This window comes from Akebia trifoliata, chromosome 2 (assembly GCF_017979445.1).
Source record: "Akebia trifoliata isolate Shusen 1 chromosome 2, ASM1797944v1, whole genome shotgun sequence".
In the NCBI taxonomy this organism is placed as follows: domain Eukaryota; kingdom Viridiplantae; phylum Streptophyta; class Magnoliopsida; order Ranunculales; family Lardizabalaceae; genus Akebia; species Akebia trifoliata.
The window spans coordinates 7,754,723-7,826,811 of NC_141376.1; the positions used below are offsets into that span (position 1 = coordinate 7,754,723).

Genomic DNA, 72,089 nt, shown 5'->3' on the forward strand with positions numbered 1-72,089 from the left:
AATACAAAATTATACCTTTTTATGAAAAATCATAATTTTGTATCTCAAGGAGAGCGGATTTATTATTGAGTATGCCATGTGGGTAATTCAGATTATAATGATTTATGAAAATATCATTCTCTCAATTTAGGAAAGTATAATAAGTATAAATATTTTTTTCTTGAGTTATGCTAGGATGACATTGGATTTATTGTGATTTTTACATTTCTGATGGGGAGGTGCTTACATTTTTGACGTGGAGGTGCACACATAACCTTAGATGTGTAGCATTAGTGTTAATGTTACTCCAACATTAGTGTTTCTCCAAGAGAGAGATCAAAGAACCATAGTACGAAATCAACATAGTGGTTTATGAAAAAAAATTAAACAAAATTAATGTGAAAATCTTAATTCCTATTTGAAAGGGTGTTTGTTAATTTGGATTGCCAATATGTGATAAATAATTTAAGGGTGAGTTTGATTGTATGGAAAATTATTTTCTATGAAATTTGAAATCCATGCAAATATTAAAGTGAAAAATGGGTAGGGTGGAAATATAAAATTCCATTATTTAACTATATTTAAAAAATATCAAGAAAAAAAAAATTTAGAGGAGAGAGAGAGAGAAGAAAAATGAGAAGGAAAAAGAAGAATAAGGAGGATGAGGGTGACTCTACATGACATTGATGATGTGATGATGGTGGAAAAGAAGATGGGAGAACATGGTGATGGTGGCGACGACGAAGGTGAGAGAAGAAGAGAGAGAGAGAGGGTGACCGACAATAGTAACGACAATGACGATGGTGGTGATGGTGACGACGAGAACGATGAGATTGAATGTGTGAAAAAGTGAAATTCATGATTTTGTGAATTTCTTAATTAGAATGAAAAATGAATTTTCATAGACATGTGCAATCAAACACATAAAAAATGTTATTTTTTATAAAAATTAATTTTTCACCCTATTTTTTATGTGCAATCAAACATATCCTAAGAGTCATGCTCTGCTAACCTAAATTTTGGACCCACATCCCCAGAAAGTGAATAGGAACCAAAATTGCATTTTGACTCGTATCTGTTATTCATAATTTAAAGAAATTCGGGTGTAATAAGTAATAGTTGGGACGCCAAAAGATTTTCTCTATCTTTAATTTTTTGTGTGGTCGCTTTAGGCTCAAGAAAAAATATACCTCATTTTCTTAGTAACTTCGACTCAAATGTTAATAAATATACATACGTAGCTACTTATTTCTTGGATCGATAAACCACACAACAAGGTCAAATTCTAAGTTATAACCATGGAGATCTTACTAGTCTACTTCCTTCTCTTCTTCTTCTCCGTCTTTCTCCTTTCCAAATTTCTCTTTCAAAAGAATCGAAATCTCCCACCAAGTCCTCTGTCTCTCCCCATAATCGGTCATCTTCATCTCTTCAAGAAACCACTCCACAGAACCTTAGCCAAAATTTCAAACCGGTTTGGACCGGTGGTATTACTTCGGTTCGGTTCAAGACCGGTTCTCATCGTCTCCTCTCCATCCGCCGCAGAGGAATGTTTCACCAAGAACGACGTCATCTTCGCGAACCGCCCTCATCTCTTAGTAGGGAAACATATGGGGTACAACTACACCACACTCATATGGGCCTCGTACGGACACAACTGGAGAACTCTCAGACGCATTGCAGCCGTTGAAATCTTATCTTCTCATCGTCTCCAGATGTTTAATGGCATCCGTAACGATGAGATCCGATTTATGATCCAACGGCTCACTGGCAATGATGGAGGAAAGGGAGATCATCATCAAAATTATCGAACGGTGGAGATGAGGTCAACGTTTTCTGATTTGACTTTAAACATCATGATGATGATGATTGCTGGGAAGAGATATTATGGTGAAAACGTGGAAGATTTGGAGGAAGGGCATCGATTTAGAGAGATTGTGAAGGAAACGCTTTTGTTGAGTGGCGCTTCGAATCCTGCCGAATTCTTGCCCTTTTTAAAGTGGGTTGGGTTTAATGGGATTGAGAAGCGATTCTTGAGATTGAGAGAAAATAGAGATGAGTTCTTGCAAGGATTGATCGAAGAGCGAAGGAGAAAGAGAAGCGATTCTGTAGATTCTGAAGAGAGGAAGAAGCAGGGGACGTTGATCGATGTTCTGTTGTCGCTCCAAGAGACTGAACCAGAATACTATACTGATCAAATGATCCGCGGCACTATCGGGGTAAGATCCAAGACCCATTAATCTGATCCGTTTTAATTTTATCTAATATTCATTGACTTAGATGATTAAAAGTCTATTTGCGACATTTTAATCTGATCCGTTAATCGATTTATTGACTCGTTAATTTGACGCCATCGACTTATGTGTTTGAGCTTTTATGGTTTTAGGGTAAATTCTCAAATAATTACAACAAAAAAATTGATATTTTTTGAAATGTCGCTATTGTTGGCAAAGTAATTATATAATATTGACGATTGCTAGTTGTGTCAACGTCAACAATATTTTAGAAATATTGATAACTTCGATAATTATTTGGGAATTTACCTTTTTTTTCTAAATAAAGAACTGTGGTCTTAATGAGGTGAAGGACTGAAGGTACAAAACTTGGATTGGTTAACTCGATCCTTGTACTTTCTGAATCAACTCGCTTAACAAATTGGAAACTAAACCGAGTCAAAATTACAAGACACCTCGTTGGATTAAACTCTAAAGAGTAGTATTTCTTAAATATTTTTAATTGTAAAAGTATCAAGTATAATTTTAAATATTCACTGTGTTATTTGATGATTCTGAGTCAACTCATGACTTGTTGATTTGATTTGACTCTGTGGACTTTGAGTTTGAGCTTATGTGTGGCATAATCTCTTGGAGATTGGAGATTTCTTACGATTTTTTTTTTTTTTTTAATGAAAGTATTATTGTTTCGATTATTGAATTATTCTAAATAATTCAAGTATTTTAAGTTTAAAAATAATTTTTTTACAAATTTTTATAAAACTCGATCGAAAAAAAAATGCTTGTCTAACTTGTTATATGTTGTAAAGAGTAAACTTGTAGGTTGTAAAATGTAACACAAGTTTGACTTTGAATTGGTCATATTTGAAATTTTGGAGGAATCCACTTTTTTAAGTGACAAATGTCCTTTTCATCTTTTAAAAAATAATGATATATTATTTACATTTATTTGAGATATTAACTTAATTTTTTAAATTGATAATTTATTCTTGACTTTTATCTTCTATTATAAATCAATAGAGCAATAACCTCAATGTCCTCAATATCACCACCACCATTATTAACATCACCACTATATTATCACCGTTCACCATCATCATCAGCTTCGTTATTAATATCACTATCATATTATCGAATTTTTTGTTTCTGAATTTTTGAAATGAGACGGATAATACACATATAAAACGTATGCTATGTATCTTCTGTTTATCAAATTTCAGAATGGATTTTTGCAATCCACAATCGAATAAAACTCGAATTCTTCACGTATTGAATTTTTTTTCCCTTATTGTGACCTAAAGATTGACCTCATTTCACACTTTGCTGATGTGAACGTGCGCACATAACTATAGATGGTTTTCTCGTATCTAGATGAAAAGCATCTATGTTCCACACACCTGCACGTCAGAAAATTGTGAATTGAGGTCAATCTTTATGTCACTCCAGTATTATTCAAAAAATTTACCCATCGACTTTTTCCTCGTAGATCTCATGGGATATGGGATCTTAGGTTGACCAATCACATTAGCCCACATATTGACGCATCTCTATATTTACAAAATTACCTGTCACGCAGTGGAACTTGAGTTACCCTGTGAGATTTGTAGATTTGTGAGTAAAATATTTCTCAATTGACCTTTAGAAACGGTTTGAAATGTTTCCACAGTGACATGTAACAGAAATTAGGTTTGAAATGCTCTACACTGATATGTAGCAAAAATTAAATTGACAATTACTTAATGCACACTGTACAAGAGACTTCTTTTTAAATCTCCTTTTTTTTGTTTGGCATTATCTTGATAGTCCAATCCAATTATGTTTCTTTCTTAATGCAGGTCACTCTCATCTCTCTTATGATATTTTTGAAAATACTTATAATGCCCTTTTCACGTCTCTTTAATATACTTTAATTTTCCAATGAAGATTGCCATCCATTCTGACTGGGAGCCAAGAACGGAAATTTATATATACACATAATTTTAAACATTCAAATGTAATTTTTGAATTTTGATGCATTTTGACCATTTCTGGCAAATTCTCAAAATTGTAAGGATTTGATTGTTACATTTGATCCGAGTATCCATTTCATAATCATAATATATGCATTTTGGATATTTCAAGGAGGTACATCCAATGACAAGCTAGAAATAAATAAATAAAGTGGCGAAGGGATGCCACATGAAATCTTTTGAATAGCTGAGATATAAATTTACTCCTCCAATGATGGAGCAAACACTTTCCTCCTATTCTAAATTCTATCATATTGGGGTCTCTTTTTTAATTTTGTTATTGTGTGTAGGTGTTGTTAGCAGCGGGTACAGACACTTCAGCAGGGACCATGGAATGGGTAATGTCGGTTTTACTTAATCATCCAGAAATCATCAAGAAGGCCCAAGCCGAGATCGACGCTCATGTGGAACAAGGACGATTAGTCAATGAATCTGATCTTCCTAAGCTTCCATACCTCCATAACATCATTATTGAGACACTTCGGATGTATCCAATTGGCCCATTACTAGTACCACATGAGTCATCAGAAGAGTGCATTGTAGGAGGTTACAAAATCCCACGTGGCACAATGCTATTGGTTAACGCGTGGGCCATACACAATGACCCTAGCATATGGGTTGAGCCCACTAAATTCAAACCAGAGAGGTTTAAAGGCATGGAAGGTGGTGTAAGAGATGGGTACAAGTTGATGCCGTTTGGGTCAGGAAGGAGGGCGTGTCCTGGTGAAGGATTGGCGATGCGTGTTGTCGGATTGACTTTAGCAACCTTGATCCAGTGTCTCGAGTGGGAAAGGATCGGAGAAGAAATGGTGGATATGACCGAAGGGGCTGGACTCACCATGCCCAAGGCTCGACCCTTGGAGGCTAAGTGTAAGCCACGATCAACCATGCTGAACCTACTTTCTCAACTTTGATACATTCTTAATAAGTTTTTCTCAACTTTTATACATTATTAATAAGTTTGTCCTACGAACTATATGGTTATAGGTTCTTCATGTACTTATTATTTTGTTGTCTTGAGGCTTTTTCCATTCGCCAAACACTCTGAGATTTTTAGTTATGTTCATCTTCCCATACAATTTTTCAATTTAGACACTAGTATGGTACTTACCAAAGAGATTTCCATACTGAGGTCATTGTACATTTAGATTTTAGAAAATACTGACAAATTTCATATTAAATAGAGAATGTGGATTCTGGTGGTTACATAACTACCTTAACTATATCAACATGATCCAAGGTATCTCAATAAACTTTAATAAGATACAACCTAACTACATGATTCTATGCATCTCAATACATATTAATAAAGTATAACATAATTAATAGTCAAATACTCTCCCGCAATCATATGCTCATGTTCCTTTGAAGAATGAGCATACAATTAATTACATAATTACAATTCCTTTCATGAATTCATAACTCGATTGTTGTTGGGTAGTCGAAACATCAATCTTGGTCATTGAAGATTTCACCACTTATTTGTTGATGTATATGATTGCCAATTGCATGTCGTTGGTGGAGATGAAGAAGACTCTTAATTGTTGACAGGAAGATGATAGATGATATGCCCACTAATTTAGAAGACAAGGAGTGCTTGCTCCAGTCAAATGGGCCCCCAGGGTCATGATCAGTTTTGGCAAGACTAAAATCCGAGGGATGTTAGTCCCAAAGTGTTTTAATGATCAATGCACCATTAATGGGCTCAATGTCGACTCTTTCATGGGCTTGATCATTGACAATAGCCTCCATGGACCTTAAAAATATAATGAGCCAAATTGGGCATTGGACCCATCAAGTAAGAGACTACATACTTAACAATCATAACTCAAATTTGGTGAAATGAAAGTGTTTGTATAACTAATAACTAATAGATCAGACATGACAATCACACAAACTCGTACATTAATTGTTGGTCCTTAAGTGGACTTGTATGGGCTTTAGTTGTATGTGGAAGGAGCTGGACCAAAAGACAACCGCATGAAACTATTAAGAGAATGAGGCTTGGCTGGGTTAAGGCTAATATCATAATTGGATTTTGGAAAGAAAGTGAGGATTATATGTATGCGGGCCCAAGACACCAGTTGTAGTGCTTCATAAAGTAAGTCCAGGAGGTGGAAACGTGATGCTCAAATTTTACAAAACCCAAAACTTCGGCCTTAGTGTAGCATGCGGCGATGAACATCAAGGTGTTGACTGGTGACAATCTAGCAAACATCAATTGATTGCACTCAAGAGGAAGAAATTGTTGAAGAAAAATCTTTAATATGTTAGGCTCTTCCCCAATGCTAAGAAATATGTCTTTCTTCATTGGAGGAGGTTGGTGTCTTCTCTTTTTATTTTCTTCTAAATTAGTAGAATCAAGTAGTATAGAGACTGCACTATGTGAAAACTGAAAATTTTGACAGGAAAATTCGATGGGCCAAAGCTCATAAATTTTAAAAACCGAATTTTGACGACTTATGGCTGTTGAAAATTTTGATGATCCCCAATTCGATGGTTTAAAGCCATTAAATTTCTCGCATCCTCTATTAATTTAACAGTTTTGGTCTGTCGAGAAAGAAAATTTGACAATGAAAAATTGACATCTTGATCCATCAAATTTTATGAAATTCAATGACCTTAGGCCGTCAAATACAAGGGTGTGCACATGAATTGTATGATGTGATGGTGACTCTTGTGAGGATTGTAAGGAATGTATGATAAGAAGATGGTGAGTGGATGGTTTCACGAGAGTTGCATTAGACATGAGTTAGAAACAAGGAGCATGGTCGGCCTGATCGCAAGATCGAAATCGGCCATGGATCTGATACCATGACAAATTTCAGATTAACTGAAAACCCATATTAATTGATTCTGGTTTTAATGTCATATTAAATAAAGAGTGTGGACACAATTGATTACATAACGCTACTATATCACAAGATCTAATGCATCTCAATACACTTTAATAAAGTGTTTGAAAGGCAAGTGGAACACTCTAGGGTTCCATTATGCTTCTGAATGATTGGTCCACCTCTTTCAGACTTCAACCGTAAAAAATGCTATCCATGACAATATCATAATATTAAATTCAAATATTTTTAATTAAAAATTTTAACTGTTAATCGGATTTGTGCGTCATGGCTTGTTTGCTATCGTTCCAATTATAAAAAAAAAGTTGAAAGAAAGAAGTAATATATCAATTTTTAGGTGAGCATTTTTTTTTTTTTTTTTTTTTGTATGGCAAAAAATCAATATTAGTTTTCTTAAATTAGGAAAGTGAACTTGCATCGACTAACATATACCTATTTTATTAAAATATAACAAAAACAAATACCTTTACATGTTGTTTTTCCCCAAAACAAGACAGAGAGAAAAATCCTCAGAATAGGCATGAACCGTTATATCCAAAGGAGATAATTATCAGGGTGGAGCTATTAAGGAACTGGTGAGGGCAATTGCCTCCACAGAACTTTGAGATACCCCTATATTTTCAACTAATTACATACCCCATTTGTCCCCACTCCCTCACCTCTCTCCTCATTTGCCCCCACACCTTCCCTCTCCCCTTCCCTTCTCAATTTTTGACATTGCCTCTTGACCAGACCTTCTCATATACTAATTGGAAATAACCTAAATATCATTTTCTTCAACTTTTATCCAAAAACCTCTGAATTTCTCTCTAAAATCATTCATCTTCAAGTTCTTCAACTATACAACTAACTATAGTTTGCCCCCACTACAAGAAAATCCTAACTCCACCCCTAATAATTATTGGAATTGAGTTTGAGAGGCAAACAATGTCGAATTTGTTGATTGAAAGAGTTTGAGCATTGGTTGAATGAGTTTTCAGTAGGAGAAGCCATTGAAGATTTGGAAAAAAAACCTCTAAATTTTTCTGCTCTAATACCAAGATAAAACCAAAAGATAAGGAAATCTCTCTATCCCACGCATCTTAATCCACCGTGTGAGTAGAGTTCATATCATATATATATATATTGACCTCAAGCTAGAACCTTATATCGCACTTCTTGACATGAAAGTGTATAAGAACCATAAATGCTTTCACTGAGATACGAGTAAAAAAAACATCAATGGTTCCTATCTACTTTCACGTCAAGAAGATGAGGTTCCAACTTGAGATCACTTCAGCATGACTCATTTGAGTTTGTATAGTGTTTGAGTTCCTTATTGGAAACCAAAGGGATATATTGGATACGATTTTGATACAGTATAACTCATTCTCTTATTGACATGACTCATGCTTATCTCTTTGCACGTCCCTTCAAACTCATCATATCATCGACTTTGAGCTTGAACCGCATATCTTGAAATTGATTATGAGACAGTCCTTTAGTAAAGAGATCAAATAATTGATCTTTGGTGGAGATGAATCGAACATCGAGATCTCCTTTAGATACCTTGTACTCCACATGTTTCGTCCGTGCATGAAAGATTGGGTTGGGCATAAGATAAGTGACTCCCACGTTGTCACACCATTAAATAGGATAGTATGATAAGAAAAGGCCTAGTTCACCAAGGAGCGATTGCAACCAAGTTATTTTTATGATTGAGTTGGCAAGTGCACGATATTCTGCTTCAATACTAGAATGAGCTATTGTTTGTTGTTTACAGGAATTCCATGGTGTTAGATTCGACCCCATGAAAATTGCATATCCGCCGCCGGTTGATTTGCGATCATCTAGCATTTGAAAATGTATTGCTTACTATGTGAAAGATAGAAAATGAGACCATAGGAAATGATTACTTTAAGATACAATAACTCATGCTTGTCTCTTTACAAATTTGATTAGGCATGACTCATGCTTATCTCAAACTCTATTTTCTTCCATTCTTTGTCTCCCTCCTTTGTTTAATTTTAAATACATATTCTCTATGATTTTTTCTCATTTGATTTAAAGATTAAATATATTTAACTTTCTTCTTTCTCATTATTGACAATGAGAATTATTCTAATTTCATCATATAAGATTGTTTGTTTCATTGATTAATGGTATTGGATCGACAACAAACAAAAACTTATGCGATTTATCAAAACTTCTATTTTGTATTACATTCTTATTTACATTTGGGTGGTTTAGACATACCCTCCACATTTTAATGAATATTTTAGATAAACTCTATGTTTTCAAATTCATGATATGCCCTTTTTACCTTAGTCTTCTCTTATAAATTGTTGAAAAGTGATCTAAACTCCCTCATGTTCAACCATTCGCGACAAATCATTGAGTTTTCTTCTCAAAACTAGTCATCTTCAAATTCTATGGTAATTTATTTTTAATATGCTCAAACTTCATCATCAATCAATCATTTTCAATCTCAACTTAATCTCTAATATAAGACCTCTCTTGATTTTTCTATCTAACCTTTCATCATCATCCACATCTCCGAAAATGTAGTATTGTTCTTGAGACTTGACGGTTTAAGTATAAATAAAATCCTAATGTTGAAGATGAGAATTAAATTTTTTTTGAGAGATAGGAGATGTCTAATTTTTTAGATAAGTGCATTTAATCAATTACACATTAGTTTAAGAATAATGATCTCTAACCTACACCCCCATCATAAAATCATAGATCATTTGTATCAGGATACATAGAATCAAAAATCTTTTCTTGTGTATCACAAGGTAAAGGATCTACGGTTCTGTAATCGGGCGTAAGGGGCGACGGTTAGCCTAATATAGAAGACCACATTAATGGAAAGCATGATAATATAGGGGTATCACAAATATTCACTAAAACATGGAGGGGTATCTAAAAAATTACTGGACAAAAACTCATAAGACTACAGGCCGTCTACGTCGTCTATTTGTCCTCATTTAGAATTTTGAGAATTCTCTCTTTATTCTTCGCGCAATAAGGACGGATGGGAGTGGGGGAGAGGTTTTTCCAAGGGTGGGATCCACTTAAATTTACCTTTAAAGAAAGAGATGTTATCGTAGACATAGGGTCTACGGTGGACCTAATGTAACCACCGTAGATACTGTAGTTTCATCATTAATAGCTCTAATCGTTGCAGAAGTATTGGACAGTAGTCGTATTTGTTTGACATCGGATGCACTGGATCGAAAACTCTTAATAAAGTAGATACCATGCCGTGTACTTCGGAATGAAATTTTTTGAAGTACAGAACAGCGTAAAGGATCAATAAATATCAAAGGTCTAGAATACTGCATGGTAAGATCTCATTTTGCTATGTTAGAGAGGTGCGAATTTGCTGTTTTCATGTAAAGCCTTTGACGTTTTTCAAACCATTCTTTTGTTTGATCTACAAATATATAGACCTTACATTTGAGTTACAAAAATTATCAAATTTAAATGCTTATAAATCATCAATCAAGCTAAATATTTGTGTTTAAGGTTTTAAAAAAGATAGTCAAGTTCCGTCTTTACTATATCAATGGGAGAGATGCTGACATGTGTCTGCGCAAAAGTTTCGCTTACCAATCGTTCCTTTTATTTACCACATGTTAAGACAATGTCAGACCTCGTCCTTTCATTTAAGCACACCCAAATTGAGACCTGACCAAGTCTAATTTTAGCTCAAGACCTTGAACATTGCATGCTTCAAAGGAATTGATATGTATCATGTCTAGTTGAGAGAGGTTTCATGATAATTTGTATCTTCTTGAGTTGTTATATTCGAAAATACATCTTGATCGAGAGTGGATCCTCTATAGTGCTTTTTTTCCTGTATTTTAGTTAGACAGTTGAAAGACTGCCGATGTGATATAAAATAAAGAATAATTTATCAAAACGGTAGAGTTTTCGAAATTAATTCCGAAAACGGTACACTGTAGCAATTAATTCCGAAAACGGTAAATTTACCGTTTTCGGAATTAATATTTTTTACCAAAACGGTAAAAATAGTAAAATATTTTTTTTTATATCGAAAAATACCCTTTTTTTGTTTTACATATATATTTACAATTTTAACCTTAAAAAAATGAAAATCCAACTAAAAAGATTCACTCTCTTTCAGTAATCCATCAATCATATATATTTATAATTTTTTTTTACCGAAATCAATTTTATTTTTGTAATTTCAGTCAAAAAATAAAAAAGGGTATTTTTGGTATAAAAAAAATACATTTTACTGTTTTTACCGTTTTGGTAAAAAAAATTAATTCCGAAAACGGTAAATTTACCGTTTTCGAAATTAATTGCTACAGTGTACTGTTTTGGGAAATAAATGAAAAGTTGTGCATGTTTTGGTAAATCTGCCTAAAATAAAATCCCTTTTGTTGAAATGTTGGTGTTCATTAATCGCTCATTTTCAATCCATCCAATTAAATTTAAAAAGAATCTTTTCTTGTGATTATTTTTCAAATCTGATCCAAATCATGATCATAATATAGTTGATGTGTTGGATTTTACTTTTAAGCATGGGCTCCCCACTGTTCAATGAGTACTACAGAGAATAATAGGAAAACGCCATTACTATTAAGTTGCTTAAAGTTAATGAGTGTTGATAACATACCTTGGATTCAAAGCCGGTCTTTACCTCCTAGTTACTTATTTATTAAAAAAGAGAATAAAAGAAAAAAGTTTGGCAAAGCAAAATGATATAGTAATTAAGAAAAAAATTTCTTTTCAAACTTTTGAAAGATATTTATAAATTTATGCGGACCCTCAATCTAAAATTCTTAAATTGTTAGGCCTCTTTGATTTTGATGAGACAATTAGCATCGGCCATCAAGAGATTTAAATTTGTGAAATCCCTTGGTTTAAAAATCTAAAATTGCTAGACCATTTTGATTTTGATCTAATTATAAGATTTAAATTGGTATAAACCCTTGGTTTAAAAATCTTAAATATTGTTCGGCCTCTTTAATTTTGATAAGATAATTAGCATCAAAAGAACACCATTCACTTTTTAACTACAATTCTTATTGTTTGAACATGATGTCATATATTGGGATTGAATTCTTAGCATGTTTTGATACATGTCAAATGATATTTATTTGGCAGTTATGATGGCTAGTTTTTTTTATTGCTCGCATTAAATTTATTCCTTTATCAATTTTTTGTCAGTCCTTACTTTGGTTTTATATTATGAGATTTTGATTCTAAGATCGAGCATGTCCTAATTTGTGAAAGTTTTATCATATATAATTGTAGAATTTCCTCTTCTTTACATACAAGTCTTTTCCGTATCATGAAATATGATAATATGAAAAATTGCATCTACAAAATCATTGCAGAACTTTTCCCTTCCAAGAATACCACATTATTTATCAGCATCTATGGCATAATCATAGATTATTCTAATAAAAATATGAGTTAATGTTTATTTTTACAATAAAAACTTATATCTTTGCAAATAATAAATATTCACAAGCAATAACCTATTTTAAGTTTGAATATGATTATATGAAAATTAAAAGTCAAAAACCTTCAATCATTTATATTATAGAAGTAAATGAACAAGTCGATTTCGTATATGTGGGTATTTAGTAGGTAGAATTAAATTGTTTAGGGATGGCAATATTGAACACAACTCATTTAATAATTATGTCAAAACCTTAGACTCGAAGATGACATATTTATTAAAAAGGTAAAGCGACACAAATTGTGTAACCTGTCTTACAAGCAGGTTGGGTTGAGTAATATTCTCATTAAAACAAATCGTGAACACGACACGATTATGACTCGAACACAAACACAATTATGACTCTAACACAATTATAATCAATGTCCACCAACCTAGAACCAAAATAAAATCACATAATCAAGTTTCACCACCCGAAAAAACCCATCACAACCATTTAATGGATTCTAAACGAGTGTGGGCGTAATCGTAAATGGATCAACATGACTTGTTAGTGACACAATAATTAAATGGGTCAAAACATGGTAAACGGGTTGATCACCCTGATCCAAAACACAACCAGCTTAATAAACGTATTTGACATGTCGACATGATTACTCTATAAAGGCTCAATTTAAACGCACTTACTTAGAATCATTTGGATTCCTAACGGGCTTGGTTCCTTTAAGACTCGACCCCCAAAAGTTCATCTCGAGATATCTGTAGTATTGTAATTGTAATGCTACAGGAACCATCCCATATTCTCCCGCTTTCTGTTACACGGTCGCACATACCTGTAGTTCTCTATCCGTAAAGAACCAAATCAATAGTGGGAGTGGGAGGAGTTCTAGTCTTTTTGGGGAGTCGACGAAGAAGAATTGATTCAGTACTTCGACCATGTCTTCTAAACAACAGCACGAACAGAAACAAAAAGAAAAAGATCAAGAAGAAAAAGAAGAAAAAGAAGAAGAAGAAGAAGAAGACAGGTTATTGGTGACTCGATCTCTCGAATCCGAAGAAGACGAAGAAACTGCTTTCCAGTCGAGCGAGAAGATCTTGGTTGTTGGAATCGACGAGAGCGAGAGCCTTGTTTCTGAAGATATCTCTGCAACCCCACCATTCTCATGGAAGAAACTTTGGTTGTTTACGGGACCTGGGTTTTTGATGAGTATTGCGTTTCTCGATCCGGGGAATCTCGAGGGAGATCTACAGTCGGGAGCGATTGCTGGGTACTCGCTATTGTGGTTGTTGATGTGGGCGACGATTATGGGGCTTTTAATTCAATTGTTGTCTGCGAGACTTGGGGTTGCGACAGGTAGGCATTTGGCGGAGCTTTGTAGGGATGAGTATTCGAATTGGGCAAGGTTTTTGTTGTGGGTTATGGCGGAATTTGCTTTGATTGGAGCTGATATTCAGGAGGTGATTGGTAGTGCGATTGCGATCCAGATTTTGAGTAATGGGTTTTTGCCCCTTTGGGTTGGTGTTCTTATAACTGCCATTGATTGGTAAGAAAAGAAGAAGAAAATTTACTTTTTTTTGTGTGGAGGTTTTGTGTTTTTTAATCTGGTTTAATTGATTGAATTGGGATGGAATTTTGTTGGACGATTGGTAAGAAAAGAAGAAAAAAAACAAGGTTCTATGTGTTTTTTTTTATTATTTATTAATGGAATTCAGGTTCTTTATTTGTTATTTTTAAACAGGTTTTGGTTTAATTGATTGAATTGGGATGAAATTTTAATGGAAATTAGGTTTTTTTTTTTCCTTTTCAAAAGTTAAAACTTTTTCTTGAAGATTTCTCATTCTTAGCTTTTTCTGTATGTTTTTCATGGATTAGAACTAAATTTTAATCGCCAAATTCGGTTCAACTAACTATTCTCAGATGATTATATCGTATTTTAAGTTGTGAGCCCCTCATATCTTATATTTTTTTTTTACCTACCTTCCTTATAAAAAAATGTTCAAGCTTTTCTTTAAGAATTTTCTCATTCTTAGCTTTCAGTGTGTGTTTTTTATGACTAGAACCAACTTTTTTAATCTCAAAATTGAATTCGACTTTTGGGTTTTTGTTTTCTGAAGATTTAACTCTCTCAAATGATTAAATTGTATTTTTTTGAGCGTATTTATTCTGTTGCGGTGAACAGTTTCATCTTTTTATTTCTGGAGAACTATGGGGTGAGGAAATTGGAAGCTGTTTTCGCAGTTCTTATAGCTACAATGGCCCTTTCATTTGCGTGGATGTTCGGCGATACAAAACCCAGTGGCAAGGATCTTCTGATTGGTATTGAGATATTCATTTTTGTTATATTTTTTAAATTTATATTGAGTTCCTTTGATTTATTATCCTACACTATAACTGCATGAATAGCTGAATTTGGTTCCTTTTGTAGGTGTTTTAGTTCCAAAACTTAGCTCTAAAACAATCCGGCAAGCTGTGGGGGTTGTTGGTTGTGTAATTATGCCTCACAATGTATTCTTACATTCAGCTCTTGTACAATCAAGGAAAATTGACATAAATAAGAAAGGTCGGGTTCAAGAAGCCCTCAATTACTATTCCATCGAGTCAACCATTGCCCTCTTCATCTCATTCATGATCAATCTGTTTGTGACTACTGTTTTCGCCAAGGGATTTTATGGTACAGAACAAGCCAATAGTATAGGCCTAGTAAATGCTGGGAAATATTTGCAAGAGAAGTACGGCGGAGGACTGTTACCGATTCTCTATATATGGGCTATCGGGTTGTTAGCGGCTGGGCAAAGTAGCACTATTACTGGGACTTATGCGGGACAGTTTATTATGGGAGGTTTTCTCAATCTCGGTTTGAAGAAATGGCAAAGATCATTGATCACAAGAAGCTTTGCTATTGTCCCAACTATAATTGTTGCTCTTGTTTTTGACACCTCTGAATCTGCATTGGATGTTTTGAATGAATGGCTTAATGTGCTTCAGTCGGTTCAGATCCCATTCGCTCTTATTCCACTTCTTTGCTTAGTTTCCAAGGAAGAGGTCATGGGTGTCTTTAAGATTGGTCGTTTTCTCAAGGTGAGTTGTATTCTTTCCTTAGTTTCCAAAAACCAGGTTGATCGCTAATCTCAAGGTACCCTGCTCCCTTAACATATTTTTTGAATCGGCTTCAATAGAAATTTTATATATTTACACTTCTCTGCGTTACCTTTGCTAAAAGTCATCAGAGCAAGTATGATAATTCATCAGCAATTGAATTTCTTCACATTTCAATCAACTGCAAGTAGATTGTGACATTTTGGGAATTTGATGTGTATATGTTTGTAAAACAAAGAAACTGATTTGGAGCGCAGAAGAGTTGCTAGCACGCTTCATTAGATTGTAAGAAGAAAGGTTGATTAGATTATTAGCTTTGGGGAATAAGAACTTTCAGTTGCTAGAACTGTATTGAACCCACGACCTCAAAGATAATCGGAGCAGAGGTTTATAAACTATTAATGAATACTGATGATAAGGATGGGTGTACTGTTACAAATTTGAATGGTGTATTTTTACAATAGGAAAGTAGATTTTTAAAAAATCTACCTTTCCTCGATGTCCTTGTTATAGGAAAGTAGATTTTGAATACTGATTTGTTTCTCCAATTTTTTAGTTATTCTTGCAAGCCTATGAATATTTAGCACCCTCTCTTGTACCGAACTTATTATTTAGGCCATCATGTGACCTTGCTTGTCCATATCCAAGTTGTGTACTAGAATCTTTTTTTTTTTTTTTCCTTTTAGCAAATCTATACCTCATCACTCCACCACCATTTCTTTCTGTACAAGAACCTCTTTGCCACTCTTTGGATGCAATTGGCCATTTCATTTAACTTGGCAATTTTTTGCATCTAAATTTCATTTTACTTTCTTTTTAATTTATCTCTAGCATATTTCTACCACCTCAAGAATTGCAATTACTATTTACTTGTCCTTTGTGAGCCCCTCATATCTCATAATCTCTTTACCTACATGCCCATTTTAAGTTCCATCCTAAATTCTCTCTCTCTCTTGTAGAAATTTACATAATAACCAATCAATCCAATCTTATCTGGGCTGGATAGTGTTAAAACCATTACCTAACTCCTCTCTGAAGACTAATTTATTTAACAAAACCTCATCTCTTACTCTCTCAACATTCAAAAACTATCCATCAAATCTTTCTCTATTATTATACTCACCCCTTTATAGTTCTTTTGATCTCATTTGGACAATAGCTTGTAGGCTTGAAGCCACGCGCGATACTCCCAAGAATCCTACGACATTGAAGAATTTCCTAAGATTGAGACTATACTGGTTGTCGAAACTGTTATTGAAATTTATATATGTATTATATATAACCATTATACGTGCAAAGAAAATTTATTTTGTTAATGATGAGCATGGCATAATAATGTTTGATCATTCTTCATTCGCTTATTACTTGTTCATGTTGCATGGAACGGGTGGAAAGTTTACTGCCTTAGCACCACTAACCGAACCTGAACTATTTCCTGTATTAGTGAAAGTTACTCCCACAGAATATGGGCATGGACAGCGTAACAAATTTTATTGAATTCTCATTGTAGATGGTGGCATGGTCTGTAGCTGGTCTGGTAATGGTGATCAACGGGTACCTTTTACTGGATTTCTTCTCTTCTGAAGTGCATGGACTGTTGTTTGGTTCTCTTGTATGCATTGCAACAGTGGCATATATTACATTTATTATATATCTTATTTCGAGAGATGGTGTCCTTTTCAAATGGCTCAGCACACTACACCCTAAGATATTCGCCAACTCCATAAACTGAGCAGATCAGCATACATGTTTATCCCTCATCTTTTAACTACAAAGATCAGATTCACATTTACAATGAAGTTGCCAAGTTGCAAAAAGGCTGTCTCCTCTGTAACAATGCAGATCTGTAACCTTTATGTATACTTTCAAGAAACTACTCGTACTAGCATCGTGTAGCAATTCGGATGGATATTGCATTTTCACAGGTGGCAATTTGAAAGTTTTTACCGACTTCTCTTGTAACAGGTCCATAGAAGTTCATCAATTTCCAAGTTAGATATGTAAGTCGTTATTACAATGTAATTGCAAAACTTTCTTAGTTGATTATGTTAAGATTGGCAATAACAAAAAAATATTGGTTCAAGACTACCCTTCCAAAAAAAAGAGAGTATAATAATGGTTTTAAAATAATGGCTTTGGATATATCTGTTGTAATTCCATTTTGAAGTTGCTGTTCTTTTTTATCTATATGGGATTATATACTCAAGTTTGTGCTTCAAAACCAATGATTTAAAATGACTGTTAATGTGAAAATTTGCACTAATATCTTTATGATTTCTTTGTCAACTTTGAATATGAAGGCACTTAGATCATCTCCTAGCATTTGTGCTGAATTGGAGACTCAACTTCATCTTGTACCCCGTGGTCTGCCCCGATATTTTATAAACTCGTATCCAACCCTCCAAACTAGATAATTTCTATTCTTACCTAAACATGGATAATGGTCGTGATTCGTACCACACGAACATTTGTACCACATGTACATCCCTCTAATAAAACCAAGTTTGATGAAGATGGCCAAGCAATGATGCATCATGGTGAATTTTTCCCCTTTAGAAGTGATTTGCAAAGAAGGACAATGCTCCTCGGCTCTGCGGAAAAAGAATGTGATGGGAATTAAACTATTCATATCAGATCTCTTTGATTTTGTCTTGCAAGTATAATTGTGGATAAGATAGTGTCGCTAAACAGATATTTGGGATACTTGATATACTTGAAAAACCATATTAATGATTTGATGGACGTCTATCTTCAATTTAGATTAATGTTAGGCTTTGTAACCCATCAAAAAACTCAAATCCATCAATAAAAAATAATTCATTAAACTGATTTTGTATAATAATATCTAAAGAAACTAAGAAAGAGAAAAAAGAAAATATTAAAATTAAAATTCTCCAACATATCTACAAAATTCTCCAAATCGGGACACTAATCATTTAAACAGGCAAATTGGTGAATTAATTGGAGATTTATTCATTGATTATAGAATATGATAACAATTTTGCTCTCCACTCTCATAATTCTATTTTCTTTAACATTTGAATTTTGAGTGCAAAGAACTAGATAGGTTTTCTACGGGGGGTTGAAGATGATGGGTTTTGACGAGAAACTTGACAACATCATTTAGCCATTAAAAAAGAGTCGTGATAATCTCATTACCTCACGTGGCTAATTGAATTGACTACTTAACGTGACAAGTTCAGGAACTGTAGATCTGTGCTCCTTGGGTTACACAATCCCCTTGCGATACACTTTTTTATGGGGAAGTGTAAACGTGTATCCCGAGAAGCGCAGCTCTACGGTTCCCTAACTTGTCACATCAGGGTAGTCAATTGAGTTTGCCACGAGCCATAGCCAAATTATCGTGACTCTTAGAAAAAATCCTTAGAAACATTAGTTGTATACTCTCCACTATTCATTTTCGTTGAGATGACTCGGACCAGATTTTTAAAATTTGGGCAGGTGATTTGATTTTCCTAATTTTATATAGGTTAAATTACACTTTTATCCCTTGTGGTTTGGCATAATTTTATGTCGACCCTCTAACATTTTGACAATTGCACTTACCTCCCTTATAATTAACTAAGGGGGCTCGGTTATCCCCTTCCATCTATTTGTTGTGTAAACAAACAATTATACAATGATTTTTAGTTTTATGATGATTATTCTGCTCATTTTAAAATGTTTTTTCTTTTGACAGACAAAAAGATCTCTCTTAAAAAATGGGGTTCATGCGCAAAAGCTTGGATAAATGCATTTTTAACTATGGGGAATGCTAACGTCTAAGACCTTGTGAGGACGTTAGCATTCTCCAACATTTTATTTTTTCAATAATACTCTTATTTATTTTTTCTTTTAGTGAAAACAAATAAGGGTATGTTGGTATTTTACATAATAAATGATTGTTCCCATTGATTGTCAAATCATTTATTGTAACAAAACATTTAATTCTAAATATTAAATGCCCTTAACATTTATTATAAAAGAGACAAATATTAATTACATAAATAAGTATTTATTATGTAAAAAAAGACTAATATACCATTGTCTTGTCACCAAATGACAAAATGGGTAAGGTATTATCGGAAAAAAAGTATTGGAGAATGTTAACGTCCCCATAAGGTCTTGAACGTTAGCATTTCCTTTTAACTATTATTTTAAAATTTACTTTTTAAGGAAAAAATTAAAATTATAGGGTAAAATAGTAAAATACAAATCTGAATTTAACAACATCAATAAAAGAGAAGGTAAGTTCAATAATCAAAATATTGGGGCCTCAACATGAAATTATGACAAACTTCAAGATGCCAAAAATGTAATTTACCCTTTTATATAAAATATTAATTCCAAAAATTTAAATTTTTATATTTTATGAAAAATTATATTTGTGATTGAGCGTTTATTAATCTAGTTTGTACATCTATATATAATGAGAAATTACTTAAAAGACCCTAATAGAGGGATTTATTTCTAAATAGTCCCCAAGTTTTGCATGACATTTAATAAATTTTTTATTTCTTAATGGTCCCTCATTTTTTGTGACCTCACCGTTATTTTCAATTTTCGACTAAAATACATGGAAAGATCAACTAAAAACTCAAGATAACGACTTGTTTAGAAGGTTTCAACCCGAAGGAACCATTCGCGATTGATTTTTATCCAAAAACTAAGAAAAAGTAAAAATAAAAATAAAAATAAAAAAAATTCTAGTTTTTTACATACATCTTCAAAATATTTCGAAAAAAATCTTTGAAAATGTCATCTTTTTTCCTTCTTAAATCCCTTACAATGGAATGGAGTCTCCGAAACTCGATTGAGATGCCAAAAATTCAATTTTTTGGATGAAAACGATGAGTTTGAATTGTTAGGACCTCCAATTGTAAGAAGTGTAGGAGATGAAGTCCAGAGACTACTAAAAAAAGAAAAGTATACCAAATAGACTATTAAGAAACCGTTGAAAACTTAGGGACTATTTAGAAAAAAGTCCTTGTGCCATGGTCCTTTAAGTAATTTCCCGCCAAAATATACTCGTGACTTCATCTCTTCGACTTTATAAATTGTAATGTAAACATAAGTACTTGCTATATAACTAAGAATTTCTTACAAAAATTATTGAACCAACAATAATTTTTGTGGGCACAAATGAAGGAGTGAAATATTTTCTTTATCATTTTTGTACTACAAGGGAAAACAATTTAAGTGATGGAGTGCAATTGGTAGTAGGTGGTGTGCAACTAGTCGGTCCTTATTTTTATTTAAAAACATATTATAAATGGATTTAAAATGAGTTGATTTATTCGACATGATCAAATGAGACAATACTCAAATGGATCGTTGGGCCTATATTGATTATTACATTGACAATAACACAACACAAACATCTAGATTTCAAGAAAATATTGATATTAATTTTTTTTTTAAATAATTATTTTTCAAATTTGATCCATAATGTATAAAATGAACGGCTATCGAACACCCATAATTAAAAATAAAATTCAACAATGAAAAATAATTATTTTTTTCCCTTTTAAATTTCATATATTTTATCCTTTACAACCCCGTTTTATTGGATCATGATTTTCAATGTCGCAAGGTGATGAGATGGAAAAAAATTTTCTTCATTATATATATGGAGAGAGAGAGAGAGAGAGAAATTTTATTTTATTTAATATGCAATTCCACGTCAGCGTAAATAAAGTCCGTGTAACAAAAGGCCGTCAATTATCAGCACTCAAATCCAATATCCAAATGCTGCCAGGTTTTCGAAATTTGTGCTCCGCTCTACTCTACTCTTCCACACCCACATAGCCGGGAATTTAGGGCAGAAATTGAAAAATCAAGGCGCGAGGCTGAGGTCACTTCCGAGTTCTGAGACATCCATTGTTGAGCGAGGAACGTCAGCTCTCGAGCTCTAGGTCATCATCATGAACGTACCTATAATCGGTGAGTTCTCACTCCTTTAGAAATCTATTTCTACTTTTCTTTATGGTTCGATCATGGCGTCAATCGAAGATTTCTTACTTGTTTTGGGGGTGGGGATGGTTTTATTTCCTGTGAAGATCCTTTACAGGGAGATTTTCCCGAAGTGATAGAAGAATTCCTGGAACATGGGGTCATGAAATGTATCGCCTTTAATCGTCGAGGAACGCTTCTTGCGGGTATGTTTGTAATAATTGGTTTCTGCTATTTTTAACTTCTTTAATATTTTTGTAGTTCTTACTAGATTTTTTTTTAAAGCACATAATGTAGCTGAAATGGTGATAAAAAAAAAAAATCGGATTTTGGGCTATATTTTTATTTTTTGGGGAGATTTTATCAATTTGCACACAGGGTTGGATGTTCCAGAGCTTCCAAACACTTCAACCCTCCTCTCTCAAATTCACTATTTTTTTTTTCGTTCTTACTAGAAGAAAGTTTTTTTTAGCACATAATGTAGGTGAAATGAGCATCAAAAGGATTGGATTTTGGGTGTATAATTTTATTTTATTGGGAAATTTTATCAAGTTGCACACAGGGTCGGATCTTCCAGAGCCTCCAAACACTTCAATTCTCCTCTCTCAAATTCACTATTTTTGGTTCTTAGTAGAAAAAAAAAACAGCTTTTTTTAGCACATACTGTAGGTGAAATGGGGATCAAAAGGATTGGATTTTGGGCGTATAATGTTGGATCTTTCAGAGCCTTCAAGGCTCCAAACACTTAAATTCTCCTCTCTCAAATTCACTAATTGTGGGTTTAAATCCAACTACCAAGATGAAGGACAAAAATAGTACCAAATTTGCTAAAACCTCCCATCATTGTGACCTAATGTAGCAAATTATAGAGCTTAATTAGGTTTGTAAATGTACCCTTGGTTAATTTTAAGATATCTAGATTATCTATGTAAAATTATTGTGTAGTAATCATGTACAATTACTTGTCATGGTTCTCTATTTGTATTTCTACTTTTAACCTTTTTTTTCCCGTATATGTCCTTTCAATCCTCATCAGCTGCTTGGTTTCCAATTTTCTAAACTAATAGAAACTTCTATGGATGGGTTTTATCACAATGACATGTGGATATCAATCTCAGCTTCTCACTGTTTATATTTGATTTGCTTATTCTTCATCCAGCTGGGTGTTCAGATGGAAGCTGTGTTATTTGGGATTTTGAGACCAGAGGGATAGCTAAAGAGCTTCGGGACAAAGATTGTGTTGCTCAGATAACAAGTGTTTGCTGGTCAAAATATGGACATCACATACTTGTTTCAGCCATTGACCAATCCTTAACTCTTTGGGACGTTGTCAATGGTCAGAAGATAGTGCGTATGAATCTTCAGCAACCCACATTGCATGCTCGTCTACATCCAGGTTCCCGCATTCCATCCGTCTGCCTTGCATGCCCTCTTTCCTCTGCTCCCATCCTTGTTGACTTGAACACCAGAAGTACAACTGTGTTACCGGTTTCAGTATCTGATACGGGCAATGAAATCATTCCTCCATCACGCAACAAGTTTTCAGATGGATCTCCCCCTGTCACCCCTACTGTCGCATGTTTTAACAAATATGGAGATTTAATTTATGTAGGTAACTCTAAAGGGGAAATACTTATAATAGGTTACAAGAATGTTCAAGTGTATGGAATTGTTCACATTTCTGGGTGTACCATGATAAAAAACATCATATTCAGTAGGAATGGACAATATCTTCTTACAAATTCAAATGACCGGACAATCAGAGTGTATGAGAATCATCTTCCCCAGAAAGACGGATTGAGTGCTCTCGATGAATTGAGTAAAACCATGGATGAGCTTCATGGTATTGAAAAGTTGAAGGCAGTAGGGTCCAAGTGCTTGATTCTTTCCCGAGAGTTTCAGGATTCCATCAATAAGATCCATTGGAAAGCACCATGTTTCAGTGGTGACGGTGAGTGGGTTGTTGGTGCTTCTAGTAGCAAAGGAGAGCACAAGATCTATATTTGGGACAGAGGTGGTCATCTCGTTAAGATCCTAGAAGGCCCTAAGGAGGCATTAATGGATTTAGCGTGGCATCCGGTGCACCCTATCGTACTCTCAGTTTCCTCATCTGGGTTGGTCTACATATGGGCTAAAGATTATACTGAGAACTGGAGTGCATTTGCTCCAGATTTCAAAGAACTTGAGGAGAATGAAGAGTATGTAGAGAGAGAAGATGAATTTGATTTGGTGCCGGACACTGAGAAGGTATGAAAAAACTAAAGAGACAGCTTGCTAAGTAAATCTGTTGACTTGTTTTATTCTCTCTGAAATCGTATTGTTTATGGTTCTAAAATGTTTCTTTGTAGGTGAAAGAGTATGTTAACGAAGATGAGGACGTCGATATCACTACCGTGGAGAAGGATCCAGCTTTCAGTGATTCAGATATGTCGCAGGAAGAACTCCGATTTTTGCCAGCAATTCCCTGTCCTGATGTACCTGAACAGCTAGACAAGTTTGTAGGAAGTTCATCAAAGTTAGTGGGCTGTAATCATTCTAGATCCCCACTTTCGGAGGAGGCAGGGCAGAATGGGCAAGCAACAAACGGTGCCTCAAGTCCAGTGGAAGGTGAATTTTAGCTTCTTTTTTTATTTTTATTTTATAACTATCGACATATTGGAAATTCTCAACTTAAAGAACATGTAAGCTTGCCAAGTTGGTTAAAGTTTGACTTGGGTTCAGAACCCACCACCTCCTAATAATTACTAACTATTAACCTGCTTGCTTAAAAAAAAAAGGAAATTCACAATGTAATAACAACTAGATATTGAAATTAAAATTAGGAGATAATACAGGTGTGCGCGTAAAAGATTTGGCTCAGTGATCAAAAGTATTTTGAGGTGCTGTGTAGGATAACCAAAGAATATGGTTTGAAAGTTGAAGTGTTATCTAGGTGAAAAGTTTAGGTCTAAAGGGTTATGTAATAAAGGGTATACACAAAGTTTTGCAATAGGGTATTGTAATTTGTAATTAGATTTCCGCTACTCAAAAAGTTTGATCTGGAGCTTAACACCTTTCGCTTGGGGTATTTGGAAGGAAAGAAATGCTAAAATCTTTGAAGGAAAGGAACAAGGGCTAGATTGTTCCTCTCTATTCTTGGGCTTTTATTCTTTTGGTGTAAGGTTTTCAAAGGGTTCAAATGGGTGTTCTTTGAGGATTTCTTAGTTTGGTGGGATAGCATTTGTAACATTTCTATTACTTAGTTTGTTTTTGCTTCTTCTTGGGTTGGTCATCTCGACCTTCCCTCTTTGCTTTTGTAATTTCCTTCTATCAATAAATATAAAAAAGATTTAGAGGTATGAAATAAGGTTAGGGGTGATGGAGCTTCAGCTAGGGTTTTTGAGGTAGGGATTGATCTAGAACAGAAAATAAAGAAAAGGAGATGAAGAGAAAGAGTAGATGGAGAACAATAAGATAAGAAAATAATAAAAAAGATAGAAGACTCACACCAAGGATTTTTAGCATCACACTAAGATGGCTTCAAACCATATCCAATCACTGGAGTTTCTCATTAAACTCTTAAGACTTCTAATTTAACTTTATGTGCTATAAGGTACTTTTCTGAAATAGTATCTTTCTCAAAATAGCAACTTTTATGGAATAAAAACTTTTCCAAAATAGAATCTTTCCAAAAATATTTAAATTCTATTTCAACAAAAAATCTTCTATTAAATTTAAGATACCTAATAATAAACTTCTAAAACAAGTAAGATTCAAAATAACATAAAAAAAATTAAAAAAGACTTATATCCTTAATATTCATCTAACCCATTAATGGGTTACAAAATCCGCTAAATAGCGGTTCATAACTAAAGTCCAATACTGAAGTAAAATAAAACACTTAAACTAAATTATGACCCAAATTGGATAGGTTCATGATCTTTGACATCCTCATCAATTCTCCTCAACTGGAAAAGACTCGACCCAATATAGTTAAGAGCATGGTACTCCTCATAGATACATAGGTTAAGTTGTGTAGCACAGGTCCTTGAGATCACATTAAGACATTGGAGTCACACCAAGATGATTGACTCTTGAAATTACATCTAGAAGATTAATGACTGTACTCCACACGACCGCTCTCTGTACCTCAAGAAAAACCTAGGCATTGATACCAAACCTAATGTAGGATTGAGAGAGGTTAGACGTTGAAAACAAAATTGAGAGAGAATACATGAATGCACATTAGGCTTAAAGGGGTTAAGTGGTAAAAGGTAAATGCAAAATTTTGTAATAGGTTGTACTTAAGTTTACTGGAGCATTGGAATATGGTTGGGTTTGATGGAGGGAGGTTTGAAAAGATATTGATTCCAGATCTGAGTTTTAGAACTTCATATCTATGGTTGGGAAGGATTTTGACTGAGTTTTAAAGTTATAATGGTGAAAGATGGAGAAGATGATTTAGAAAATAGATGAGAAGAAGATGATAGATTTACCTTGGAATCACACTAAGAATCTCAATGGCATCACACCTCATAGTTTTTAATCACTAGAGAACTTCAAAACGTGTAACCTTTTCATATTCCATTGCATTATTCATTAATAAAAAGATTTACAACCTAGTACTATAAAGAGGAAAAAAATCCAACATGCCCTTGTTAAAGTCCAATAATTAAAATAAAATAAAACACTAAAACTAAACTATAACCCAAATAAGATTGGCCAATGATCTTTGATTCCTCCATTTAAAGTTTTCAAGAATACTTATGTCCGGACATTAATACCTTGGACCAAGATCTGAATTCTGATATAAGAGTTCACAAAACCAAATATGTCTCGTTTGGATTGGATGATTCTTTGATGTGTGTAGATGCTGGTGAATGATGGTATCATCACTTGAACTTCAGACCTTTCAGATAAGTGTTGAAGTTTTATCCAAGAAGGCAACCTATTGATGATTGGATTGAATGGTTCTAACCATCTGATGTTATTCTTTTGGGGAGCATTTCAGAAGAAAAAAAAGGGGGGTCTAGATGTAATTTGATTGGTTATTGTTTTCTTTTTCATTTTGGACCTTAATTTATTCGCGTCTCCTTTTAACAGATCTTTGCTTGTGCAGTTATAGGTAATTCTATTGCTGAGGATACAGATGCAACACAATGCTCGAAAAGGAAGCGGAAGCCTTCAGAGAAGGGGCTGGAGTTGCAGGCAGAAAAGGGTCGGAAACCATTAAAACAGATTAAATCTTCTGGTAAGTTAACAAAAATAAAAAACAAATCTGCAGAGGGCGGGCAGGATACAAGTATTTGTGCAAGTGCAGATGATGTAACAGAGGTGTATCTATAGAAAAAGTATGGTGAGATGTTTGTGTATTAATGGTTGCTGTCATCCTTCACAACCATGTTGTAGCATTAGAGCAGGTTAATTCTGCATTTTTTTTTCTTACTAATTTACTATCTCAATTTCAGATTAGGCGATTAATATTTAAAAGTTTTATTATATCAATCCGTCTTCACAACTCTTTGTTTTAAATCTTTTGGAATTATCTAAAGCCCCATCTTATAGTACTATCTTTTAATTGAAATTATCTCAAATATTTCATTGAATCATTTTTTTTTTTTTTAAATGACGGATGAATTGATCAATGATGAATTTTGGGGATGGATTCAACTCTTTTTAGAGAAAAGAAAAAAGAAACAATTGGAAATGGTTAATTCTGAAAGCATCGAAGTGAGGTTTGGCATGGGATCCTAGCAAAAGAATCGAGTCACTGAAGCCATGAAAGTAGTTTCATAAAAATTCTCATATAAGTTCCCTAGTTTTATTTAATTTAACAGTGTCTTTGATATATTTTTTTTAAAATAAACTTGTCCATCTCCATACCTATGATTTTAAAACTTGTCTCCGGGTGAGATGGTAAATGTGAAAATTCATCACATTAACTACCTCTGAGGTTCAAGGTAAGTAGGCCAAGTCAACTAGGTTTTGTGTTGTTGGATATAAAATAATAAATTTAAAATGGACGGTCATTGAACTTCTAGATTTAAAATTTAAATTTGACGATGAAAAAAAAATCTCTTTTTTCAGTTTTGATTTTTTTAGAGTTCATGGAATTTTATGCTCTACATACATGTGGTACCTGGTGGTGAATATATATATAGGGGTGTTCAATGGCCAATTTTTTGGCAAAATGTTTTTCAAAACAAGAGTTAGAGGTTTTGGAATGGGCTGATTTTTGGTGAGGATGATCTCCTCACCGTAGAGATCATCCTCACCAAGAATCAGCCCATTCCAAAACCTCTAACCTATGTTTCGAAAAATGTTTTGCCAAAAAGTTTGCTAAAAAGTTTGTCCTTGAACGCTACCCATATATATATATATATATATATGGTCTTGTCAGATTTAATCATGTTCGTCAGATTGCATTATATTGAACGATCCACAAAATTTTGTTGAAGCATAGGGTAAATCATGATATATATATAAATATAATGATTGTTTAGAGGCCTTAAAGAGAGTCAAATAATATTTTTCAATACATGGGTTAAAAGTGTTAGAATGAATTGATTTTGGTCCAGTTTACAAGTAGAAAAATCATGGACCGTCATTATTTGTAAATCACTTATGATATGGTTAGAAGTTTGAGAAAAGGATGATTTTTTTGTATCATCGTTGATTAAATGACTCGATGTCAATTGGCAGCTAAAAGAGGTATAACATACCCGGACGTCATGAAGGTACATAATTTGGACGTTCAAATCATCTCATCAGAGATATCTGGCTTAGGTTATTACATTCATTCTAGCATTGTAGACTGTAACGACGGTCCTCAAGATTCCTGACAAACTCACAAAAGGAAGCACATTTTACAGCTTATATACTAACTCGAAAGTTTTCAATTGGTCAATACTCTGGTGACGTGGCATAGATACAGAACCATAGATCTTATTCCTCGTGAATCACAACTGTAAATCCGCGAAAAGTATGTGCGGTTGCGTATCTCGAGGAACTATATCTATGGCTCCATGCTCGCGCCACGTTAGCCAAGTATTGACTGAGAGAAGACTTTCTAGTTCGAAAATCATTGTTCTTGTGGCATTTTCCTCTTCATTAATAAAATAAATAAAATCTGCGCGGTATCTCAGAATTTTAGAACGACGCAGTCAGTAATGGAGAAGGCCAACCACTGAGAAAAAGCAGATAACGTTAGGGTTTTGAAGTTCTGTTCTATTTTATTTATTTAGGGTTCTCATCACTTCTTTCGCTCTCTCCAAGGTACCTCAATCTTTCCTCTGTTCTTGGTTTGAATTCTGCTTGTTTGGAAGCCCTAGTTCGTAGAATCTTTGCTTGTATGGAATTCGATTTATTTATTTAACTCTATGTTCGATTTCTAAATATTTGTTCCTTTAGATGGGGATAATATTTCTCTTAGAGTGGAATAGGGCATTGTTTAGTTTCTGGAAATTGTGATACTGGATGAGAAGGAAGAGGTGCTCTCAGGGGATTTTTGAAAGAGAAATTGTTTCCAAAAGGGACGATATTTCCTCCTTTTTTTTTCACAAAGATTTTGATGGGATGGGAAATTTGTTAGGAGAGAGTCTTTAGAATTAGGTGGTTGAAGGTGTTGTAACAAAACCCTATAAGTATATTTCTTTTTATTGCAATCTTTAACTAATGGGGGGCTTGTGATCGGTTGTTGAGTATTTGAATTGTTGGTGTCTCTGAGTAGACGTTTCACTAGAAGCTAAGGCCTTAGTTATTGACTTATGCTTGAACTTGTGTTTACTATCTTTTTGAGGTTTCCAATTTATGCAGAATTAGTTGTGGAGTGTGGTGGTATATTAAGACCCCAAATTGATTTGAACTTTAATGTTTGGCACCACTAACACATAGGTGCTTTTGGTGTATTGGTTAGTTTTAATATTTTCAAATAGCGTATGCCATGCTGTGCGACCAGACATATGCCATGCACACATGCGATGACATAACAACATATAAGAAAAGTGGACAATTATCTACAACGCTAGAAAAATACTTTTGTAAAATTTTATTCCCAATTCGATTATAATTTATTACATTTGCATAGTTAAGAAGTAAGCAAGAAGCCAATAATGCATGAATTCAAAAAATGGAGGTAAAAAACACGAAATCTTTATTAATTATAAGAAACTTACCGTCTTAATTGCTAAGTGTTAAAAGAAGCAGTAGAAGTAGAATAAGTCGAAGAAAATTAGTAGAAGATAGAAGTGAGTTTTAGAATGTAAATGTGAGATTTAGAGAGTATTAGATGCTTAGAGAGTGGTAGGAATAGAAGTGGTGAGAATGGGATCCTTGAGAAGTGGTACAACTTTTATTTTTTGATCAGTTGAAGTGGCACAATTTGATACAATCAAACAATTTTTTTTGGTGGAATAGTATGTGATCACATACTATAATATGCCCTCACATATTGGTCTATAAGGGCTTATTGGTCTTGGAGCCACTACGACCGGATGGCTACGCAAGTGTTTTGGTGAAATTGGATTTCCCAATTTGTGCATCCTTCACCTCATTTAGGCAAAGACCTTATCCACCTTTGCACAGACCATAGAACATCATGTGTAAGAAAACACCACATTTTCTGTGAAGAGATTTGGGTTGACACTCTTGGAAACATGCTCCCCTTAATTATATTTTATTTATATTATTCTAAGTTTTATTTATATTTTTCTAAGGAGAAAACATTGAGCAATACCAAGTAAACAATCACTGATAGCAATGCAATTGATATCATAATGATGGTGTTTGAACTATGTCAACTTAGGTAAGCAAAAAAATCATATTGCTTATGTCATACATCTTTAGACACAGTTGATCTTGGGATTCTTATTGTTGGAACTTTCACGAACATAAATTGGTTGCTCATGAGCCACTTGGTCAGGCTCATCATCAATCCACATGTTCTCGATTTGCTTTTGAAAACGCATATGTTGTGCTATATGTTGTGACACTTTATGTTAGTACATTTTCTGGGTTTCATGTGAAGCTTTTTGACATCACTCAACTAGATACGACATAAGGGAACACTTTTCTTTTGTGACAACAAATACTAGGTCAAGAATCATGTGGATCATGTTCCTTGTTCTTTATTTCATTTCTTTCATGCATATATGTATGCGTGTGTGTATACTGGACAGATGGTTAACTCAGCTTCAGCTAAAATTCAACTCTGTCAGCATACTAAAAGCATAAACTACTATTCTTATGAGATTAACAAGTTAATATCAAATTTGTGTAAGTTGTTGTAGAATAACTAATTTGCATGGACAAAACCGTGGATTTGGTAGCATTATATTATGGAGCACCACCCTTATCTCCAACATCTGTTTTGACATTTCTCCCTAAAAAGAAACTCAGCTCTGATATCAAAATTGGAGGTCTGAGGTTAATTTTAAGAATATTAATTAAAAAAGAGAAATAGAAAGAAATGTCTATAAGCCAAACTTTAGTTATGTTCCATGAACAACCTCAGTCAGGATTATTGCATGAAATTCCAACTGGAACCTTAGGACAACAATTGATAGTCCGAAGTGTTAACCCTAGTGGAATACCAGACTATACATTTGTATATAATAATGCAATAGATTAGTTTAGCCAAGAAATGCATCAATGGCATTTCCCAGACAAAGCCCCTAAAGTCTTGTATACAGCCCAGCTAGCTTATATCCATCAAGGCACTGAAAGTGTATCATTTGATTTCCAAAAGGGAGAACCTATTTGTCAACTGCAAAACCAGAGAGATCAGTTCTTCGAACATTCATTCCTGGAAGACAAAGTACCTCGCAACTCGATTGTGGTGAAGGATCTAAGGGTAACACAACCCTAAATCCTACACCCTAAAAACACACATTAACCTTCCCAAAACTGGAAGTTTAAAGATAGACGACAAGGGAAGGAGATAGGCAGAGGAGTTTAATATGATCCAAACTCAGAATGTCATGCTTATGCAGAACTCTCCTTAGAAGGAAGAGTGAAGGGATTCGTCAAGACCCTAACTAAAGTAGACGCTGAAGAGTCAAAACATTGGATGACCAAGTATTTAGAAAAATACAAGGATTAAAGGAATGTCGATGGATATGTATGCCTCATCCATAGAGAATTCATAGGCCAAAGATAAAGAAAGAGAAGCTGCTAGAGCAAAGATTAATAGGCTTCAAATTTGTAAGCTAAGTTATATCGAAGAATACTCTAATTCCTTTTTAGAGCTTTATTACCTTTGTGAAAATAGGAGTGATGACCTTAAGAATGAGTACTTTAGGAAGATCCCTCTTATAGGAGAAACCCTTAGAAAAGACCATGAATCCTTCGAAGGATTCAACAGTTCAAAAGACAACTCTATTTGTGAGAGAATCAACTTCACCATTGATCAACTGAAGTACAAGCAGACAGCCCTGAAAGACCAAAAGTTGGCAACTAAAGCTTTGAAGAAGCTTAACCTAGGAAGAGACAATTGAGATCAGAATATTCCAGTCCAATGGGGACGTGGAACTTCCTCAGGAAAAGGGCATAAAACCATTAAAAGACATAAGAAACATAAATATGAAGAGGATGGTCATAAAGATAAATATTTCAGATCTTATAAAAGGAAAAAATACAGATTCAAGAAGTCTAAAACCTTTAAAAAACTAGGAAAGAAGAAGTCCTCTAGATTCTTTAAGAAAAAATACTTAAAGAAAAATGAGTTAGAAAAAAAAACGAGTCCCTAGCTATAGGAAAGAGCAAGTCAAGCCAACCTTTCTTGGATATATCTCATATGGATGATCTAATGGAATAGTGAGGTCATAGGCTTCCTTTATGCTTAAGGACAAGGTGTCTATGGTGAATCTAATTGGGTAGCATTTTGCTATATGAAGTCCATACCTAATATAGCATCATATTGTGACGAGAATGGGTCAATTATCCAAAAAATTTGTTTGAATAGAACATGGCTAACTTCTGTATCTAAGAACGAAGTTTTGGTAATGATTTGGCTTTGAAACTTCCCCGCATTGGCCGTTCCTCCTGTAGACAAGTGTGTGTATATATATATATATATATTGATCAGCTCATAAGTATATATGTAGATACTTGTCTCCACCATCTGTTTTGACATTTCTCCCTAAAAAGAAACTCGGCTTTGATACCAAAATTGGAGGTCTGGGTTAATTTTAAGAAAATTAATTAAAACAGAAAAAATAGAAAGAAATGTCTGTAAACAAGAAATGGAAATCAAGATAGCCCCTAAGATCAGCTCATAAGTATATATGTATATATATTGATACGCTCACAATAGAGGTCGTACTGTGGACATGGTATTAAAAATCAACATATTTCATATATTTCGGTCGAAATATGTCTGTTTTGACAGTCACTGACTCAAAATTTAAATAACAATGTCTATTTGTCTATATTTTGATCGAAATTACTATTTATTTCGACCAAAATTTCGGCAAACAATAGACTTAGACGGAAATAATAAAAACTGAATAGGAAAATGTCAATATTTCGGTGGAAATATTTTGAAATATCTTGAATTGAGACAATAAAAGAAAGGGTAAAGATTTTCCCCCCCAAAAATCATAAATTTGTATTTTGGATTTTAAAAAATAATCTTAAAAAAGCAAAACTTTTGCAAAGAATTTCACATTTTTTTTAGGAAATAAAAAAAATTACATATCTTAATTTTTGGTTTAGAGAGAGAGAGATCTTCGGAGAAATTGATTTTATTGCCCTTAGGAATCGCCGCATGTTGATTGTTGTGATGGTTCCCTTGAAACCAAGAGACAGTGAAGAAGAATAGAGAAAAACTTTGTTGTGCTAGCTATTATGTTGTATAGGAACAAAGGCATGACTCACATTGGATAATTTGATCAGACGGGGGTGGGTCACTCCAAATTTTTGTTTACTTTGTTCGAGGGATGGGGAGTCTGTTAATCATATTCTTATACATTGTTCTTTCTCCCGTGTTATTTGGATGTTCTTTTTATCCCGTTTCCAAGTGGATTGGGTTCTTCCTTTATCTTTTTTTGATCTTTTAGAGGGGTGGAGTTTCAATATCTTCTCTTCTAGAAAGAGGCATCTTTGGGCTATCCTTCCATCGGCCATTGCTTGGAGTATTTGGAAAGAGCACAACAACAGGGTATTTCATAGCAAGGAGAGCTTGTCCCACACAGTGATTTTAGAGATTACTGGGATTCTGTTCCTTTGGTCAAAGATGAATAAAGCTTTTGAGGGAGTGTGCTTCCAAGATTTATTTAATTGGGAAACCATTTGTGATTAGCTCCCAGTCGTGTATATTTATTTTCTTTTTTCTTTCTTTGCTGGTCACTTGTCGTGTTGTTTGGGGGCTATCTCAGTCCCCCCCCCCCCCCCCCCCCCATCTTTTCTTCATTTATAAAATTTTATACTTATAAAAAAAAATGTAGAGTAAGTTTCTGCTGTTAAAACACATTGCTTGCTGTTAGACAACAAGTATGTTAATTTCTAAAAAAGTTCCATGCGTCCACTTTTAACTTATAAGAAACAGTGGATATTTTCTGACCTCATTTGTTAAAATAAAATTCTTAATATTATTAAGAATGTACCCTCCACCTTTTGTTAAATATTTGAGATACTCCCTTGACTTTGTTCATTTGTAATTGATTGGTATAAAATGACAAAAATATCCTCATCTTCAACTTGTAGTAAGACTCTTTTTATTTTTTTGATGTTTTATTATTTTTCACAATATTCCACGCAATTGTAATTATTTTAACACAGGTCGAAATATTTCTATTTTCGAGCTGGCCGAAATCAAAATTTAATATCTTGACTGTGGGTTATGGTCCACTTTGTTTCTGTGTAAGTCCCCTAATAGTCGAATATTGTTCATTGTCTTCATCATTTAAGATTATGACTAGTCTTGGTTAATGCCTAAGTGCTGTAGATTTGAGCTCATTTTTAGATACTTGCTCATACCCACTAATAAACGGTCAAAAATGCCTAACGTCACATGTTAACGGCTAACAAGCCTCGAAGTCTATTTAAAATGATCATTTCTCCTAATTATGGTCACTCTAAGTCACTAATCATTTAGTTAAGGTCCAGTTATGACTCTTAGACTTTTAAAGTCTCAGAGTAGTTTCGGCTCATGAATATTTAAACAGAATTAAAATGAAACATAAAAACTTTAATTATATTACATCATATATATCTCTTTACATATTACTATGGCATCACCTTAAGGCTATTCTTTGAGCTTAGTTTGCAATTACTTGTCTTACATACAAGGATTGTGTTAAAACACTAACTTTGGTGAGTGAGAGAGGGAGAGAGAGATTTTTTCTTCGGAGAAGGGGGGTATGGCCTTTGTTAAGAACGAGATACCTAAGAAATAAGATTAGAGGTCCTTATATAGAGTACAGACTTCAACTTAAAATACAAATTCATTAAGGAACAACTGTCTTGGTCTTTGTTTGTTGCGGAGTTTTTTTTTAGAAAAACAAATAATGCATTCATGTGACGATTGAGGTCAGAGTACGACAGACACTGTTCATGAATAGTACTTTGTCGGAGAAAGTATTATAGACTTTGGCTTTAGTGACTGGTTTTATTTATCAATTATGGAGCTGTTTAACATATAAGGCCAAGGAGTAACATTAAAAAAATGGAAGGATGGAGACAAGCCTAAAGCAATCATCATCCTAGTCACCATCCCACAAATCGCTTTTATCTACATGACAGATGGAAGACCAACTCTTGAATCGCTCAAGATGCTCACTTACAAAGACCTAGTCAATCTAAACAAGTTAATTGGAGAAAAAATTGATGACCAAACCTTTCGTGTCCTTACTAATGCTGAAGAAGGCAAAAAGGAAGAAGACAGAGTCAAATCAGGAAGAAATCCAAAATCACCAATAATTGATGAACAAAGTCCAATCACTAAAGTCAAAAGTCTACAGTACTTTCTCTAACAAAGTACTATTCATGAACAGCGTCTTCGTAACTTGAGGCCTTAGTTGTCACGTGGAGACATTATTCACTTTTCTTAAAAGAAGGTTTGCAACAGATAAAGACTAAGACAACTGTTCCTTAATGAATTTGTATTTCAAATTGAAGTCCGTACTCTATATAAGGACCTCTAATCTTATTTCTTAGGTATCTCGTTCTTGAGTAAAGTCATTCCCCTCTGAAAAATAAATCTCTCTCTCTTTCATACCAAGGTTAGTGTTTTAACATAACCTTTATATGTAAAACAAGAAATGGTAGGCTAAGCTCAGGGAATAGTCCTAAGTTGACGTCATAGTAATATATAAAGAGATTTATATGTTGATGCAATATAATTAAAGTTTTTATCTTTAATTTTAATTTTGTTTATCCATGAGCTGATACTGCTCTGAGACTTCAAAAGTCTAAAAGTCATGATTGGATTTTGATCAAATAACCAGTGGTTTAGATTGACCATAATGAGGAGAAATGCTCATTCTACCTGGACCTCGAGGTCTATTAGCCATTAGCATGTGGTGTTTTTGGCCGTTTGTCCGTGGGTATGAGCAAGTATCTAAAGATGAGTTCAGATCTATAGTACTTAGACATATCCTATGTGTTCCTTGTTCTTTATTTCATTTCTTTCATGCATATATGTGTGTGTGTACTGGACAGATGGTTAACTCAACTTCAGCCAAAATTCAACTCTATCAGCATACTAAAAGGCAAAAAACTACTATTCATGCGAGATTAACAAGTTAAGATCGAATTTGTGCAAGTTGTTGTAGAATAACTAATTTGCTTTGACAAAACCATGGATTTAGTAGCATTATACCATGGAGCACCACCCTTGTCTTCACCTTTCACAATATTGGCCTTGCACCAGTTCCTTGGTATATGAAGCAACTATTGCACTCTTCCCCCCCCCCCCCCCCCAAAAAAAAAAAAAAAAAAAAATTATTTCTCCTCTTGAAGCCATTTGTTACCTTAGTTTATCGAAGGGAAAACTATGCAGCTAAATGTAGTCAAGTAAAATTTAGCTTTTTATTGACCTATTTTAGTTCTCATTGGGTGGGAATATGTTTTGAGTCATGTCTTTGTGTTGTCGTTTTGGCTTTATCCCACCTTTACATGCATGACCCTCAGAAAATTAAAGGTTAAATTTCAAGTTTTGTAGCTGATTTAAGTGGAGGGGGCTTGATTTTACAGTAGATGGTTGCCAGTGATTGTGCGACTCCCTCCTTAACTCATCAAGTGTCTCTTCATATGAAAAACAAACAAAGCTAGTTAATTTCAAATATCTTGGTTTCTGCTGGCACTACTTATGGGAATTGGCTTTTTCCTCACACCCTTAAACTCATTGCCACATACCCTTAAGATGCACTACTAATCTAGAGTCATAATTGGCAGTTTGCATGGGAAGGATGACTGAGGGCTTGCATTGAGACAGGCTTGTTTCTGCAGACAGGACACCATTCAAGCAAAAAGAAAAAAAGCTTCTAGTGTAATTATTTATGCCCTATACTGTCATGGCCCTGGGTGGTTCAATGTCCCTACAACCCAAATATGGCACATGATACCTTTCAGGTCCACTAACCCCATAACTGTTTTGTCCACTCTTTGGTGGACTTACGCACAAAAAAATCAGCCCGATTGATTGTTTTAAATATGTTAAATTTAGGTGTTTTATGACAGATTTGAAACTGATGTTTTTATCAATTGATGTGGTACAAGATGAAAATGTTCAATTCCAAATCCCATAAGTCAACTTATTTCTTGTGGTATGGAGATTCTTGAAAAAGATATGACCATTGTGATGTGGTCAACTTTCTTTGTCTTACTGTGTTGTCTTGAATTTCTTGCAGATAAATCAAATCCAAACTCAGATAGCCATGGTTGATACGGAACCAGTTGTTTTGGGCATCAATTCGAAAACCTCTATTGTTGAGCAGCTTGGGAAGGCATTCCTTGAACTGGAATCTTTTAGGGATGCTTCTGAAAACAAGGTTCAGTGGAAGGAAGTTGAAGAATACTTTAACAACCTTGAGAAATTGTTGAAGAAGAGATCTGATGAGGTAGAAGAGAAGGAGAAGATATTTGAGGAGAAAGAATCTGAGAGTCGTGCATTGATTGCTGAGCGAGAAGCAGTTGTTGCTGCTGAAGAGCGAGCTTTGTTGGATCGGATTCAGGAGCTAAAGGACACTGCTTTTGTTGCCATTTTGGAGGCACGGGAGAAATACAAGCCCGAGTCTTCAGAAGGTGTTGACGTTGGTGGCAATGCAGAAAGCAAGGTAAGTGGCTCATTCAATGGTGATCCCTATGCAACCATCCCTGCTCTAGAGGAGAATTCCCCTCTTAGATCAGGTGAACATGCCGTGGCTGTTGAAGTTCAGCCCCGTCCAGAGCTGACGCAATTTTGCGAACAGATGGATGCGAAAGGGCTTTTGAATTTCATTATGGAGAACCAGAAAAATATTGTTGCCATACGTGAGGAAATCCCCATTGCATTGAAAAGTGCGACTGACCCAGCCCGTTTTGTGCTGGATTCATTGGAGAGGTTCTACCCTCCTACAGATCAAACTACCCCTCATGCGGCCCTCCAGGGCATGCGCAGATCTTGTGTGATGTTGATGGAATCTGTGGCCCCCTTGTTGGTGGGGGCCGAGCCGAGTGTTGATCACCCTTTGAGCCCTGAAACCAAGCAGCAAGCCAAGGCTATTGCTGATGAGTGGAAGTGTAGGTTGGTTGAGATGAACGTTGAGGCTGCCAATGGAAATTCATTGGAAGCAGAGGCATTCCTGCAGCTTCTTGCAACATTTAGGATTGCTTCTGAGTTTGATGATGAAGAAGTTTGCAAGCTTGTTCTTGCTGTCGCTCATCGTAGGCATGCACCCGAGCTCTGCCGTTCTCTTGGGCTCACACACAAAATGCCAGGTTGGTGTTCTGTTAACTAATTGACCACAAAATGGTCTGGAGACCGGACCTTTTTTCCGTAGGTTTATGCCTCTGGGGCATGTTATGCTACTGTTTTACTTTTCCTTCCTTTTTTTTTTCCCCCTATTCGGAGACACAAACGTGGATCAAGCAGATAGTGGACCTATTTCGAATGTGCTTGAGGTTGGTAGTTGTGTTCCATTAGGTTTTTGATTTTGCTGATCCTTCATATTTTTTTTGTGTGCAGGTGTTATTGAAGTGTTGATCAATAGTGGGAGACAAATCGATGCCGTCCATTTTGTGCAAGCATTCAAACTCACCGAGAGTTTCCCTCCTGTTCCCCTCTTGAAAACATACTTGAAGGAATTAAGGAGAAATTCGCAAGGGGGAGCTGGCGGGCAGGTACTTGTCAGTCTTACCTCTCAGTAGTTCAAAATAAATCACCTGTGTTTAGTATTTATTGGACCTTTTCTGTATCTATGCATTCAGATCGATGTTAACGCTCAGGAACTCGCTGCACTTAAAGTTGTCATAAAGTCTGTTGAACAATACAAACTCGAAGCGGAGTACCCATTGGACCCACTTCACAAACGAGTGGCACAGTTGGAGAAGTCGAAATCTGATAGGAAGAGAATGGGACCGATGGTTAAACATCATCAACCGAAGAAAGCTCGAGCAAATGGAGGAGGATATTATGGGCACAACATGCCCGTTGGTTCTGCTGCTGCTTGGCAACAACCTCAACCAGTCTTCAGCGAGAGGGGACCATACATGGGAGGAGTCTCAGAAAGGTATCCTCAAGTCGGCGTAGCTACTTTTGACCATCAAGTGGCGGCTAGCCAAGGTTTACATGTGCAGCAACCCATCGATCAAAGTTCATACTATTATCCCCAAGATGAGAGGGCAACTTCTACTACCTCATATAGTGGTGCTGCTGCATCTAATATTGGGGCATATGTGGGTAGTGGGTTTCAGCCTTCTCATCAGTCTTTCATGTAATAATAATACAGATGTTAATGTTGTGGGATGCCTTTTGTCACTGAGAGGGAGAGACATGAGGGGATCAACAGATTTTTTTTTTTTTCTTGAGATGTTAGGCTACCATTTTCTTTGACACTGAAGAAGGCTTATCTAAAGTGGATTTGAGTACTTATATTACTCTTGATTGAATTGAATAGGATTCATTTAGCCAACCCCAAACCTTTGGGATCAGGCTTTGATGATGATGAGCTGCTGCTGCTGCTGCTGCTGCTGTTGCTTGAAACATATATGAAATGTTATCTAGTCTATTTGCAGATGTACCCTTGGAAACTCAATTGGATTTTGCAGGGGGAGGGGGGTTGAAATTGACCCTAATTTTCCTTCAGCGTTAGTCATGTTGTTGAACCATTATGTTCTGCATCAAGTTTTTCCTTCTCACCAGCTATTTCCAATATGGGGAGAAATACCCCATCAGGTGATCGTGGTGTCCTATATCTCAGGTGCATCTTAGTAAAGACCATACCAGTCCCAAGGTACCACATTTAACTTATTTTAATCAAAATTACTTAATTATTTTGGGTTTTTCTCTAGATTAAAATTCTTTTGGTGGTCCAAATAAATATGTCTTTTAAAGGGATTGAATTGTTATTGGCTAAGAAGATTAGGGACTAAGTTGGGAATATCTTTTGCAATCTAATCTACAGAGTCTCTATTGAATGAGTTATTGTCGTTTTCTAACATCAGTTTTCTAATAGAACTTGGTGATGGAGTTGAATTGGGAAGTCTGTTAAGAGAGGAGTGGAGGCCGTCCCCTACCATGTATGTATGGGGGAGGATCCCATTGAATTGATCATACAAAGGTGGAGGTTCTTGTTCATTGATTTGCAGATTAAAGAAGGCTTTATTATTCTTATGTAGTTACTGAAAAATTATTGGATCCAAAGCAATAGAGATATATCGATTTGAATACATGTTTTGGCTTGAATTGGATTGATTTTGAATGTCTTAGTTTAAGATCTTTATGGTTTAAAGGATTTATTGAACCTAACAATGAATTCCTTGGGGACACCCTCCAGGTCTGATTGACCCTCGACTCAATCAGTTGCACATAAGACTTTCCAGGGACACCGGGAGAAAAATAAGTTCAGTATTTCAATCCATTAAATTGATCGAGTCAGTCTCCGTCATTCAACCAAGAGTCCAAATGGAAAGAAGAATTTACAAATAAATGAAATATATGGGCAAAAAATTAAATTTTCTTTATCCCATCTAAGCAGAATTTATATTTAAAATAGTTCGGAAAAAAATCCGAAAATATAGAGAAATGTAGATCCTAGTAAATGGTGTTAAACCTCATATTACTCAGTTGCCACCATGACTGATTTGACTCGCTCAAGTCTTCTTTGTCTATATCATATAAGCATTAATATAATATCATTGAGCGGAGAAATAACCCAAATATTTGAGATAAGGCTTTATGGTGAGGACTTAAAAAAACTCGAAATCGAATTAATTGTCCAGCAAGTTGAGTCATTTCCATAACTCACGAAGTCACTCAGTCGAGTCAATTTAATATACATCAAATTTACTGTATTTTTAATATTTACATTTTTTTTCTAAAAACATTAAGAATAATGCTTAAGTGACCTCAAGATGGCACCTCAAATCTCACTTTCCTGAGATGGAAGTGTGTAGAAACCATAGATGCTTTTCATTGAGATACGAGTGAAAAAGTATATATGGTTGCAACACACTTCTATCTTAGCAAAGTGAGATATGAGGTACAATCTTAAAGTAACTCCAGCACGACTCAAACATTAAATATAATTACACAACTTAATCGAGTTTTATCCAATTTAGTGAGTTTCAAGTTGGATTGGCCAAGTTTTTGTGTTGACTCAACAAGTTACTGAATAATCAACTTGAAATTAAATTGTGTTGAGTGAGTTGAGTCGCGAGCTCAAAAATATCTGTTTAGACCATAGAACCGACTGAAGCTGCATGCTTTGAAAAAACAAAACTTGAAATCACGTTTAAATTTTAATGTTTTTAAAATTGGATTTTACAAAAGTGGTAACTAATTTAGACGATTTTTTTTTTTTTGGTTAAAAACAGTACAACAACATTAATTATCTTCCAATATTTAATATTTATGTTCAATTAAAAACTCATTTACATGTGAGGTATCGGTAAGTTTATGGTTGTTTCATTGAGCACGTTTTTTTTTCATGAGAGTCTCATTTATGGTTCATTTACAATACATTTTGTATGATTAATTTCATTAGCAAAAAGTTATATAATGTTCATATTCATGTAATATGGATTCTACCAATTGTTTTATAGCCAAAATTTGTTTTCGAATAAAACCGATCATAATTGAGATCTCGGAGTAAACTAAAACATCTCAAATGATGTAATGACCAAAGGATATCCATCATTTTTTTCTCGAACACTAAGATTTAATATGTTATATGGTTTCTATAAAATATTAGATATATTTGATCGATAATTAATGTATATTTTATATATTTTTTTCAATTTGATTATGGTATGGGGTTTAGTGGTTCTCTGCTTTTATTTATCTCATGATTTCTGGTCAAAATTAATTGAAAATACGAAAAAAAAATTTGTTAATTTTCTTGAAATAAAGTTGGTTTGTTTTTTCACTTCAGTCCAACCAACTGTTTGATTGAAATACACACTATCATTGATGGTTTCATCTGAGTATGATGGCCTTGATTTATGGTTGGTGGAATAATTATAATTACGATCATTTTAATGGTGAATAAACTAGGATAAAAAGTTTGATTTATTAGCGACTCTTAAAATTGTTCCTTAAGAATCCAGATTTCTTATCATCATCGAATTCTTACAAACAAAAAAAAAAGTAATTTTTTTTTTCATTTTTCAAAGTCGATTTATTTATTTTCTATTTGATGATACAATCAATAGAGTTAAACTATCAACCTGTTTGATATAAATTCATAAAATCCTCCTCTTCAAAATCAACCCATTTTAACCGGTTTTTAAATTTGAGATCCTAAGAGCACCTAATATAGCATGTACCAAATTTTGGCACAACTAACCAAAAAAATTATACTCCAAATATGTGCTGAAAGCCATCCCAAATATAAAATTATAAAATGTTATTTACATGGGGATCCTCTCTCGAGTTAAGGGGGTAAAAGTGCAAAAAATAAAGTTAGAGGAGTATTATTAAAATTTTGAGGTGAAAGAGATAAGAAATGAAAAATAATAAAGTGGTTTAAAAGGTTAAAATAAGAAATGTAACAAAGTTAGAGGGGGAGAAGCAGAAAGAAAATAAAGTGGACTCCATAACAACTGTAACTAGATGAGATGTTAGTCCCCGACAAAATACAACTGCAGTAAATGGGCCTTAGTGTATTTTATTATATAGTCGGTGCATCTGATGTCAAATTTTGACATTGGATTATCCTATTTCAAGATATAGGATAGTGGCTTTTGAATTAAAAATTTGTGTGAGTGTGTGTGTCTTTAAATCAAATTGTCATCCAAAGCATATAAATAATTTTTTTTTTTAAACGTACAATTGAAGAGATACGTGCCAAATATACCATTGACGTTGCTCTATTTTTAAGAATGCAATATTACCACACACATTATATATTATTAGTTGATCTATACTATTACCACACCATGGTATGATTAAACATCATAAGTGATTTAATTGTTGAATTGTGATAATATGATGCCCCTCTCTAACACACGCCCCCATAATAGAATAGTAGATCATTTGGCTCAAGATGCACTAGAAAAAAAAATATTTATATTTATGTGTATCCCAAGGCAAATAGCCTACGGTTCTGTGATAGGGGCGTAGAACATGTGTCAAAGGAGGGGGTCAGAAAATCATTACACTTTATTGTAACGACACTGCACTATAAAATAAAATCACTCATTCAGGACATAAGCTATGCCTAAATTTATAATATAATAATGATGATATATCATCCTATTATAAAATTATAGCGTAATCAAAATTATTATTATTTTTTAAGATTATATACCCACATCTTTAATAGTTTTTAAAAGCCCTTCAAGTTTTGGTAAAAATTAGAGATACATTTACATGTTTTCAAATTAGTGACTTATCCCCTTAACTTCAATTTTGCATTAGAGATTAAACAAAAGAGTTGTGATAATATGACTCACCAGGTGGCATACTCAATTGACTCACTTACGTGGACAAGTTCGAGAATCGTAGATCTATATATCTCGAGATATATGATTGCACTTCCCCATAAAAAAGTGTATCCATATGGAACTGTGTATAACGAGGCATACATGTCTATAATTATCAAACTTATCCACGTCAAGGAATCAATTGAGTATGCCAACTAAGAAGTCATATTATCAGGACTCTTAATAAAATGACTAAAATTCCCTTACTGACAATCTTTTGACAAAATATTCTCTCATTGAAACATTAAAGTTTAATAACTAGAAAAGATTTAGATTTTGAATAAGAAAAAATCTGAAGATTTTGTCAAGATGTTGCAGATAACAAATCGAAGACAAGGGCTCAAAGAGGTTCATTAGGTCAAAAATGGATTTTGAAATAAAAAAAAATCAAGATTTTTGTTAATTTATCTTCTTTTTTTTAAATCAAAAGGGAGGATACGTTGTCCTTCAAAGTTTCCATGGTTCTTGTTTTGATAGTGTGATTTTAGGACTTTCTTACTTTTTATCTTTCTTCTAACATTTTTTTATTTATTTAATAATGATGTGTGGTTATAGTATATTGGAGTGGTAATATAACATCCCTAACTCCATGCCTCCCCCAAACCACCTTACAAAGTCCACGCGGCATTTTGGCCGATTCCTTTTATGTAAAGGAAAATGTGGAAGTAACATTAAAATTGACATCGACGTGGATGTAGGTAGAGAATCATAGATGCTTTTCATTGAGATACGAGTAAAAGAAAAAGAGCGTATATTGTTATGTGTGTACCTCCACGTCAGTAATGTGAGAATCGATGTCATTAATTCCAGTACGAAAACGCGTAAAAGAAAGACTTCATATCCAATGTCCAATCAGTTTTCTTCACTATAAAACTCGAGACAACTACTTAGATCAATCTCTAAAACCAACTAATTATTAATTTATTATTCATAGAAAGAGTAAGCTTTCGCCAATCGCTATCACAGACTCCCAAATGGTGTAATTTTGCTTCAGTTAGAATGGTTGAAGGTTTTCGGATTTCGTCTTCTGCGCTCCTCTTTCGATCTTGACTTCTTGAGTCGTCTCACTTCTTCGATCCAATTTCACTTTTTTCCTCTCTCTGTGATCTCTCGATGCTCGATTCAGGCGGAATCATCATGGATCGAAGATCACTGATTCGAAATCGAAATCTGATCTCATCCGCTTTTCTCTTCATTTTCTTTCTCGAATTCGTCTTCTCCTCTGCAACGAAGGTTTTTGGAGATCCGGATGAAGACCTCCTTCGCTCTATTGGTCCGTCCATGGTATTTCCTCTCTTCTTCGCTAATACAAAGTCATCTCGGCCTTCGGTTGATGGACGATTTCGTCGTCAGCTGCAGAAGGCTGAGCATCTTCATCCTAACGCACGCATGAGACTCCACGATGATCTCCTCTCCAACGGGTGAGCCACTCTTCAATCTTTATAATTATGTAATTAATTACGGGAATTTTTGTTGAATTTTCTCTAAACTTTTCTTATTTGATTGTTCTCTGTATATTCGATTGAATTAAGATTTAATTAGGGTTGGTTGGTTGATCTGTATTTGCAGTTACTATACGACTCGGCTTTGGATCGGAACACCTCCTCAAGAATTCGCTCTTATTGTTGATTCAGGAAGTACTGTTACGTATGTTCCATGTTCTACATGCGAACAGTGCGGGAAGCACCAGGTAATGTTTGATTTTGAGTGTTAAAAAGTTAATTTTGCAGTGTTCAATCACTTGGTATGATATGATATGAAGAACTCCATTCCATGAGCCAAGCATCGCGATTGGATCACTCCACCATAATTAGGAATAACTCCTCAGATTTGGATTTAACTCAAAAATGAGTAAATTTCTTAAAGTCCATCAAAACATGGTTGAATTTGACCTTTGAATGCAATATCGATGATTGATTAACAGCCTAAGCTCTTTTTTTTTTTTTTTTTTTTAAATCGAAACGTCTATTAACAATTTAACTCTTTTAATTCCAATCTTCCATGTAATTTAGTAAGATTATCTGTATTTGAAAGGGGATAAATCCTAAACATTAAACGAGTTCCATGTGTAAGTTTGGACTTATACATGTTATGGGCCCCTACCGTTGCCCACATCAATTGTTACGTTCTCCCTTGTTTTGATGCTTTTACAATTCACCTTGGTTGCAGAAACAACCAAATTTTATCCTCTCGTAACTTTTGATGGTTTGTATGTACTAAAATTTTCTTCTTGTAGTTTTGTACGTAGTAATTGCATAAGAAATTAACTAGCTAGTGGTGTGGATATCATTTTTTTATTTTGATTTGGGTATATGTGTGTGTGTGAGTGTGTGTGTGTGTGTGTGTGTGTGTGTGTGTGTGAAATCTCTTCCATAATTTGTTTCTTGCAGTGTGTGTGTGTGTCGAAATGAGAAAACTCTTCCATAATTTTCTTCTTGTGAGCAAGAAGCCAGAACTCTTGGTTGCAAATTTCACACTAGATGTTGATTGAACTGGATATTTGTATCCATGAAGCCAAATATCTCACATTTGCTAATCTTCTCAGTTGTATATGGTCTTGTGTTCAAATTAAGGTTATTTCCTGTCACCTATTGAATAATTATCTTTGTTGTTGTCTAGGATCCAAGATTCCAGCCGGAATTGTCAAGCACTTACCAACCTGTAAAATGCAATTTGGATTGTACTTGTGACAGTGAGAGAACACAATGCATTTATGAGAGGCAGTATGCTGAGTTGAGCTCTAGCAGTGGAGTGCTTGGTGACGACATTGTATCTTTTGGAAATGAAAGTGCACTTGAGCCCCAGCGTGCTGTTTTCGGTTGTGAAAATGTGGAAACTGGTGATCTATATAGTCAACATGCTGATGGCATAATGGGGCTGGGCCGTGGTCAGCTAAGTATCGTTGATCAACTTGTCGACAAGGGTGTGATTAGTGATTCATTTTCTTTATGTTATGGTGGGATGAATATTGGTGGGGGTGCAATGGTTCTTGGCGGGATTTCATTTCCTGATGGCATGGTCTTTTCCCATTCAGACCCTGCACGCAGGTATGATTTAATAATATTTCTCTGAGAGGAGATCATAGTTATGGTTTTCCCCAACAAATACATTTGATACATCTCACACATTTACTCTAGTCTCGGGATGGCAACAGCCCATATTATAATATTGAGCTGAAGGAATTACATGTTGCTGGAAAGGCGCTGAAGTTAAACCCAAGGGTCTTCGATGGGAAGCATGGAACTGTCCTGGACAGTGGTACTACATATGCTTACTTACCAGAAGCAGCATTTCTAGCATTTAAAGACGCTGTAAGATTCCCATGCTTGGAGTCTCTTCATTTATTTTTGTATTAGCTTTAGCTATAAAGTAATGTTCACAATGCCTGCTCCTTCGTTACATTTGTTGTTCATTTTACACTTAAAGAGGTGGATTGGTTTACAATTTGATGAAGCTTGATCCAGCTGATTGGCATATGAATACCTCCCCAAAACCTTTGATGGCAGAGGCCTAATTAAAATTTTCCTTTCTTTTGATTCTTTTTTTTTTTTGTTCTGGTTTCTTTTGTTATGCTGATCTCATTCATTTGTAATTTATAATTAAGGAATTGAATGTCAGCTGATTCTAGAAAATCTAGATAAATGAAGCTAATAAATAGACTGACGAAATCTCCAATGAGCTCCATCAATATCCTTCATCATCAAACACCTTATCTCATTTACTGGTCGGCGACGTGAATCCTATTTTGCCATTCAACTCTATCTTGCAACATATCTTCAACGAAGGCATGTGTGTTCATAAATTTTCTTAGTATCGCCATCCACATCATTCTCAGCCTTCCTTTAGAGCATTTCTTGCACCAAAGGGCTTCTCATTGATGTTATTATTAGTCTTCTTTGCATATGATCAAACCTATCTTAACTGACTTTATTAGGTTTTATTCTAATTTTTCCCTGGTTTACCACTCATCCATCTCAACTTTTTCATGTAAGTTGGTTTTTGAATTTTCAGTTCTTTGCATCACAAAAACAAATGATATTGGAAGGTGCTTGTCCCACATATCAACACTTCAAATCTTAAACATAAATAGGATCATCATATATTCCCTATGCCAAATATGTCGGCTGACTGGAGATTTTTGGATTGTCAACATGAATCCTATTCATTGTACAACTCTATCTTGAGCCATATCTCCGGTCAGCTGACCCTGTTATGAGTCTATTCCAACTGTCAACAAGTTAAGGTGATACACTATTACTACCTCCATCCACATCATTTCCTGGATTACTCTCACAGTTTAGAGCCTTGAAAATGCACCAAAGCTTTTCGTGTTTCTGTCATTGGTCTGTATTGTACATGTCCAAGCAATATCAATCTATCTTTCACTCCTCTCGACATCTTATCTCATCTACGCTTTTTCTCTGAACATGCTGTGGCCTGTGAGTGCTGCTAGTGTTAGTTTTTGTGAGCTAAGCGTTCCCTTCCGTATTGATTTTGAAGCTCTCTACTTCTCTTTTTCTGTTTGGTAAGTGTAGGATAACCCCAATACGAGACCACTATACGACAAAAAAGTTAATGTGGAGGTTTCAAATTAGTGAACAAAAAGACCATACAACTTAGCCTATAGAGTTGTTCAATGATTTGAGTCGGCCCAGCTATAGAAATTGGCAGAACTAGTCCCTTTGTGTTCTTTAAGAATGATGGAGCAATGGAAATAAGGAAGTTTGAATTTTGATTTATCTAGTTACCATTTCAGCTACGATGAATTTCAAAAATACTATGATTCCTTTCCTTCTTTATGCATCTCCACTTGTTTATCTTGAAAATTATGTTTCATTTATGATTCCTTTCCTTACTATCGCCATCCACATCATTCTCAACGAAGGCATGAAGTTTATCCTGAAAAAAAAATTTGATATTTCATTTAATTACTTGGTGCACACTGTTGAGCCATTCGATTACTTGATTTACTCGTTATTCTTTGCTTATTTCATTGGATTGCAAAAGAACCTTGTTTTTCACGGAAGAGACTTTTCACTCTCCGTGGCCATAGTATTTCTCTTGCTTTGATGCTTCTTTTTTACAATACATCTGTTCATTAGCATATTTCCGTATATCATTAACAATTTTATGCAAAATAAACTTTTCTACTGTTATTTTTCAGATTGTGGAGAACCTTAACCACCTTAAACAGATTCATGGTCCTGACCCAACTTATAATGATATTTGTTTTTCTGGTGCTGGAAGGTAATGTCTATCTTACAAATGGAAAGCTTAAACTTCAAGAGTATCTATAGCTTGATTATTCATCTTCATGCTACAACTTATACTTCTACTTTATGTGTCTCACTCCTCAGTGATGTCTCCCAACTCTCAAAGGCCTTTCCAGAGGTTGACATGTTATTTGGCAATGGACAAAAGTTGTCACTAGCTCCTGAAAACTATTTGTTCCGTGTAAGATTACCAGTATCATTTTATCAACTTGTTTGATACCAAAATCTATCAAAGCTATATATTCTGTCAAAGCATCTCCATCTGATATTTCTCTATTCTTCTCCTTTCATTATTTATAAAGCATTCAAAGGTTCGTGGTGCATATTGCCTTGGAATTTTTCAAAATGGAAAGGATCCCACAACTCTCTTGGGAGGTATGTATATGCTTTACAGAGAGCTATATGGAGGATGTCTTCTTTTTTCCTTCACAAGTATGTTGGGTAATACATTTAGCATATTTGTGCTGGCAAAAAGTATATAACCACGGCTAAAATTTTGGTAATGAAAACGTTCTCAAATTTTCATAAATGTTAGTCAAGATATTATAAATGTTGTAGATAATTTCTCAGAAATTGATCGAGTATTGAAGTCAACCAAAAGTGAAACAAATTTCGGGTTTTCAGCTTAAATTTAAACCCGTGGATATAATCTGCACTAGTTCAATTATATTTTATGCTGACCCTGGGGCAACTTGTCACACCCTAGTTTCTTGAGATCTGTAGTCGATCCAAGATCTATAACTTGAGTCCAAAGGGATGAAATAAAGATAAATGAATAAGTAAAAAACAAATTTCATAAGATTCATACTAGACAATACTACATAAAATAATTTCTATAAAAACCAATACCTAGGATTTTCGCAAACGGTTTCTTGATTTGAAAACTTGATTTAAAATATTAAAACTCCTTTGTTTATTAGAAGAATAAATACAAACTTAAAGATCTTGAAAAATTGGTCTCAAAATTGATGATCAAATTCCTGTTTTTATAAAAATCTGGTTCGACACAATTTGTTGTAAAAATTATATCTAATAAAATATTAAAATAATTTTTACATGAAAATGTGTCAAACCAGATTTTTATAAAAACAGAAATTTGATCATCAATTTTGTGACAAAATTTTCAAAATCTTTAAGTTTGTATTTATTCTTCTAATAACTGAGGAGTTTTAATATTTTAAATCAAGAAACCGTTTGCGAAGATCCCAAGTATTGGTTTTTATAGAGATTATTTTTTGCAGTATTGTCTAGTATGAATCTTATGAAATTTCTTTTTTACTTATTCATTTATCTTTACTTCACCCCTTTGGATCCGAGATTTGGACTCAAGTTGTAGATCTTAGATCAAGTATAGATCTCGAGAAACTAAGATGTGACAAAATGGTATCAGAGCCGAGGACGACTCTTCCTGTTTGGTGGGGAGGTTGTCACGGCCTCATCAGTGCGCCACTGATTGGACGTGGAAAGGGCTACGGAAATTGTGTAGTCGAAGTGGAGCCGTCATGTTGCGGGGAGGAGTGTGAAACTTAGTCCCATATCGGACAGGAGAACGTTCAGATCTTGGTCTATAAGGACAAACCAGACCCTATATAGTATAACACGTTTTAAAGCCGTGCAGATTTCGGCCCAAAGCGAACAATGTTGTACTATTGTAGTCATGGGGCATTACGCAACTAGTAATTTTGAAAATCAATCGTCTCAATTTCCTAGCATGGTTGATTGCCAATATATTTTATGATTTCTTAATGAATATTTGTATCGAATAGGAATCATTGTTCGCAACACTCTTGTAACTTATGATCGCAAGAATGAAAAGATTGGGTTCTTTAAAACTAACTGTTCCGAATTATGGGGAAGACTGCATATTCCTGGAGGTTCTTCACCAGCACCTTCAGCTTCACATGGCAGGAATTCAACTATAGCATTGTCTCCTTCCTTGCCTCCAAGTAGATTGCCAGACTATATCATTCCAGGTAAATTAAGCTGGTCTAATCAGTCTATGCATCTCTTGGCACATTCTTTCAGTCTGGTATGCTTATTGTACTTCTGCGTCAACTTTCCTACAGCTATGTTCTATTTTAAGACATGATTTTCCCTCATTAATCTTAGTAGTTCTTATTGTAAAACTAATTTGGAGTTGCGATTAGAGGTCATATTGCATTTGTTCAACTGTTCAATGTTGATTCTCATTGTACTCAGCAGTTCGTATATAGATGCTTTCTGATGATAATTCCTTATCACATTTGATGTTCAGGCGAATTCCAGATTGGACTCATAACGTTTGATATGTCATTGAGTATAAAGTACTCAGATTTGGTGCCTCATATCACAGAACTCACTAACTTCATTACCCATGAGTTAGAAATTGATACTTCTCAGGTAGAGTGAAAGCTAATTTATTTTCTGTTAGGGTATGCTCCAGTTGTTACTGAAGCTCAGAATTTGATGTGGACATTGCCGACACAGCATTAGATTTGAAATCTCTGTATTTTGTTCACTGCCTACACTTTTTGAGCTCAAACTTATTTTTTCAATGTGCCAATAACTCTGGATGTGGTAATTCCAGGTTCATCTATTGAATTTTACAGAAAAAGGAAATGAAACCCTCATAAGATGGGCTATATATCCAGCGGGACCTTCTCTTTATATTTCTAATACCACGGCAATGGTAAAATTGCTTTTCTAACACTTTGAGAAGTATCTACAATGAAAGAGTGGAGCCTTTCTTATTAATGGACTAACTATTAATATGGCCCTCTCTGATTCTGTTATGTCTGCAGGGCATAATTGGCCGTTTAACTGAACATCGGCTGCAGCTTCCTGAGGCCTTTGGAAGCTACCGATTGGTCAAATGGAAAGTTGAGCCACCTTTGAAACGGTATACTGTGCTTAATTTATTGATCCAATTGGTTAATTTGAGTTTTCCTAATTTGTCATTTTATAGGCAATCTGATACCCCACTATATAACCGGGTATAAACCCTACAAGTATTTTATATAAAGTAATTCCTGAACATCATTAGTTTCAAGAGTGCAAGTTCATAACCCATTTTTTTTTTATCTAGCTGTATAGCCGATAGCTAATACATTGTCATCAGCTCCAGCGTCGTATTAATTTTTTTGGATAAATGTTCTTCTGCAGTATTGCAACAGTGTTTGTCTGGACTTTTTAACAGAAAATTCCAACAGTTATAACTTTAAACAACTAAAGAAACTATAATTTGCATTTCATCCTCATATCTATTAACTCTTATGGGTTCTTCTGGACTTGTGCAGGACATGGTGGAAACAACACTTCTTGGCAGTAGTTGTAGGAGTAATAGTTACATTGGTTCTCAGTCTCGCAAGTGTTGGGATGTGGTTTGTTTGGAGACAGAGACAGCAAGCATTTGGTACATACAAGCCTGTCAGCGCAGTTGTTCCTGAACAAGAGCTTCAACCACTATGAACTCATAAAAAATAATCTTTGCCTAATGATATAGACCAAAAAATTCTCTCTGGCAGTCATTTTTGACTCATTGCCTGAAGGGTGAGAGTCCTCTACAAAAGGCTCCTATGTTGATCAAATATTGCCAGTGAAAAGAATGGCCCCATGCCCAATGAGCCTTACCTGCTATTTGTTCATATTTTCTGGTACACAAAAAAAAAAAAAAATACAAGATCCCAAAAACAGTTTGTACTAAGTAATGCCCATCATCACAGACTCTGGTACTATACTTTGCCAACCAAGTGGTTGCTAACAGTTTTTCTGGTCTGTTTGTTTGGCCTCTATCTTTAACTCTTATTTTACTGGTGCCTACATATGCAAAATAGAATAACCAATGCTATATTCGACAAGCACCACCGTTCTTGATGATAGATTTTAGATTATTACAACTGCAATAGGATGCTTTGGACTGAGAACAAACAGGCAGTCAGGCTTCGGTATCCAACTGTGCCTCCTTGCTTAGGATGGTTGTTGGTCGCCACACTTAGTTGCAGATATTGTAGGTATTACTTTGTGCAGCATTTCAGGTATTAGATTTCCGCTGCTGGACTTCTGAAAGCAATTTTCAGACCCAAGTTGTTTGGTGCGTGTTCAGAAGTCAGAATCCAAAAATAGGTCAGAAGCCCAAAGTTTGCTCAGACCAGGTTTTGGATCCCAGCTCTTGAGAGAATAGATGTAAAAAATAAAAAGTTTTCTATGTTTTTGTTTTGTGTTTTTTTTTTTTTCTGTTTAAATTTTAACTAACCACCAAAATGTTCACCAAAGCCCTGCTTGGTACGTAGCAAATCATTTGCAAATGCAAATGATTTGTTGGAATCTTATTTACAAATGCTTGGTTACATTATGAAATTTTTTTGCATTGCAAATTATTTGCATGAACCTCTTAAGCCTTTCACAAATTTCAGCAAATAATTTGTAGTAAAAAAAGTACTGCAAATCATTTATGGTGCAAAGCAAAACCTTTGCATGGTACCCAGCAGTGTCTAACTGTTTTTAACGTCCCCCACATTTCCTTGTTATGGCAGAGGGGGTCGGTTATCCTCTCTCGGGCGTTGTGCCACATGATGTGATTGGGGTTTACAAAAGAAAGCCAAATAGAACGTCGGTTAAAATTACCAAGTAGCATCGCTGCAGGCTGTCAAGAAATAAAGATATCTGAAATGAAAACAACTCGACAAGGGTTGGAAAAAAAAAGAGGGATATTAAGCTGACAATAGTGAAACTATTTCCCTATTTAACCTGAAATGGGAAGGCTTACTATCATCAACAGCTAATATTGCAAACTTGATTCTTCTTGGATATTGAAATTACCATCAAAATGTGAAACCAGGAAAGGGGAATGGTGAAACCAGCATGTCCACACAATTCAAAGAGTCATACTCGTAAAAAGGGTACATAATATACTCCATCCTTTTAAATATTCCCTAATACAAAGCCAATCAAATCAAAAAAGACAAAATTATATGAGATGATGACCAATGAGGAGAGTAAGTCCTTGAGTTAATCTGAATCTGAAGAGTTAGATTGTGTGCTTTGTCGGACGCTCCTAGTGGGCGCACTGGACTTGGATGGGTTCAAGGATGATTCACCCTCAAATATTATAACTTGAGATTTTGCCAACCTCTCCTCCAGCTCCTCGTGCTGAAATCATCTTTCCCACCAAGCTGATCAAATCCTACCTGATGTACACATTCAGTATGAAATTATCAGTAACTTTAACATTACATGGATTAAAAATTCAATTGACTGCTTACACCTCTGTATTTCATACCACATAATCGTCAACTTTAGTATTCTTTATAAGAGCAAGGGTTGGAAGTACAACTATCTTGAGTTTCTCAGCCAAGAAAGGACTTTTCTCCGCATGAATTTTCACAAAACGCGTCTCTATGTGCTGTTTTGCCAAAATAGTCAAATGTTTGTCCATCACCTGGAAAACCATCAGAAGCTTATAGATCATTCCTCTGTGAAGCAGGTACCCATTGAAATAAAAAAGAAAAGATTAGTTCATCTTATGCACAAACCATAGAAAGAGCATTTATTGATAGAAGCCTAACATACCTTGGTACCCATACTACAATAAATGCCCACCTATTATTAGAAAGAAAATCTCTTAACAGAATGTTCAAATTGTTCGAACAGCTATCTATACCCAAAGTCACAAAAATCAGCAATTTTTTTAAAAAGTTGCATTTAAAACACGACTTGCATTCCTAATGATTAAAACGGTAAATATAAAAAAACGCAACTTTTTCCTGTGTAACAAAAATACCGACTTTTTCCGTTTTTTCACATGGGCAAAATTTTAAACATTTTCTCTTTTTTTAAATATGGGATTTGATGCATAATAGAATTTGGTAATTCATAAATGTAGAAATATGGGATTTGATGATAGCAACTTGATTTTATGAATTTTCATTAGATATATTTTTTTCATAACTTCTAATATTTTTTTTATCTTTTATTTTCATCGTTTTTTTTCCCTTCTTAACATTTTTTCCGAAGTTTTCCCTTGCTAATTTAAACCCGAACTATGTCTATACCCACAGAACACCCCCATAAAATTCTATATTAGTCACCAAAAAAAAAAAATTGATTCAAATCACATCGTACATCAAGCTTTCAACAATGCAAACAGTTCAGGTCCTTTCACACATTTGGATTGCCAATGGATCATATTGGACCCAAAATCGTATCCAATAATTCAAGGTGTGGGTTAAGGTTTTAGTATCCACTAAGGATGGGATCTGATATCTTATGATCCACCCTAATCTGATCCAACTACGGTCCATTAACAGCCCTACCTGGGGAGGAATATTTAGTTGAATGTTAGGTACATTTTCTGTGAGTAAAATGGACTAAAATAGAAACAAATATTTAAATCCCAAATGAATAGTATACAATATAGAGGTACCACCGCATTACACTCACAGCAGCGCATCAAAGATGAAATATACAATTGTTACAAACTTAAACTCGGCTCTTAGTCCGAAAGAAAATGCAAAATAAATAATTTTTGGATTGTAATGAGATTGTATGGTGTTGAAATCTCCAGACTTTCTTGAGATACCTTTCATTAGTTAGCAGTTAGCCTACATCTAACAGCCAGGTGGAGTACTGATTGATTTTCAGTCTAAATTTAGCTTCAACAAACTGGGCTTAAGGTGCCAATTTACTAAACCAGGCAAATGAATTTTCTTGTGAACCAAACTATCGGGCATGCATACAGTATGTCTTTCTAGACTAAATCAAAGGGCACTCTAAATTCAGCATACTCAAAAACCAAAGGTCTTTACCTCAATAAAATGCATTGGTGTCAAAAACATACCTAAGTAAACCGAGGATGCAAGGTAGAAGCTTATTTACATAGCTTCACTAGTTTCTCGACAATAATATCTAAAGTTTGGTAAAGAATAATGCTCGCTTAAATCTCTAAAATTCAAGCTGCTTCGGCAACCATGCTCACTTGGCACCCATTTGGCCAGGCACATACCAGACAAGACAAACTGAAATTAGCAGAAAAATGTTCATCATGAATTAAAATAAAGCAAGACACCACCTTTTCAACAAATTGGCACAACCATTATATTTGGGTAGTTTAGCAAAGGGCATGAAGCCATGAACTACAATGCATGCAGAATATGCACAAATGCATAGAAAATAAAAGCAAACTCTGCTTATATTAAAAAGAAGCAACAACAACATCTTCATGGTTTGGCACTACCGCTATTTTTTGTTTTGTCTTGCAAATAAAGTGACTTACAAGGCTTAAAATGGACATCATCCAACGCGTAGAACCACCCCCCCCCCCCCCCCCCCCCCCCCCCCCCCCCCCCCCACACGCACACACACACAAAAAGTTGGCACACATTTGAAAAGAATTTATCAACCATCTTCACAAAATACAACTTTCCATTTGAACACTAATGACTTCATAAAAAGTCGACTTGGCTGGGATAAAAACCCCACCCTTACACATTTAAGCTTATCAAACAAAAAAAAATACATATATATTGAATTGAAATTTGAAAATCTCGCCATACGATAAAACCATTACTTAAACTTTTAATAAGGACAACTTACTTAAAGTTTTAAACAGTTGGATCATCCAATATGATATTTATATGGCACCACCAGCTGCGATACAAATAGAGATTAAATATAGACTGACTCGATTGAAAATATTAGCCTATACTTACTATTTCTAAATTCTACTCCAGCTGCTAGGGCCTACATTAACATCATTTTTTTTCTGGCTTGGCAAGCAACGATTAGTGGTCAGCAGAGGTGAAGGTGGGAATCGATGGGCTTTGAACCCAAGTCATGGGATCAACACTCCACATGCCTGACCAACTTAGCTAAGTTGGCAGCTTCACATTAACATCATGCTGGATAATTGAACCATGTAGTGAGTTTGCTCTTTAAGGGTCTGTCCAAACATTCCATTACTTATCTACCCAATAATTGGGATTCTAAGCAAATGATGTTAATGTTAAATGCAGAAAACTGATCTAGATTTTATGGATGATCAGATTTATGCTTTCATCAAGTTATAACTTTTTTGCATCAATAAAAGAATTAGAAAATTCTGGAAGGTTTTATACCCAAATGTACCAATAATCACTCAATGACTAGCCCAAATTAATAAACAATTTTCGGGGTTTTATATCTAAATGTACCACTAATCACTCAATAACTTGCCCAAGTTGATAAAAATTTAGGGTTTTTTAGTTCGGAAAAAAAAAATTTCTTGCCTTGATTATCTATGTTTTTCAAACATTTCAGATCTGAGATTTCTACATCTACAAATGAATTGAAACCCTAACAATATTCACCAAAATGAGACAGAGAGGGTTAATTAATACCTTGCAAGGCCAATTTTCGCGGTAGAAATGGCAAACAACACGGTCGCTGGCCTTGACAGCAGAGAAGAAATCCTTCTCAGAGGGGATCTCAGAGTACTCCCCATGGCCAAGGGAGATCCAACGGTTTCTCTTCTCCGCCATTTTCTTCATCTGCTGTAACCTTCGCTCCCTCAACGCATCTAGATCGTCGAGATCGACACGATCTAAGGCTAAGATCTCTTCATCGATCTTGTCCTCTACGGCTTTGACGACCGTCAGCAATTGTTTCTCCAAAATCTGTAAGATTAAATAAGAACTGAGAAAATTAAACAAAAAAATACAAAAAACAAGAAATCGAAGGAGAAAACACGCAATATTAGCTTGAGAATCGATATTCTATCTCACTTCTTGAACTTTTGGATTCTCCATTTGTAGATCTGACCGATCTTCCTCGCAATCGATTTCCAGAAAAAATAAAATAGTATTTGAGCGCGAAACAGAGGAGATCTTCTAAATCTAATACTCATTTTCATCATACGGCTTTAAAATCCGGCAATCCGTTTCGTCTCGTTCCTCAACGATTTCGAGTTGACTCGTACGAGTCATCTCTTGTCCAACATGAACCTGATAAAGTTCAACTGGATTTAAAATTATTTATATTTGGTAAATAATTATGACTTCGTAAAATCCCATGATCATATCTGTGGATAATAATTATTTAAATTTAAATATTAGAAAAGGATACATTCTTTTTCATTAGGATGTTAGCGTTATTCAACAAATTCATTTTTTAATAATAGGTAATGTTGGGATGACATTGGGATTTACTTCGATTCTCACATTTCTAATGTGGAAATGAGCACATAACTATATGTTTTTTACTTGTATCTCAAGGAAACACATATGTGACTATCACATCAACACAGTGAAAATCAAAGTCTCCTAGAATTTTTCTTTCAGTAATACCTCTCATCCTTTTATCTTTTAATGAAAAAAAAAATTGTATATTGGTCTTTTACATAATAAATCATTGTTTACATTACAAATATTAAGAGTATTTTAGTCTTTTAATTTAAATAAAATTTTTATTGTAAACAAATACTTTGACAATCAATACAAACATAATAAATGTATAAGTCTTGATAATATGACTCATCAGGTGTTATACTCAAATGACTTCTTGATGTGATAAGTTCAGGTATCGTAGATCTAAATGTCTTGAGATACACAATTGCACTTTCCCCATAAAAATGTATCTCGATGGAATTATGCATCCCGAGACATACATATCTATGGTTTCCGAACTTATCCAGGTCATAATCATTTGAGTATGCCACCCAGAAAGTCATATTATCAAAACTCTAAATGTATTTCTCATGGAAAGTATAGATTTTATTTTTTTTTTAACTAAAACACAAAATAGAAACGAGTGTTATTGGAAAGTAAATTTTATAGACAATGTTAATGTTCCCGTGAGGTCTTAGATATTAACATTCCTCATTAAAAAATTAATTATTTCTATAAATAAATATAAAAGAAAAATGTGGAACTGACTTCTTTGGACTTTGTCTACAACATTGTGCTTATAGGCAATGTAGAGAGAACCATAAAAATAAAATTGTCGTATCTCGATGAAATTACGATTCTATCAACACAGCCACATTGATGCAGGAGAAGAAAGTCAGTTTAGAACGATTCAAAATTAAAAAATAATAATAATAATAAAACCTGAATCTATTTTCAAAATATCAAATAAGTCAATACAAGATAGCACGGGCGAAGCATCTCGGTCTTCATTATTTTTTAAATCACGTTTTACTTGGGCAATATAACGAAATGCCCTCATTTAATTCTTCTCTCTCTCTCTCTCTCCTTCCTTGTGAGATGTTGAGTAAAAAGACTAAAACAGATCCCAAACGTCATAGGTGGAAAATTTGCTCAACTCAAGATCAATTAAGTCACAATGGACTTCAACCAAATGGGCTCCTGCAACAATCACGTTGGACTCATGATAGAGAATTCAAATAATAAAGGTACTTGATTCCAGGATTTGGCTCATGTGGAGGCAACCAAGAGTAGAAAAGAAATTGTGGGGACAATTAAGAGTAAAAAAAAATAGTTGTGAGGGCAATTAAGAGTGGAAAAAAATTTGTAAGGGCAATAGTGATAAATTTCTTTATCCGCGGCTAAAATCTGTCACAACAACACATTAATCCATGGAATTTGAAAACTCTTGTGGGGGTCAAGTGCCCCCACTCTAGATCCACCTCTACTCGATTCTAAAAAATATGAGCATGATTTCAAATACTATCCATGATTTCTTTCGAGACATAATAGAATCGATTGCTCGGAGAATAAACAGAGAACAAAATGAGAAATTTTTTACTCACAAAAAAGTCAATTGAGGATTTCACAAAATCCCTAATTGACCAATCCCACGAGTCCCAATTTATAAAAATACTTGCAATTGGTCAATTTGAGATTCCATGAAATTCCGGGTTAAGTTTTTTTGAGTGAAAAAATCTCTTTTAACAAAATTTGTAGAAAAGAAGATGAACATCTCAACAATCTAAGCTAAGCCTTCGGCCCAAGCCCGTGATGAATAATACCACTAGACTGATCCGGACCATCTTGCGTATGAGGCTTGGCGAAGCCCAACCAGCCATTTTTGGGTTGGATCGTATCCTTTAAACGTTTGAGATGGGGTGAGTATGGAACCATGAATCCTATTTCACCATCAACATTAAGAGCTACGGTCCAGTAAACTGGCATACTAACCAAATGTATGGACCATTTGAATCTACCAGACTGGGTATGGACCTCTGGACAATTTAAATTTTGAAACAGACCAAGCCTATCCAATGGGCTAAAACCATGAGCATAAAAGGCAGGCTGGGCCTTAAAGACTAGCTAGTCCGACAGCCTTGATCTATATACAACAATCTCCTCATATGAGGGATGAAAAAGTTTATGGTTTCAGAAAATAATTTCAATATTAGGGTCAGAAATGCACATTTTCCTAGGAATTCATTTTTCCATCCAAAGTTAATTTCCAACTTAGGAAGGAAAAATCTCCCCGCTCCAGCCTCCTGGAAAATATTTGCCAATTTCTTAATTTTATCTCCCAATTATCAACAACTACAAAACTGAAAACCCACTGTTTTATTTCAAATTATTCGACAATTTGAGTGTCTTTTTTTGAGTCAGTTTAGTATCATTCAGTTCAAAATTCCAAGCAAAGTCACTCTGTTATTAGATATTTCTAATATAGGTGCCAATAATTCTTGTACACACTTGAATTTGAATCGTGGTTTTTAAACTCGGTATCGCGTCTCGTCTCATTCAGCTCCGATACCGAGTCGTCTCGGATGAGTTTTCCGATACGTTTGAGACGTCTCGTGAGATAACTGAAAAAATTGTACTTGAGATGTAAAACTCGGTCAAAAAAATGACTTTGTGAGTTGGTCTCGTTCAGCTCCGATACCGAGTTAACTCGGGTGATACGTTTCGGTCTCGGACGAGTTTAAAAATCATGATTTGAATTGGCATCCTCAAAAAGGGCTAAAAAAGAAATGTATTTTTATTTAAAAAAATCTGCCAACGGGCTTAAAGGCCCGAATCTTCAAAATTACTTGTTTTATTTTAAATAATAGTCCAAGGCCCCTTTGCTTGACCCATGGGCTAAGAGTAGACCACGTCTCACCATAAATCTTCACAATCACCATCTCACCTCTCAACCCAATTCAATCCTATGCATACCTTAACCTAATCAAACTCAACCTAACTCTTAAGCCCATTAGACCTAAAATCCAGCCCAAAATCATTATCCTAAGCACAAGCGCTTACTCTAGTCCAAATCCATACCTATGTCCATGATCACAACCAATCAAGATTCATACAATCAATAAGGGACAATTTTCACCACCACCCCACCTTTTAAAATCATTTAACCCAACCTCATCATCACCTTTAAAAGCTACACAACCCATACCACATGTCATAACCTAACATCATCACATTCTCCTCGAAACACTCCATAAGTCATCTCTCCCCCTTACATAACCATTCTTCAAATCAATACCCATACCATTTAACCTCACATAACACTCAACCCAGTATGGGTTGAGAGATCCAACCCATGTGAGTTAAGTAATTCATTTCAACCCCTTTTTACCAAGGTTACCATCCGGTAACCACAAATTCCATATGTCTCATTTATAAACCTAAGTTATTTACTATCATTTTTTATTTTTAACCCATTCTACCCCTAAAAAATTAATAAAAGCTCACCCCTTTCTCACAAATCGACCAATGCGTGAACCTCATATCAATTTTCAACTCTATCAACCTTCATAAAGTCCTCTTAAATCCTTACTCAACTCTCCAAAAGTCTAACAAAAATACATTATCAAGAACAATTCCACCAAAACCTCAAGAAGAAAAACAAGAAGGAATAATTCAAAATTTAAGGTAGGGTGTAGTAGGACCATGTAATTTTCCCCCTCTTTCACATCTTCATTTCCTTCTCCTATCTCTCCTCCTTACTTTTTTTTTGTGGAAGCCCATTTTCATTAAAAAGGTAAGTCTTGTAAACCTAAACACAATGAAATCTTTCTCATAATGATGTGATCCCTATGACTTAGGCCCAAAATAAAATCCCTCTAAATTTGAGGGTATAAATTTTTCTTCTCTATCGATTTTTCTCTCTTAAAATTTATAAAAATGAAAAATTATAATTTTTAAAGATTACCACATATGGTGGAAGGAATAAAGTGTCTAACACCTTCCTTATTCCTTAACACGAACCCATTTACCTAGATCTTAGGTGAACCAACACCTTATCTGTACAAGAGTCACTATAAACAAAAACGAATTTTCAAAATTATTTTTTGGTTGCTCATTCACACTATTTTCTAAAAAAGAATGGTGATAACTTCAAATTCAAGTAGTAACGATATTCAAAAACGAAAATCTCATGTCTACAATACTCATTAAAAAGAAAAAGAAAAAAATATTTTTCCAATATCATTTTTTGTCATTGAAATAGAGAATGAGTAATGGGAAACATTAGAGAAGGTTTATAGAAAGAGAGTAAATAATAGTAATAATAATAATAATAATAATAAGAGTGTTCGGAGGCCCTAAAGAGAGTCAAATATTGTGCCAATCATTTTTTAGTTAGAAATTTTGGAATGGGTTGATTTTTTTGTGAGGATGATCTTTGTAGTGAAAATATCATCTTTACAAAAAATTAGCTAATTTTGAAACTTCTAATCCCATCAAAAGTGGTTTACAAATAATCAATAGTCTACGATTCTTCAACTTGTAAATTGGGGTTAGAAGTTTCATAATGAGCCATATTTTGTGATGATAATTTCCTCACAATAAAGATCGTGCTCAGAAAAAATTTGCCCATTCCAAAACTTTTAGTCCACATATTGAAAAATGTTTGGTACAATGTTGATTCTATTCAAGGCCTCTGAATGCTCCCTTAATAATTAGGGGCCGCATGCGAAAGTGTTCCCTCACTTAGGTAGTGCATGTGATGTTTGGGCGTTGCACCTACCCGAGGGAGGGCATATCTTGGTTCCAACCCTAACTCATCTGGACACCCTTGTTATTAAAAAATAATAATAATAATAAAGACTATACATTATGTTTAGATTCCAATTTTAGTAAAGGCAAATTTACTTTATGCACCTTTTGATTAATATTTAATTAGATTAATAATGTTCTTATAAATAAGTTAAAATAAATCCACCAGTCAGACATCTAACAACTGTCAAGTATCTGAGCAAGTGCCATCTAATTTAGTTGGTTAAGTCTTTGGGTGATGATATTAACACGAAGAGTTATTGGATTAGTTAAAAACAAACTTACCAATTTAAAAAAAATTAGGTATGCAAAATAAATCAAATTCTTGTCACATCTCTAAGATGACCACCAAAATTGATTCAAAAAATAATTGGATTTACGATTATAGAATAGATTCAAAACAAATATCAATGATAAAAACTTTGATTGATAATAATATTTAAAAAGAAAACGATTTTCTTTACTATGTTCGATGGTTATTGGCAGATTAGAGTGTAATCTCCTCCACCTCCCCCTCTCATTAGATGAAGATATATTACCTTTTCTTCACCTTTTTCTTTTTATATTGTTTTTTAAGGTAGTACGAATCAATCACGTTATTTAATGATCAACAGCTAGGAAAGAGTAGTGGTCGGCTGATAGTTTGAATTTGAGAGAATTGGTCGTTGGGTCTTCTAACAGAGCTGATATGCCCACCTAACCAAATCAGTCTAGATTTGGTAGAATGGAACAATCAAAAATCCATGCTAACCCCGCCAAATCAAAGCCCATCGTTTCAACCCACAATGTGACTTGGGGTTGATTTGAATTTTTTTATAAATATATTTACTTGATTAAATAAATTAAACCTAATCAATTATATTATTATTGATTTGATCAAAATTGCTTTTAAAAAAAAATAAAAAAAATAAAAAAAATAAAAGTTACCTTCATCTAATTCAATAAAAAGATCTCGAAATGCAATTCTAAAACTCGCAAAATGGCACCACCACACTGAGTAGATCTTTTTGAGTTACCTGAAGTTCAGATTTTATCTCTTCTTTCTCTCAAACTGCAATTATATTAGTGAAGGGTTTAAATAACAATTCCTACCTCCCCCCTCCCCCCTCCCCCCTCTTTTTTCAGGGTATAGAGGCATTTTTTATTTAAATGAAAAAATTCCTATTTTCAAAAATGTCTTAAAATTGTATTAAAATTATTTATAATTCTTACAAACCTCATGATACCCATGAAAATTCAAAGTTTGACTAGTCTTACTAACTTAGTAGGGAAAAAAAAAGGCCTTACTAAGACTCATTCACTATCAAAACAAAACCTCAAGATTTGTAATGAATCTCGAGGTTTTGTTTTGATCATTGATGAGCCTTAATAAGGCCTTTTTCTCCTTAATAAGTTAGTTAGGAAAGTGTTATTCAAATTCTTACCATATGCTGCAGAATCGAATTAGCCCCATGTACTTATAGATTGGGATCAGGTGAATATGAAAAATAACTCATGCAAAAATATGAAATCCCATACCATTAAAATACGAATTCCAACCATTAAGATAAACCCTATATCTCAAGGATGTACTATTGCCCATGCCTACAACATAAACATCAACTTTGGGGTTAAAGGGGTAAAAGATGAAAGATGGTAACGCTAGAGAATTATTGGCTTAGACCCATAGCTTACTTGGTTTGACACATTGCAAAGCAACTTTGAGGTCATGGGTTCAAGTCCAACTTGCCCATAACAAAAAAATAAATTATTGAAAAGGGGACAGATAAAAGAGAAAAGATAATAAAATTAAAGAAGGTGAAGAGACAAGATAATAAAGTACGATTGTATGGACCCCCACTCAACGTAAACACCATTTTGAACCACTTCTACCCTTCTCTCATAATAATAATAAGGATATATGAAACAATATTTTTCTTTTAGGTTTTACAATTATTTTTTAAATTCAAAGACACTTACTTGATAAATAGTCATTTTAAACTGACTACCTTTGATACTACACTGGCATGACATTGTTGAGAAAACCATAAATCTTTTTTACCTTGAAATGCAAAACAATTTAGAATCATTATAACCTGACTTAAAAATAAAAAATAAAAACATACTCGAGATTCATTGAACTGCACAGAACCATAGATATTTTCCTTTTATATCTTGAGGAAGCAAATTTATGGCTCCATGCATATGCCACGTTAGTTGAGTGAATTTCGAGTACGTTTTTTTAAATCAATTTATCACGATTCAACAATGAGTGCTGATTTTATAACTAGAAAGTCTTCACTTGGTCAATACTCAGTTGACGTGGCTTGGACACGAAATCATCAATCTTTTTCATTGGGATAAACAATTGTATATCTTTTATGTAAATTACAATTGTGTATCCCGAGAAAAAGATCTATGATTTCATGTTCATGCCACATCAGCCAAGTATTGACCGAGTGAAGAATTTCTAGTTAGGAAGTCATTATTCCTCAACAATCTATGATTCTCACAACAGTGCCACGTCAGTGCAGTATTCAAAGTAGTGTTTAAAGAAGTCACCGGACTTCTTTCCCATATGTTAGTAGGATATATTAGGCATTTTTCCCATAAATGTATGGGAGAAAGGAACAAGCGGGAACCGTGAATCGCGGTGGCCTCAACTCTACCATCTTGGAGCGTACTATTGACTTTGACTTCAAATCCCGCCCACTTCAAACAAAAAACTTCAACAACATTGGTTTACCAGATTATCTGATTTTCTACCATAGTTAAGTTTAATATTATTAAATTTAACTAAGGTTAACAAAATCACTAAACTACACCTACCAAAAACACCATCACCTTTGTCTCCTTCTGTCTATCCGTTTGGGGTCCATCTGTCTTACTCGCCTACGGCTCTAATCGCTTAGACTACTTGGCTGGTCGCCCACTTCAAAAAAAAAAATACAATTAAAAAATCTCCGCTAAATTAGCGAAACTTCGGCTAGATTTGTTTAAGTTCAATTGTGCTTTTCTTTCTTCTAATTTCCACACCTAACCCAAAGTTCCAATTAGGCGAATATTAAGTGGCGAATAGAGAGAAATATTTGACAAATGGGGCCTTGTTTGTTTAGATAAGGAAAAAAAAAAAGGATAAAATGCGTTTTTCAGTTTGGTGATTTATCCTCGTAAGTAACATCTGACAGACTCCCAGTTTTATTATTAGTTAACAAACAAGGCCTTAAACAATCTCATCGAATGGTCCCTCTCACTCTCCCTTTCCCGCTTAACTTCTTGAAGACATATGCAAATTACATAAAAGGGTATTTGAGTTTTAGTTAAAGATGCTGAGCACACTTTTTCGAGCAGGGGTCTTCTTGTACCAAAAACAAAAAGCTCCACTTATCTTATCTACTGCCACTCCCTTTTATAAAGAATGACTTGCTTTTGAAACACGTGCCTTGACGCGTGAAAGAGAAGGTTGGTGGCGTGGGCCTCACTTGTGTCAAAGGATTGATCATATGGGGCCCACTACAGTAAAAAGCAGCCCAATGATGAGTAGTAGCAGCATATGAGGATAAGGAAAAAAAGGATTTTGTGAGATAATTTGACTTCTGATCATTTTCGAGAACGTATATTTTCAAGGAAGAAAAAAAGATTTTGTGGGATAATTTGACTTCTCATAATTTTTGACAACATATTTTTTCACACCAAATAATGATATAAAGCTACAAATACATCATCGGCTTCCCTGGTATCGACAAGTTTAGCAATGTATCACAACCTTAGTTAAATTGAAATTATTTTTGGTGCATATATGAAGTTTTGTTAATTTCTAATTTTATTTTTTATGATGAGGATTTGAACCTATAGGCCTGACTAACAAGAATAGGGCAACTGGCCTCTTAAAGCATTATATCTCATCCAAATGTCCTTGGTACCTGCAATTCCCTCATAAAACAGGTAAACATGAATAAATCCAATTGTATGGCCAACAAGGGGGTTTGAGCTCAAGACCTCTTCTTATTTTAAAAGGATGCCTTGGCCATTGTATCCAATGCTCATTAGTTATATATAAAGTTACATATCTAGAATTAAGATTCTTGGGGGTTAGCAAATTCCTTAACTTTTGAAACTATTGTGTCCTTATAATTGGAAAAGAAGTAACAAAATTGTTATTTTCACTAAACCAAATCATGAAAACATTGTTGAATTATTATTATTATTATTATTATTATTATTATTATTATTTCATTTCATCTTAAAATATCAAATATTTTAAAAAGGATAATGTTTAAAACATGAAAAATAACCTTCTATTATAGAGGATGAGACACCACACTTCACTATGAAAGATTGGAACTTCAAAAAGATGAATAAGTCTTTCTAAAATATGAGTTATTTTAAAGAGCCGTCATAAATCGATGGAACAAAATATATGCAGTCTGTACGTAGTTGACATGGCAAGAACATAGAACCATCAATCTTTTTCTTCAAGATACATATGGAAAAGATCAACGGTTATGTGCCCTTGCCACGTCAGTCATGTACATATCACATATGTTTTGCCACGTTGATTTATCCATTAGTTTATTTTTAATGGAAATTATGAAAAAAAAAATTGTGATTTTTTTTTTTCTCAGTATAAGTATTGGGAATATTTGTAATGGGAGTGGGAGACTTTGTTAGCAAGTGATAAGATCATATTTGCATCATATTTATTCTAATAATATTGTAGCCATGACAGTCCAGCTACTTTTGAGGTGAAAAGTTACATTGATTTGGTAGGCCCTACCATTTGATAATAAATTACTTAGATTGATGAAAGTTCAAATGGAGAAGTGTTCAAACATTTTACTATAGGGATGTTTGGTGGGGGAAAAAGAAATCAAAACCTAAGTTTTTAAAATAGTCATCAGTATTTACCAAAATACTCATATATAATTCTTCTATATATTGCAATTGTGATTAATTGTTAAAAAATAGATTATTATTATTATTTTTTGAAATTAAGGTATTCAAGATTCTTAGAGCATCCGACTAATCCTCGGAACACCCACAATCACCTCCCAAGTCCTAACCACACGCACCAAGTAATTTCTGAGATAAATCCCTAAGGTTGATCAACGAGGGGATTTGAACTCAAGATCTCTTACTTTTTGGAAGGAGACCCTAATCACTATTCTCTTCTTAAAAATAAAAGTTAAAAATAAATATAACATGTGACCCTCATGTTCAAGTTATTATTTGAGTCGATCAGATTCTGAGTTGATTCCACAAATTGGATCAATCAAGTTTTAGTATCAACTCAATTAAAAATAGATATTTTAAACAACTTTTCGAGTTTGGTAAATATAACATATAACCCATATATTCAAGTTATTATTTGAGTCGATGAGATTCTAGGTTGATTCCACAAGTTGGATTAATCGAGTTTTATGTATCAACTCAATTCAAAATGGATATTTTAGACAACTTTTCAACTATAGTGAATATTTGAGATATCTCATATATATATATATAGGGAGCGGTTCGGCAGCCCTAAAGTTTGCCAAGTTTGGTGCCAAACATTTTTTGTAAATCACTTTTGATGGGGTTAGAACTTTTGGAATATACTGATTTTTTGTAAGGATGATCTCTACGGTGAAGAGATCATTCTCACAAAAAATCAGCTCATTTTGAAACTTCTAAGCCTAGTTTACAAGTTGAAGAATATTAGACCGTCCAATTTTTGTAAATCACTTTTGATGGGATTAGAAGTTTTGGAATAAGCTGATTTTTGGTGAGGATGATCTCCTCATCATAGAGATCATTCTCACAAAAAATCAGCTCATTTTGAAACTTCTAAGCCTAGTTTACAAGTTGAAGAATATTAGACCGTCCAATTTTTGTAAATCACTTTTGATGGGATTAGAAGTTTTGGAATAAGCTGATTTTTGGTGAGGATGATCTCCTCATCATAGAGATCATCCTCACAAAAAATCAGCTCATTCTAAAGCTTCTAACCCATATTTTGAAAAATGTTTGACACTAAACTTGGCAAACTTTAGGGCTGCTGAACCGTCCCGATATATATATTCTAACTTATAACAAACCCCTTGATTGTGGTCTTTTACACAGGGTTAACTAAAATGACTCATCTTAAATATCTTGCGGGATTCAATCATCAACTTCTTCAATCCATGGAATAAAATCTTCTATTTATTTGTAAAATTAAATTGAAGATGTATGGAGTATTATAAAAGTGTGATACTTAAATTACAATACAATCCTAAATAATGGTTACTATCATGACTTCTTAGTATAAGACCAACATGACAAATGTTCTCATCCATCGTCATTAGATATAATAGAAATGCTAACTTAAATTATAAGTTTTGGATGCTAATTGTTAACAATCTCCAATCTTTTTGTAAAGGGAATTCTATCATCCAAAACTTTAATTGGTTTAAATAATCTCCGCAACCATGGTTCTTCAATAAATTCCATAATATGGATATCTATTTTATCTTTTTTGTGCAATAAAATAATATTTATTATTATTCAGTAGTATTCTTATAAATATTGTTTTAATATTTAAAAAATGCTCTTACACAATGATTATAACACCCTTATTTTTTTACACTGATGTCTATGGACTGAGTTTTGGATTGACCCGATCCGACCCTGCCCAACATAGTCTGAATTTGAGACATGTGAGCCCGATTCATTTTTAGGATTGGGTTTGAGCTTGGTCTTCGGAGCTAGGCTGGTGATTTGAGTTGGGCTGGACTTAGACATACGTGTTTCTATTAGGTCAGTCCTGATCATTCAGACATGTTGATCTTAGGGTAGGCTTTAGTAACTATAGCCCAACCCACTAACACCCCTTTAAAGTTTACACGTGAGTTAGCTGATTAGTTTAGAATTTTGATAATATGACACAGTTTGCAACACCATTTTCTCTCTCTTGTCCATAGTGAAATAAAGAAAACTTTATGATATAATCACCTTGTGACATTAAAAACATGATCTGATGCAATGCAGTTGTAGAAGATAAATTTATATAAATTTTAAAATAATAATAATAATTTTTACCATTAAATTTTATTTTTAAATTTAGGTGCTCGTTAGCCATTCATTTTCAACACCTTGGATCAAGCTCGTTGGTCATATATGTATGGAAAATGTTCAACACCCTAAGTTTTACCCTACATTTTAACAAATGTGTTTTATCCTATATAGGTTAGAAGTTTTGGAATGGGCTGATTTTTGGTGAGGATGATCTCTATGATTAGAAGATCATCCTCACCAAAAATCAGCCCATTCTGAAATTTTTAGTCCCATGTTTATAAGTTGAAAAGTCGTGGACCATCCATTTTTTGTAAAAATTGGTGAGGAGATCATCCTCATAAAAAATCAGCCTATTCTAAAACTTCTAACTCCTATAGGACAAAACACGTTTGTTAAAATGTAGGGTAAAACTTAGGGTGGCAAACGGGATCCTAATACGAGCATTTTCATGAAATCTAAAAGGTTGTGTTGTTAGATTGTAAATGCGATAATAAATATAGGCCCAATGCGTTTAGTGCGTCCCTTGTTAATTTAAGCCTTAAGGGCAATTAATGAAAAAGGAAAAAAGGTAAATTATACTTTGACCCCCTAATGTTTTGATAATTGCACTTACCTGCCTTATATTTATCTAAGGGTTTCACTTAATCTCTCTTCCGTCAAATTGGCATCAACTTAAAATATCATTTTGCTCTTTTTTAAATGTTACTCCTTCTTATGAATAAAGAATCGGTACCATGAATGCTTAGACGGAGACATTTTAATTTTTGTCTTAAAATTTATTTTTAATAAAAAAATAATATAAAATAAAAAGGTAAAATAGTAAAATAACACCAGAATTTTAACTCATTAGTGAAAGAGGAGTAAGTGCAATTATCAAAACATTAGAGAGTCAAAATGGAATTATGCCAAGTTACAGGGGTCAAAGTACAATTTACCCCAAAAAATTGCTAAAAATTCGATGTCTGCGTTTAATATTGTAGGCATGATTGTCTGTCCAATTATATGTTTTCACATTTAATAAAAATTGGACTCTTCATGAAAAGGACATCAATTGGGTAAGTGAATCCGCATTAATGGGGTAAGTTAGTTGAGTCCTTAGTTCTACCATTTTTAGTAAATTATTTACATGGATGAAAGTTACATGGGAACCGTTAAAGCATTTGACAACAACGTTAAGTAATAATAATAATTTTTACTATTAGAACGAGAGAAGGCGGAGTAGAAAAAGATCGACTTGGATCTCACAGATGCCCTGACCTTTTGCATTTAAATTTAATATAATCAAAGATTATTTTGATCAAAAATCAAGAAAATTGTAATTCTTAAATCATGTTGATTAATTTTTAAAATTATAAAAATATCTTTTTTATATATAATATTTAAAAATTCTTTTATTAATATTTTAAATTATAAATAAATCCTTTTATTACATGTGCATTTGCACACGCCATTTTTAAATAATAATAGAGTGCCAATTTTATAACTCACAGACATGACAAGTGTAAGAATCGTATATTTTTCCTTCAAGATACACAATTGCACAAATTTTGCAATTGTGCAATTGTGTATCACGAGAAAAAAAATCTACGAATCTGATAGGAAACACCTCAGTTAAATTTTTTAGTCACACTGTTAGGTTGAGTTGCAAAATCATTACACAATAATAAAAAACAAAATCATTTTCAAATGGTAATAAATATTTTAGTATTGGAGTAACATTGAAATTGACATCGTTTCACACATTAGTGTGCACATAATCCCAGATGCTTCTCACTTGTATCTCGATGAAAAGCTTTTATACATACGTTCACATATAAATTTGTGGAACGATGTCAATTTCAACATTACTTCAGCATTTTTCTTAAATATTTACCAAAATACCTGTGCATTATTTTGTATACATTGTCATCATGATCAATTATTAGCAAATATAAAATATTATCATCTACCAACTTAAATATTTATCCTTTCCCTTCAAAAGGGGGAAAAAAAAACATTGAATATAACATATTAACTCTTCGGAGTTCCTAATTCGATAAGATTCAAATTTCACTCGATGAATTCTAGAGTTGACTCCATATGTTGATTCGAATGAGTTTTAAAATCAAGTCAATTAAAAATGGATATTTTAGACATATCAAATTGGATTTTGGGTATTCTAGACAAACCCGATCTTCAAGTCTTTATTTTTTAATTTATTTGGAAAATTTCAAATGTTCATCAAAACC

At 34.2% G+C, this 72,089-nt stretch overlaps 6 protein-coding genes across 8 annotated transcripts; 5 read left to right on the plus strand and 1 right to left on the minus strand.

The window, feature by feature from the left end:
• The first annotated feature begins 1,170 nt into the window (after positions 1 to 1,170).
• On the plus strand, positions 1,171 to 5,282 carry LOC147409265 (cytochrome P450 81Q32-like). Its single transcript, XM_086427050.1, has 2 exons — positions 1,171 to 2,198; positions 4,513 to 5,282. Exons 1-2 carry the CDS (start codon positions 1,278 to 1,280, stop codon positions 5,134 to 5,136), a joined length of 1,545 nt encoding a protein of 514 aa, XP_086283176.1. The 5' UTR covers positions 1,171 to 1,277; the 3' UTR covers positions 5,137 to 5,282.
• A 7,921-nt stretch (positions 5,283 to 13,203) lies between these two features.
• On the plus strand, positions 13,204 to 17,781 carry LOC147409266 (metal transporter Nramp3.1-like). The gene is made up of 4 exons (XM_086427058.1): positions 13,204 to 14,043; positions 14,680 to 14,816; positions 14,926 to 15,578; positions 17,107 to 17,781. Exons 1-4 carry the CDS (start codon positions 13,436 to 13,438, stop codon positions 17,326 to 17,328), a joined length of 1,620 nt encoding a protein of 539 aa, XP_086283184.1. The 5' UTR covers positions 13,204 to 13,435; the 3' UTR covers positions 17,329 to 17,781.
• A 3,548-nt stretch (positions 17,782 to 21,329) lies between these two features.
• On the plus strand, positions 21,330 to 27,111 carry LOC147409267 (protein RBL-like). Its single transcript, XM_086427070.1, has 5 exons — positions 21,330 to 21,539; positions 21,656 to 21,754; positions 22,708 to 23,795; positions 23,897 to 24,155; positions 26,647 to 27,111. Exons 1-5 carry the CDS (start codon positions 21,521 to 21,523, stop codon positions 26,871 to 26,873), a joined length of 1,692 nt encoding a protein of 563 aa, XP_086283196.1. The 5' UTR covers positions 21,330 to 21,520; the 3' UTR covers positions 26,874 to 27,111.
• Positions 27,112 to 28,636: 1,525 nt separating this feature from the next.
• LOC147409268 (FRIGIDA-like protein 3) lies at positions 28,637 to 39,597 on the plus strand. 3 transcript variants are annotated; one of them, XM_086427093.1, is made up of 5 exons: positions 28,637 to 28,802; positions 34,305 to 34,385; positions 37,376 to 38,444; positions 38,692 to 38,846; positions 38,934 to 39,597. In XM_086427093.1, the coding sequence occupies exons 3-5, from the start codon at positions 37,403 to 37,405 to the stop codon at positions 39,441 to 39,443; spliced, it is 1,707 nt and encodes a 568-aa protein (XP_086283219.1). In that variant the 5' UTR covers positions 28,637 to 28,802; positions 34,305 to 34,385; positions 37,376 to 37,402; the 3' UTR covers positions 39,444 to 39,597. The 3 variants fall into 3 exon arrangements, with proteins under 3 accessions (XP_086283219.1, XP_086283212.1, XP_086283204.1); XM_086427086.1 differs by lacking the exon at positions 34,305 to 34,385 and adding an exon at positions 36,921 to 37,014; XM_086427078.1 differs by lacking the exon at positions 34,305 to 34,385.
• A 4,948-nt stretch (positions 39,598 to 44,545) lies between these two features.
• LOC147409269 (aspartic proteinase 36-like) lies at positions 44,546 to 52,710 on the plus strand. The gene is made up of 12 exons (XM_086427101.1): positions 44,546 to 45,070; positions 45,219 to 45,339; positions 46,269 to 46,696; positions 46,804 to 46,960; positions 48,814 to 48,896; positions 49,007 to 49,103; positions 49,225 to 49,297; positions 50,689 to 50,895; positions 51,177 to 51,301; positions 51,489 to 51,590; positions 51,703 to 51,800; positions 52,198 to 52,710. Exons 1-12 carry the CDS (start codon positions 44,763 to 44,765, stop codon positions 52,367 to 52,369), a joined length of 1,971 nt encoding a protein of 656 aa, XP_086283227.1. The 5' UTR covers positions 44,546 to 44,762; the 3' UTR covers positions 52,370 to 52,710.
• A 1,054-nt stretch (positions 52,711 to 53,764) lies between these two features.
• On the minus strand, positions 53,765 to 57,810 carry LOC147409270 (thioredoxin domain-containing protein 9 homolog). The gene is given in 5 exon segments (XM_086427116.1): positions 53,765 to 54,048; positions 54,051 to 54,087; positions 54,180 to 54,338; positions 57,274 to 57,549; positions 57,658 to 57,810. Coding segments are annotated over 5 exon segments (636 nt in total). The 5' UTR covers positions 57,682 to 57,810; the 3' UTR covers positions 53,765 to 53,908.
• Positions 57,811 to 72,089: the final 14,279 nt, after the last annotated feature.

Coding starts and splice junctions, on each gene's coding strand:
- LOC147409269 (XM_086427101.1), top strand. CDS start 44,763: ATGCTCGATTCAGGCGGAATCATCATGGATCGAAGATCACTGATTCGA. Junction 45,340..46,268: donor AACAGTGCGGGAAGCACCAG/GTAATGTTTGAT, acceptor GTTGTTGTCTAG/GATCCAAGATTCCAGCCGGA. Junction 48,897..49,006: donor TGTTTTTCTGGTGCTGGAAG/GTAATGTCTATC, acceptor CTCACTCCTCAG/TGATGTCTCCCAACTCTCAA.
- LOC147409265 (XM_086427050.1), top strand. CDS start 1,278: ATGGAGATCTTACTAGTCTACTTCCTTCTCTTCTTCTTCTCCGTCTTT. Junction 2,199..4,512: donor TGATCCGCGGCACTATCGGG/GTAAGATCCAAG, acceptor TATTGTGTGTAG/GTGTTGTTAGCAGCGGGTAC.
- LOC147409268 (XM_086427093.1), top strand. CDS start 37,403: ATGGTTGATACGGAACCAGTTGTTTTGGGCATCAATTCGAAAACCTCT. Junction 38,445..38,691: donor GCTCACACACAAAATGCCAG/GTTGGTGTTCTG, acceptor TTTTGTGTGCAG/GTGTTATTGAAGTGTTGATC. Junction 38,847..38,933: donor AAGGGGGAGCTGGCGGGCAG/GTACTTGTCAGT, acceptor CTATGCATTCAG/ATCGATGTTAACGCTCAGGA.
- LOC147409266 (XM_086427058.1), top strand. CDS start 13,436: ATGTCTTCTAAACAACAGCACGAACAGAAACAAAAAGAAAAAGATCAA. Junction 14,817..14,925: donor TGGCAAGGATCTTCTGATTG/GTATTGAGATAT, acceptor TTCCTTTTGTAG/GTGTTTTAGTTCCAAAACTT. Junction 15,579..17,106: donor AGATTGGTCGTTTTCTCAAG/GTGAGTTGTATT, acceptor TTCTCATTGTAG/ATGGTGGCATGGTCTGTAGC.
- LOC147409267 (XM_086427070.1), top strand. Junction 23,796..23,896: donor TGGTGCCGGACACTGAGAAG/GTATGAAAAAAC, acceptor GTTTCTTTGTAG/GTGAAAGAGTATGTTAACGA. Junction 24,156..26,646: donor TGCCTCAAGTCCAGTGGAAG/GTGAATTTTAGC, acceptor TTGCTTGTGCAG/TTATAGGTAATTCTATTGCT.